General features: G+C 33.7%; 6 protein-coding genes and 1 long non-coding RNA gene across 8 annotated transcripts; 1 reads left to right on the forward strand and 6 right to left on the reverse strand.

The window, feature by feature from the left end:
- Positions 1–23,640: 23,640 nt before the first annotated feature.
- On the forward strand, positions 23,641–25,753 carry LOC108222904 (translocase of chloroplast 132, chloroplastic). The gene is made up of 2 exons (XM_017396876.1): positions 23,641–23,922; positions 23,984–25,753. The coding sequence occupies exons 1-2, from the start codon at positions 23,641–23,643 to the stop codon at positions 25,751–25,753; spliced, it is 2,052 nt and encodes a 683-aa protein (XP_017252365.1).
- LOC108211014 (pentatricopeptide repeat-containing protein At4g35130, chloroplastic) lies at positions 25,622–29,164 on the reverse strand. 2 transcript variants are annotated; one of them, XR_010287702.1, is made up of 2 exons: positions 26,561–29,164; positions 25,622–26,114 (listed from the first exon to the last, which is right to left on the reverse strand). XR_010287702.1 is itself a non-coding variant. In XM_017382509.2 (1 exon), exon 1 carries the CDS (start codon positions 29,020–29,022, stop codon positions 26,620–26,622), a length of 2,403 nt encoding a protein of 800 aa, XP_017237998.1. In that variant the 5' UTR covers positions 29,023–29,164; the 3' UTR covers positions 26,541–26,619. The 2 variants fall into 2 exon arrangements, 1 of the variants encoding a protein (XP_017237998.1); XM_017382509.2 differs by lacking the exon at positions 25,622–26,114 and having other exon boundaries at positions 26,541–29,164.
- A 6,223-nt stretch (positions 29,165–35,387) lies between these two features.
- Positions 35,388–44,390, reverse strand: LOC108205175 (serine/threonine-protein kinase STY46). Its single transcript, XM_017374996.2, has 16 exons — positions 43,914–44,390; positions 43,428–43,542; positions 42,731–42,801; positions 42,508–42,624; positions 42,360–42,414; positions 41,240–41,350; positions 41,094–41,144; positions 39,983–40,155; positions 39,760–39,867; positions 38,697–38,770; positions 38,370–38,545; positions 38,035–38,130; positions 37,597–37,677; positions 37,457–37,510; positions 37,144–37,278; positions 35,388–35,721 (listed from the first exon to the last, which is right to left on the reverse strand). Exons 1-16 carry the CDS (start codon positions 44,105–44,107, stop codon positions 35,650–35,652), a joined length of 1,683 nt encoding a protein of 560 aa, XP_017230485.1. The 5' UTR covers positions 44,108–44,390; the 3' UTR covers positions 35,388–35,649.
- Positions 44,391–56,537: 12,147 nt separating this feature from the next.
- LOC108215408 (acetylserotonin O-methyltransferase) lies at positions 56,538–57,951 on the reverse strand. The gene is made up of 2 exons (XM_017387912.2): positions 57,077–57,951; positions 56,538–56,981 (listed from the first exon to the last, which is right to left on the reverse strand). The coding sequence occupies exons 1-2, from the start codon at positions 57,842–57,844 to the stop codon at positions 56,679–56,681; spliced, it is 1,071 nt and encodes a 356-aa protein (XP_017243401.1). The 5' UTR covers positions 57,845–57,951; the 3' UTR covers positions 56,538–56,678.
- A 270-nt stretch (positions 57,952–58,221) lies between these two features.
- On the reverse strand, positions 58,222–59,951 carry LOC108204664 (acetylserotonin O-methyltransferase-like). Its single transcript, XM_017374218.2, has 2 exons — positions 59,134–59,951; positions 58,222–58,663 (listed from the first exon to the last, which is right to left on the reverse strand). Exons 1-2 carry the CDS (start codon positions 59,899–59,901, stop codon positions 58,361–58,363), a joined length of 1,071 nt encoding a protein of 356 aa, XP_017229707.1. The 5' UTR covers positions 59,902–59,951; the 3' UTR covers positions 58,222–58,360.
- A 1,344-nt stretch (positions 59,952–61,295) lies between these two features.
- Positions 61,296–65,576, reverse strand: LOC108204658 (rop guanine nucleotide exchange factor 1). Its single transcript, XM_017374205.2, has 5 exons — positions 65,173–65,576; positions 64,657–64,773; positions 64,043–64,572; positions 62,520–62,873; positions 61,296–62,108 (listed from the first exon to the last, which is right to left on the reverse strand). Exons 1-5 carry the CDS (start codon positions 65,456–65,458, stop codon positions 61,680–61,682), a joined length of 1,716 nt encoding a protein of 571 aa, XP_017229694.1. The 5' UTR covers positions 65,459–65,576; the 3' UTR covers positions 61,296–61,679.
- Positions 65,577–69,034: 3,458 nt separating this feature from the next.
- Positions 69,035–69,865, reverse strand: LOC135149308 (uncharacterized). The gene is made up of 2 exons (XR_010287709.1): positions 69,603–69,865; positions 69,035–69,499 (listed from the first exon to the last, which is right to left on the reverse strand). It is a non-coding gene; the product is annotated as an uncharacterized LOC135149308 (long non-coding RNA).
- Between the last annotated feature and the right edge of the window lie 2,224 nt (positions 69,866–72,089).

The raw sequence follows: 72,089 nt of genomic DNA on the forward strand, positions 1-72,089 counted from the left end.
GAGACATTCCAAAATAGAACCGTAAAGAAATGAGAGGGACCCAGAGACTAACCGTTGTTAAATTATCATCGTAAAAAGCTGATATTGTTCATTGTTGTAATTAGATCTCAGTATGTAGCATCCAGTATTATCATACGCTAACTCTATATCCCAGCTGTTGGAGCCAATGGCATCTCATGGATAAATTTCTTAGCCTTATCAAGATCTCCTTCACGACCCAGAAGATGAAGCATAGAACCATAGTGCTCTATCTGAGGATCGATCCCATACTCCTTTCATTAGGTGGACGTATTTCCATGATTCCATCCTCCTCATCCAAGCCAACAATACTAGAGGAAGATAGGACAGAAACAAAAGTGCTTGCATTGGGTTCAATATTATTTTCCTTCATCCTGCAGCACAGTTTAAGAGATTCTTTCCCAAACTCATGAATACCATGAGCCATAATTATTGTGTTCCATAATGTAGACATGGATTTGCTTGTATTAGAGGTTGCTGAATAATTTCAGGGCTTGTCTACTCTGCCCAGTTTGCACGTAGGCAGCAGCAATAATTGCGTTCCTCGAGATTATATTTCTTACATTCATTTGATCGAAAACTTGTTCGGCCAGTCTGAATTCCGGGCAACTTTCCATGCATGTCAATTAGAGTTTTCTCCGATACTAAATGAGGTAGAAACTCCTTCCTAATTGTGTTAAGACTGATGATGATAAACAGAAGCTGTCACACAAGCAAGTACTCAAGGCTGTCACAGAAGAATTCCCTACGCCAACTCAGCAGAGTTAGTTACTAACTAACTCTCCATTCCACTCCACAAGCATCAGCTATATAATAGAGATCTCTCCATTCTGTTCTTACTGTCTGTACAGATGCCTGATACTTATTTTTAATGTAAACCATAAAATCTGTAAAGACTTTGACAACTTCAGATTTAGATTGCATAAGAAAAGTCCAGGTCATTCTTGTGTAGTCATCAACAATAGTCAAGAAAAACTTGCATTGATTATATGTAAGATCTTTGTAAGGACCCCAAACATCCAAATGTAACATAGAAAATCTCTTTAGAGTTTTAATACAACTGTGAGGAAATGGCTGCTTAACTTGCTTAGCCTTTGGACAAATTTGACAAATATTGTCAAGATGACAAGGCTTATTAAATTGTTGCTTCAAGAACTGCATCCTTGCTATTGGAATGTGCCCCATCCTCAAATGCCAAAGTTTTATTTTATTTTGATCTTCTTCAATCATTGAAGCTGCTGCTGCCATGAATCTTTTGTCTTCATCTTCTGTGGCTAGATAGTATAGACCATTTCTCAAATTACCAAGAAGCTGTGGCTTCATTGATGCATTCTGAGGCTGAATAAAGCACTGATTGTCAGTAAATGTCACTGTGCTGCTCAAGTCTTGACACAGTTTAGGAATAGATATGAGATTAAACCTAAAATCAGGTACATATAGAACATCCTTAATAGTAATTGTATCATTGAGCTTAATATCCCCCATCTGTGATACAACAACTTTCTTACCATTAGGGATAGTAACTGATGTATCATGACCTTGAATAGAAGTGCAAGCATGAAATTGGGACAAATCAAAGCACATGTGGTCAGTAGCACCACTGTCAACAATCCATTGGGATTTTGTGGAGGAAATTAAACAGATTTTACCTGCCACATTAGCCATTCTTGTTCCTTGTTGTTCCTCTCCTTTGTCTTTGCCAAGCAGTTTGAGAAGTTGTGCATATTGTGCATCTGTGAAACCATCATTTCTGGTGTTAGAACCATTGGACACCTCTGAATAAGTATCATCATCATCTTCTGTTGAAACATTTGCTGCCAATTTCTTCTCCTTAAAATGAGGAGGATAGCCATGTATTTTATAACACCTCTGGATAGTGTGACCTGGAGTTTTGCAGTGGTCACAAAAGTAGTTGTTAAACTTGTTCTTGCCATCATTGTTTCCAAATCCTCTGGACTGAAAACTCTGTCTCTTATCAGGGAAAGGTCGTCTGTTAACTGCAAAAGCCATAGTGTCTTCTTGAGATTGAGAAACTGGTTGATATAACTTCTTGTGATTTTCTTCTTGGAGTAACAGTCGATATGCATGAGTAATTGTAGGAAGTGGATTCATAACAAGAATGTTTCCTCGAAGCACTTCATATCCAGTAGTCAATTTCATCAAGAAATCAACAAGACGACGATCTTCCTGTGATTTGATCAGCTTTTGTATGATAACACAACCATTACAGACACGACCAGTATCACCATTACACTCACAAATAGGATTTGGATCGATTGCATCCAATTGATCCCAAACCATCTTCAATTTTGTGAAGAAAGCAGAAATACTATCAGTTCCTTGCTTAAGATCTGCTAACTCTTGTCGCACAGAATACAACAACATTCCAGAAGATTGTCCATAACGTTCCTCCAAATTAAGCCAAACATCTCTTGCTGTCTTAAAGTACAGCACACTTCTAGCGATATTTTGATCAAGAACTCCCAACAACCAAGAAATCATCATGCTATTACATCTTTCCCAGGCCTTATAAACATCATCAGTCACAGCTGGTTTTGTAATAGTGCCATCAACAAAACCAGTTTTGTTCTTAGCTGACAGACTAATCAAGATAGAACGCTTCCAATCGCCATAACCAGTACCATCAAATTGTATCGAAACAAGTTTCATTCCCGGATTATCCGAAGGATGAATATAGTAAGGTGAAACAGGATTTTGAGAAACATCGGCGTAAGTTGTAGTCATTTCAAGAAACAAGCAAATCGAGAAATGTAAATCCAAGAAGATCGAGAAATGTGTTGTGAAATCGAATGAAACAGTTCGGATACAAATACGAAACAAAGCAGAATCAACGATTAACAAGATGAATTGAAATGCTCAACAAAGAAACTCGGAGATCGCAACAATATCTCAACACAAATTCAATGAAAACCAGTGAAATACCTCAAGAAAATGGAGTATTCAATGAAACAGGAAGCAGGATCAATTCGCACCGCTCTGATAATGCACCTGAGTTGTGTAAAGGAGTTTTACAGGAATTTTACAAGAATAAAGGAATTGAGCATCAAAAGAGTTGTTCTTACACACCTCAACAGAATGGGGTAGTGGAAAGAAAACATAGACATTTGCTGGAGGTATCCAGGGCACTGTTTTTCCAATCTAAAGTTCCAATTGATTTCTGGGGAGAATGTGTTCTATGTGCTACACATATAATCAACAGAATGCCATCTCAAATTTTGCAGAACATAAGTCCTTATGAAAAATTCTTTCAAGAAGCTCCAGATCTCAGTTACATGAAAACTTTTGGTTGCTTATGCTTTGTGGCAACAAATTCTTCTCACAGGAGCAAATTTGATTCAAGGGCAGAATCACATGTTTTTTGTTGGATATCCTGCAGGTGTGAAAGGTTACAAAGTGTTAAACATCAACACCATGCAGATTCAGGTAACAAGAAATGTTATATTCCATGAACAACATTTTCCCTTCCATTACAATGCTGTTAACAAGAATCCTCAACTTAAGTTTTTCTTGCCTACTGCTACTGAGCACACATATGTTGATTTTGACTTACTACCAGAGATTTTTGTTCCTCATGATTCTGAGAATTCACATAATAATTTTGCTACTGATAATTCTTCATCAAATAATCAGCATCATACTCATTCTGACAATGATACTGGTAGTACTAGTAGCAGTAACAGTGACATCAATGCAAGGAGAAGTACTAGACAAACAAGAAAACCTGCTTTCTTGAATGATTTTGTCTGCAATGCAAGTCTTGTTGACTTTGCAGAAAATGCACACTGGTGTAACATTATCTCTTCAAATCACATTCCTCTACACAGTGCATTCTTAGTTCATACTTCAGTTCTGGTAGAACCAAAGAATTATGCTGAGGCTTGTAAAGATGAAAGATGGATAGAAGCCATGACAAAGGAACTCAAAGCACTACAGGATAATAATACATGGGAGTTAGTTCCTTTGCCTGCTGGGAAGAAAGCTATAGGTTGCAGGTGGGTTTTTAAGATAAAACTCAGAGCAGATGGGAGTGTTGAAAGGTTCAAAGCACGCTTGGTTGCAAAAGGCTATAATCAAAAATGGGGAATTGATTATCAGGAAACTTTTTCTCCTGTTATAAAGATGACAACAGTCAGATGCTTACTTGCTTTAGCAGCACACAATCACTGGAAATTACATCAGCTGGACATTAATAATGCATTTTTACATGGTGATTTGTTTGAAGAGGTGTATATGCAAGCTCCAGAAGGTTTTTACAATCCTAATCATTGGGTTTGCAAGCTGATAAAATCCTTGTATGGACTCAAGCAGGCCTCAAGGCAATGGTTTGCCAAATTGCTAGGAGAATTGCAACTCAAAGGATTCATACAATCTAAAAATGATTATTCCTTGTTCATAAAAAGGGATGCTTTTCACACAACTATACTAGCAGTTTATGTTGATGATATAATCATCACTGGTGATAATCCAGAAGAAGTTCAAGAGCTCAAAGAGCATTTACATCAGAAATTCAGTATTAAAGACTTGGGGGAATTGAGTTTTTTCTTGGGAATAGAAATTGCATACTTAGAGAATGGGATCTCCATGTCTCAAGGAAAATTTACTAAGGAATTGTTGAAAGAGGCTAACATCTCTACTCCTAAACATACTGTCACACCTTTGCCAATTAACCTCAAACTCAAGGCAGATGAAGGAGAGCTTTACTCAGATCCTTCTCTTTACAGATGTTTAGTTGGTAAACTAAATTTCCTTACTCATACCAGACCTGATCTTTCATTCACAGTCCAGCATCTCAGTCAGTTTTTGCAGAATCCCAGGGTGCCTCATTTCCAAGCATTAATGCATACTCTGAATTATGTTGGTACTACAGCAGGTCAAGGGATTCTCCTTAAAGCAGATGATCAGCTCACACTTCAAGCATTTACTGATTCAGATTGGGGGGCATGTCCTGATACAAGAAGATCCATCTCAGGTTATGTCATGCTTCTAGGAAAATCTCCAGTAAGCTGGAAATCAAAGAAACAAGGGACTGTGTCAAAGAGCTCAGCAAAGGCAGAATATAGAGCCATGTCTAATGCTGCATCAGAAATCACTTGGTTAGTTAGATTGCTGGAAGAGCTTGGCTTATCAAAGTTGAAACCTGTGACCCTGTACTGTGATAATCAGAGCACCATCCACATTGCTAAAAACCCTGTCCAGCATGAACGGACAAAACACATAGAAATTGACATTCATTTCACAAGAGATAAGATCCTTGAAGGTTTAATTCAGCTAGCTTATATGCCAACTGAGTCTCAATTGGCAGATGTTTTTACCAAGATTCTTCCTTCACAGCATTTCTATGATTTGCTATGCAAACTAGGTATGATTGATCATCATTCTAGTTTGAGGGGGGATGTTAAGACTGATGATGATGATAAACAGAAGCTGTCACACAAGCAAGTACTCAAGGCTGTCACAGAAGAATTCCCTACGCCAACTCAGCAGAGTTAGTTACTAACTAACTCTCCATTCCACTCCACAAGCATCAGCTATATAATAGAGATCTCTCCATTCTGTTCTCTTCACTCTGTTCTGTTAAGTTTGTAGATACAGTATTGAGTCTAGTAATGGTGTAGTGTTACAGTATCTCATATACAGTACAGTAGTAATACACAGTATCATGTATACAGTATAGTAAGCATTCTGTTCTTCTTCTTCATGTTGTAAGATTGTGCTTGAGTTTTAATGGAGTTAAGCTGCATTTTCATGAATTGTAACAAATTGCAAAATCATTTATCTAAAATACTACTCCCTCTCCTGTTATTTACATTATTTTTCTAGAAATGCATTTTGAAATTCCTATAAATTATAATTTCAGAATATCTTTTAAATTTAAAAAATGTTATGAAACTATACTTCAGAAAAGTCTCAAAATATGTGCAAACAGTGAATATAAAAAAGTCGCTGGACCGAGAAAGTAATAAGTAAGGTTCAAATCTCGTAAATAATATATTGAAAATTATATATTATATATTATATAATTTATATATATTATTTAATTTTGAACAATATAAATAAATCATATTACATTTTAATTTAATTTAACTAAAAATTATAATGTATTATATATTAATATTAGATTTGTTAAAATTAATAATATTATTAAAAAACAAAAAACTGTCACTCCCTCTATCCCAAAATAAGCGTCGTTTTGACTTTTTTCGCGTATTTTAAGGTGCAAAAAAATCATACTTCTACATATTATTTTTCAAATTTTCTTTTTCTGAAAAAAAGTTTAGCATCTATATTTTTATTCAGAAAAAAAAAATTTGGAAAATAATGTATAGAAGTATGTTTTTCTTGCACTTTAAATTACGTGTAGAAAGTCAAAACAACAATTATTTTGAGACAGAGGAGTACTATTATAAAGAAAATAAATATTATAAATCAATCTATATACATTATAATTTGGACATGCTGGTATGACCACCAATCGTTTTAAATTGGTGCTGTTTTTAGCCCTACTAAAAAGGGTCAAGAGTTCAATTTGTACATGGTAACAATTCTTCTATTTACAGTTTTTGATTTGTAAGTGCTCGGGTGTTTGTCATGATTAATGAGACCGGTTAACGGAATCAGAATTTTAATCACAAAAGTGTTTGGATTAGTTATTGGTGTTAGGGAATGGGAACCTCATTTCTTTTAGGTGGTTAAATTACCATTCTCATTAAACCCCGTACCATACCCTCCATTTCCATTCCCAACCTTAATCCAAATATATATATATATATATATAGAGTCATACTCCAATAGAAACCTCCTTATTCTAGAAACTAAAAACCAAGCTGAAATATCACTAAATCCTAAAGCAAATACCACTAAATTTTTAAACAACCCCATCTCCACCACCATCTTCACCAACCCCACCTCCATCTTCACCAACCCCACCTCCACATCCGCCACTGCCACCACCTCCGTCGTCACCTCCTCCATAACCACCACCACCTCTATGCCGCCCACCCCCTCCATCTCCACCTCTACCTCCATTATTTCTCTAACAACACAATTTCCACTCCATCTTCACCAACCCCATCTTGGTCGCTGCTTCAACCTCCTTCAGCTCCGTTCATACTTCTTTCTCCACCTCGGCTCAACTTCAAAACGCGGCGGAGCCACCATTATTCCGGCAACGCTCCAACCCCCTACTTCAAGCCGCCCACACCTTCGCTACAATCATCCTTCCTCCATCTCCACCTTCACCTCCACCATCTCCACCACCGTCACCACCATTTGAATTGAAAACGTGAACAGATCTGGAGATTTGAGCAGTTTTTGGAACATATATGGAGATTCTGGACGGTTTCTGCAACTTTTCACTAATTCTTGCAACACAGATCACTAAATCCTAAAGAGAATATCACTAAATTGTATTGAGAATATCACTAACTTTTATTGGTTTCTAGTTTTTATTTTAAGAGTGGTTTCTATTTGATCATGAGCCTATATATATATATATATATATATATATAAGTCATTTGAATTTTTGGCACACATTTTTAAGTCTTTTGACAATATAGTTAAAATCATAATTTTTAAAATTTAATTTTTCTGAAGAAAAGTATATGATTAACATTATAATTCGGGAATTTTTTTTTAAAAAAATAACAATTTTAACTAAAAGTGATCAAAAAACTTAGAAGTGTCTGGCAAAAAATCAAGCGAGCTTATATTTCAAAACGGAGGGAGTATTATATTCGGCAATGTCTCATTGAAACCAGGTATATCCTCACCTCCACGGCTCCACTCTATTACTCCCTCTATTTCATAATACATGTCTAATTTTAAACAAATTATGCATATTAAAAAAACTAACTTTATAAAAAAAAATTCATTTATTATTATATTTACTGTATTGACCAAGTATAATGTGCTTTATATATAATTTGAAATATTGGTTAAAACTATATAGAATCTACCTGATACTTTTATAGAATCTTATGAAAAAATCCTTTATATATTTAGCAGGTACTCCATAGTATATGTTATAGACATGTGTAATATAAGTAGGATGCTATTTATAATTCGGGTTCACTTGAATTGGATAAACCTATGCCACATTAGTATTGCTAGAAAGATACTGTTCTTGTAATACTTTTTATGGTATTGGAAGTGAAAACCATGTAACGTTTCATTAATAATAAGTTCTGCATCTTGATGATCTGGATTTCATTTCACTTAACTTCTTCAAAGGTCTAATAGGTTTGTCAGTTGGTCATACCTCATGAACCAGCAGTCCTCAAGTTTAGGTTACCTTCAATAAAAACGCTATACCTGATATGCATATAAAAAATAAGAAAAGAGAAAGAAGTATACTAGTTTACGGAGTTTGCTGCAGTAGCTGCATATGCATGTCAGTGATGTTAGCTCTTCTATATTTTACAGGGAAGGCAACTTTAATTACAATTGGGGGGCTTGCGGCGGGTGCAGTTGTGGGGTCAGCTGTTGAGAACTGGTTACAGGTAGACATCGTCCCATTTCTCGGTGTACACTCCCCTGCTACGGTTGTGAGTGAAATTATTATTTTTTCTCAGTTTTTGGTTTCATTGTACTTGCTATAGAAAAAGGGCATTAAATCTTTCAGATGCTGGTCACTTGCTTCTGTGAGATGTGTAATTAAATGTATTTGTGCAAATAGATTGTTAGAACTTTACATCAGTTGAAATATATTGCTTTCAAATGCTAAAATTAAGAGTGATTGACACTTTGCACCCCTTATGTTTAGGCGCCTTTTCGATTTGGTCTCAAACAATTTTTTTTGGCACTGTGCACTCTAAAATTTGAAAAGCGCTTCGTTTTGCACACCTTTGACCCCTCTCCGTTTAATTGACTGTTAAAGTTAACCGAATGTGGGGCTTTCACTTTGCACCCCACAGTTTTAATTTTTTTTCATAAGTATTTACAGGGGTGCAAAGTGTCAATCACTCTAAAATTTATAAAAAATGATTATTATTTATTACAAACCGTGATGCATTGCATACTAAAGAAGCACAAATTATCAACGTAGATTGGTGATAAGGGATCCATATGAAGTTGATCTTCTGCTAATTGCATTCTTGCCAAGTCTCTTTGTTCTACATTTGTTTTCGGTTAAGCTGCAATGATTACGGCACATTGTGTGCAGTCTTTTAAATTAGCTAATTTTCCATGCACGGTAAGATTAAATACTGAAATATATGGTGTGCAAATTTTAATGCACCGATTCTTGTTCACAAGTGATCTTATGCTACTTGTTTTACTTAATTTCCTCGGTTGCTTCAGTTAAGTTATGGGATGTTGTATTCAATACTCAGAAACTAAATATTGCATATAAGGATATAAGTAATGAAGCAAATTTTATATTGGTTAAATACCCTTTTTCTGTTGTCACATAGGAGACACCACTAAGCATTCATTATTTTCAGTGCTTTAAAAGAAGAAGCGCCAACCCTTCAGACGATTTTCAGGAAGCATTGAAACAGGTACAACAGCTCTGCTAATGTGCATTTGATTTATATTTAAAACAATTTATATATAGGTTTTATCTTTATCTCATATTCTCTATTTATTCTACTTGGTGTAGGCAATGCAGGCAATAAAAAAGACGGAAACCAAACAAGGGACGGATTCTTCTTAAAGGCTGTAAAATGTTACTTAGAAATACCTGACTATTAGGATCTTTATACATGTTCAAGGCAGAAGTAAGAATTACCATAGCATTGTTCCTGAAACTAGAGTTTCATGCATTCTTAATTATGTACTGCTATGGTCTTAACATTAGATTGGCAGTCACCTCCGATGCTTGAAGTGCCAATGTGTTGACAATCAAACAATCTGCCTCTGGCAAGAATGTTTAGTAATACGGAGCTTAAATGTTTCTCTAAATGTCCTCTGCATTCGAATGAAATATCATATATGAAATGTTTTGTGATATGGAGCTTAAACGTTTCTGGATTGATCCACCGGCCTTCAAGCTGTCCCCTGTAAATAGTGGAAGAAAGTTGATTGTACGTTTAAGAAAAGTAGTGGTAGATAACAAAGTGTAAATACTCATAAAAAAAAAAATTAAAACTATGGGGTGCAAAGTGAAAATCTCACATCTGTTAACATTAACGGTCAATTAAACGGAGAGTGGTCAAATGGGTGCAAAGCAAAGCGCTTTTCAAACTTTAGGGTGCATACTGCCAAAAAAAATTGTTTGAGACCAAATCGAAAAAGCGCCTAAACATAAGGGGTGCAAAGTGTCAATCACTCTAAAATTAATGATTGTACAGTTTAGTTTTTTTTTTTTACACTACATGAATGGAACAACAAATCTTAGAACTAAAAGCCTAGTTCTGAACATGAAGGAGTGTTTAGTTCTGTGTTGAGAATGCTAGCTATATGCATTCAGATGTTTGGAGAAAAACCATCTTCTCACATGGGTGGTCTCCTTAACTGAAGGACTTTTTACATCGTGATTCCCTTTTCTGTAATGGCCAAGGTCCCATGACACTCAAAAGTAGCAATTTATCGAGGACTCAAAAACTCTACATAACCCTGCCTAAAACCATTTAATGCAGTTCATTTGTTTTCTTAGCATGTTCTTCTATTTTTTCTGTTCTTCAACCTTGAGTCTGAACCAGAAAATCTTTCCTTAGCATCTTTTTTGGATATGAGAAATACATCTTGAACAATATTGGGGAAGCTATCTGTAATAAATTTGGATTGAAACACTTCTCTGATTAGTTAAAAATTTAGTGGACATCTCTTGGCAATTATTTTGAATTGATTGTAGCACTGGAATATAATTGTACAGAATTAAGAACCAGATTGATGGAGGCTGGTATTGCCTATTATTGGCTTAGAGCCCTAGGTGGCATTTTTAAGTTCAATAACAGGAATGAGTTTCAAACATGTGGAGTTTTCAGTTCTTCCATCGTGAATCTCTCAGATTAAATTTTCCCAAACTGTCTCTTTATAATCTCTCTGTAACTTTAATATCAAATGGCTGCAAGCAAAAGTTAGGAGTGGATAACTTTGTGGTTGCTAAGCAAACTTTAAGAGTAGATTACCTTATGTTAGTGTTTGGTTTGAGAGAAAGAACTGAAATGACTAAAACTGAGCGTGGATAACCTCATGCTCAAACACGCATGAGAGTATGATAGAGTATGATAGGCGGTTGGGTTGGCTCGACTATACTATACCAATTTAATAAATATCAGATCCTAAATGCACGATCCACCTGCAACCATATGGATCGTATCCGTGTACTGGCGAACACAATAAATCAAGTTGATCATATAAACCTTCAATTAAAAGCATGGCATAATATATAAGAGACGTTTGGTTCATTTATATGAGAGTTTAGTTCATGGTTAATTTATGAGCTCGGTTAACTTGAATCAAGATCTCAAATTCATGTGTTGGTGTTTAGATTAACAATTTTGTGACATGAAATGAGAACTTTAATCCCACTTGGAGGGTAAATCATTCCTCACACACCCACTGGGATATTCGTTTTCATATCCCTTATTCTCATACCCCTCATAGTCATATGTTTCATTTCGATTCTCGATTCTCATTTTCACTTACGATCGAGACGCTGCAAGATTCGGTTCCATATCCCTTATTCTCATATGTTTTATTCTGATTCTCAATTCTCATTTCCACTTACGATCCAGACGCTCCAAGAGGTGTTTGGTACATAATTAATAAGCCCAGTTACACGGAATCGGAACATCAAATTCACGTGTTGGTGTTCGGATTAACAATTTTGTGACAAAGAATGAGAAGCTCAATTCCACTTGAAAGGCACTGACATATTTATTCTCATTTATCCCATATTCTTCATTCTCATTCTCACTCAGAATCCAAAACCCCCTGCATTTTGAATCTCTTTTCCGCTCCTGAAATGTACTGTAATCAACTCGTGTTGATTTTTAAAAAAATTAAAAGAGCATGAATCAAAGATTAGTGCACAATGGCATGAGAACCGGCACAAGCAAAAGTATATTTTACCGTACATGTTATTATCACGTCCGACATGATGAGCATGTCGATCCTCAAGCAATATGACATCACAAAGCTTCCATTTTCGACATATGAAATCATAAGAATTTTCTTTTTCAACCACCTGGCTGCTTTTATTTTTCCAACACATTGATTCTTTTTTCGTAGGAAACTACAACGTTTTATTTTATGATATTTAAAATTTCTTCCAGTGTCACTGCAAGCAACATCTTTGTCATGAGACAAGAGCATAATTGTATTCAGTAGTAAAAAGATCTAAGAATTCGTCGGCCTTGACTAGAGTCTAAGAGAACACGTCCCTCTCAACCGAAAATGCAGTCTGAATAAGATCCCTCATAAGATAGCATTTACCAGATATTTTACTAATCATGATGCAAAGCGGCAATTTTAGCTGCGTAGGTCAGAGACTTGCTTGCATAGACTCAGTAATATGAAGTGGAACGCAATATAATCTACATGATACTACGGGGCCGTTTGGCTAACCTTAAAAACTTCTTGCTTAAAATAAAAAAGTGGAGTAGAATTGAGAAGGAGAAGTAAAAATTTTAAGTTGTTAGGTGTTTGGCTACTTAAACTTATAAGTTTTTTTAGTGTTTACAGGCCCAGCTTCCCTTCTTGGCTTCTACTCAAAAGAAGCGCTTGCTTCTTAACCCCAAACAGCCCCTAAGTCTACATGCATAAACTAATCAACCAAATCAATTCTCATGTTTTTTTATCTTTGCCATAAGATGTGTGGTATTGTTTTAACAAAATACAGTACTCCTATCTTTTATGTTTACATATGTATTTATATAAACAATCAACAAATTTCTCCTTGCAGTCTAAACTTGCAAAGTTAGAGCTACTAGAAATATATACGGTATTGTGACAAAAGAAGAAGAAGAAATATATGCGGTACTATTATATTTTATTAATAACTATATTTTAAAATATTTTTGATATTATAAAATAATTTTAAGATAAAAAAATATTTTTCATGCCAAATTTATTACTATAGAACATAGCATGCATGCAGCTTAAATAAAATTGATGGATACTTTTCTATTGAATGAAAGTTTAATTTTAACTAACCCATCTTATTTCTCTTTTAATTACACAACTATTTCAATTCAAAATTTTATACTTTAAACTAATAATATTATCAAAAATAACTTTCTTATATTGATTATTTTTATCAACTAATATAATAAATATAAATTAATATTAAACTGTGACTTGAAAATATATGATTGAAATAATTATAAATAACACGACTTCTCCTGGGCTCCATGACAAGTATGTATATATACTTCATCATTGACTAATCACTCCATGATAATATAATTTATTTATTTTTCACATAATCATGGCACTTGTCTGATATAATTTATTAATTTGTTATTCATATATAATCATGACATGAGTTTAACAGTAAGCGCATAATTGAGTTTGACATGTATTTAGACGTCAGACATATATGATCATGACATGAGTTTTATGTAAATGTAGATTTGAGGTTGACATAGATTTAGACGCCAGACTTACGTAATATGTAATACGGTTATATAATACAATAACACTAATAGATATGATTACATGTAATACATATGGTTATATGAGAAAATCCATCACGTAATTGTGATGAGAATAACAACTATTTGACAATTTGAAACGCATAACTCCTCAACATTTTGAGTGTAAGTTTTCTAATGGTGATATCTTATTTTTAAAATATTATCTTCAAATTTTTTGAATATTTGAATATTATTTAATTTAAATATCATCTTAAATAAATAATAAATAATAACTTTCTTATATATGAATGTAAATAAAAGTTCAATATTAGAAAAAACAAAATTCTCTTATTCACAATCAGTTTTACGAAAATTCTTCATATAGTAAAATTGATTTATGTCAAATTAGCGAATTAACACATATTTCAAAACTCGTTAAATATAGTGTGTTCACGTAACTCCATTCTTTTTTTTTAATTTGGACTCTTTACTCAAATTTTAAAATAGTCATAATATATTAGTTAATTTAGAAAATGATTTATTTAATATGTTTATAAGTTTTATAGTAAATGAATACTGTATTTTCTAATATGAACTTATAAATTTTAATGTAGTAGTTTGGAAAATCTTGAATAAAATTTGACTTTTCTTAATTTCAATATATAGAAATATATATACAAAATACACCATATGTGAAATCTTATTGACATTTTGAACAAATTGTATTGAAAAGTAAAAAATATTTAAGATATTAGAATATAACTTTAATAAGAATTATAGTTGAGACGATATTATATTTTCACGGGTAGCAAAAAAATGTTATACTATTAAATTAAAAATTAAAATTTTGCATAAAATATTAAAATTGAAAATTTCTACTAACAAAATTGTACAAGGAATATACATAAATTTAAGACAAAATATCTATATAATATTTAACGGATGGAAAAAAGGGTTTAGCCCAAAAACGCATTTCCAGTTACAAGTTACAACAGGTGAACCCCTATATTTTGTTTTAAAAATTAATTAATTATGACCTATATATATCCCATCAACTTGAACACAAATCACACCAAACTCATTTAGTTAATACTCCGATATATTTGGTAAGAGATGTCTTCTCCAAAAGATGGTGACAACATGGGAAAGGTAGGAAAAGGAGCACCAGAGCCTCAGCAACCGAGAGCTGTCGGTCCATATCGTGGATTAGTCATTAGGAACGATGACTTTTCCATTGGATTAGGGTTGGACTTCACTGAACCCCTCAACCCCTGGTTTCTTCAAAAGATAGAACCAAAAACTCATCATCCTACCAATGCTTCTGAGCCTAGGGCACCCGTTTGTTCTGAGCCCGGCAAGGAAAACTCGCTCACCCCTAGCCCCGAAATGGCCACCAAGCCTCTTGCTTTTGCTCCTGCTGTTAATGGAGCCACGTGTCCAAATGGTGTTCCTAATGTGAAGGATTCTGCTGCTGCCGAGAATGGATCCGACATTGACCTGGATCTCAAACTCTAGATTTTGTTTTTGGTTATTTCCTTTTGGTTTCTGGCATAAATTCGTTTGTGCTCTGATTCATTAATAATGATGGAGTTGAAAGAGAATGTTTCCTTTATCTTCATAGTTTTTCCTGAATAAGGAGAAATCATATGATGATAAAATTTTCAATAAAGTAATATTTGTTTTTGAATAAAAAAATTGAATGTTTAATGAGTTTATGCACTTGATTTTACGCATAAGTAGGGTACAATATATTTCTCTGCAACTAAATATTTTTGTTTCTGCAAAAGTGTATATATATATATATTACTTAGTAAAATGAATTTCATAATATTGTTAAAATTCATAGATTCTTAGAAAAAGAGGAAGATATACGGTAATAAAATCCAAATTTTTTTACGGACTTTTTATAACATAAAAGTTTGCTCGTCAATTTTACCACAGAAAAGCATAAATTATCATATTATCCCGTCATTTCTTACGATAAAATCACTTTTCATTGTATATAATATTTTTACGTGTTAGCGGTTTGGCGCAAACAAATAAAATTTTCTCACGAAACGAACCTTCATAAATTAAATATTACATATTAGCTATCATAATTAATATATTTAGATAGATAATATATATATCTAAAAATGAAGAAAATGAAATAAGATATTTATATTTTCGTCATAATATATTCCTCGTATCTAAAAATTACTAATAAAGTATCATAAATTAGTCATCGTAAGTAGTATATTTAAATAGCTATATATATTTAAAATAGAAAAATAATAGAAAATAACATGTTTTATATTTCCTTGGTAATATATCCGTAAGAAATTTATTTAGATAGTCTTAAGTATTTAAAAATGACAAATAAACAAAAATAATATAGTTTACATTTCCGTCGAAAAGTAATTGTTGTATATTTCTTATATAAGTTTTTTAAAGAAACAAAAACGAAAAGTTAAAGGAGGAATTATATTATTTATAAAAATCATCCGTCCACAGTTAAAAAGACTATTTTTCTAGGAATTTCTTTCGCCTTTTTTCCGCCATGAAGAGGCTTAATTTGTCGTAAAACTAGATGGAGCCCACACATCAATTCATGACGAAATTTAAATAGGTGACAAAGATTTTAATTTTAGACCCTTTTAAGGCAAAAGTGCTTGCATTGGGTTCAATATTATATTCCTTCATCCTGCAGAACAGTTTAAGAGATTCTTTCCCAAATCCATGAATACCATAAGGCATAATTATTGTGTTCCATGAAATGATGTACATGATCCTCATCCTTATTGTTCTCGGTCAAGCCGCGTGAAAGGCCTATGATGTGTCCCACATTTTGCATATTGCATGTAAATAATCGAATTTGAGATAAAATTATTAGCCGAAATTCATTCTGTATAATGTAGCCATGGATTTGTTTTCCCTCTATCAATGAGGCCATATCATAGTAAGCAGGAAGGATATATGCTTGGGTTGATGCATCTGGTTTACAATGCTTGTGTATGAGGTTGCTGAATAATTTCAGGGCTTGTCTGCTCTGCCTAGTTTGCATGTAGGCAGCAATAATTGCATTCCACGAGATTATTTGGGTGAGCTTAAAATAAGTGATACTTGCTTAAAATAAATAAGTGGAGTAGAAGTTAGAAGCAATATAAGACGATTAAAGTGTTTGGGAAATAAGTAGAAGTACCGAAACAAAAGCTAGCATTCCTAATTTTTGTGTGGAATAAAAAATTGTATTTTGAATGAGTTTTTGCACATGATTCTACACAAGTAAGGTACAATATTGTCTCTACAATTAAATAATTTTTGTTTTGATAAAAGTATATATATTATAACTTAGTAAAATGAACTTCACAATAATGTAAAATCTATAAATTTATTACTATAGAACATAGCATGCATGCAGCTTATATAAAATTGGACATTTAATAATGGATACTTTTCTATTGAATGAAAGTTTAATTTTAACTAACCCATCATATTTCTCTTTTAATTACACAACTATTTCAATTCAAAATTTTATACTTTAAACTAATAATATTATCAAAAGTAACTTTCTTATATTGATTATTTTTATCAACTAATATAATAAATATAAATTAATATTAAAATGTGACTTGAAAATATATGATTGAAATAATTATAAATAACACGACTTCTCTTGGGCTCCCTGACCAGTATGTATATATATTTCATCATTGACTAATCACTTCATGATAATATAATTTATTTATTTTTCACATAATCATGGCACTTGTCTATATAATTTATTAATTTGTTATTCATATATAATCATGACATGAGTTTAACGTAAGTGCAGAATTGAGTTTGACATATATTTAGACGTCAGACATATATGATCATGACATGAGTTTTATGTAAATGTAGATTTGAGGTTGACATAGGTTTAGACGTCAGACGTAATATGTAATACGGTTATATACTACAATAACACTAATAGATATGATTACATGTAAGACGTACGTTATATGAGAAAATCCATCACTTAATTGTGATGAGAATAACAATTATTTGACAATTTGAAACGCATAACCCCTCAACATTTTGAGTGTAAGTTTTCTAATGGTGATATCTTATTTTTAAAATATTATCTTCAAATTTTTTGAATATTTGAATATTATTTATTTTAAATATCATCTTAAATAAATAATAAATAATAACTTTCGTATATATGAATGTAAATAAAAGTTCAATATTAGAAAAAACAAAGTTCTCTTATTCACAATCAGTTTTACGAAAATTCTTCATATAGTAAAATTGATTTATGTCAAATTAGCGAATTAACACATATTTCAAAACTCGTTAAATATAGTGTGTTCACGTAACTCCATTCTTTTTTTTAATTTGGACTCTTTACTCAAATTTTAAATTAGTCATAATATATTAGTTAATTTAGAAAATGATTTATTTTATATGTTTATAAGTTTTATAGTAAATGAATACTGTATTTTCTAATATGAACTTATAAATTTTAATGTAGCAGTTTGTAAAATCTTGAATAAAATTTGACTTCTCTTAATTTCAATATATAGAAATATATATACAAAATACACCATATGTGAAATCTTATTGACATTTTGAACAAGTTGTATTGAAAAGTAAAAAATATTTAAGATATTAGAATATAACTTTAATAAGAATTATAGTTGAGACAATATTATATTTTCACGGGTAGCAAAAAAATGTTATACTTGTTAAATTAAAAATTTGCATAAAATATTAAAATTGAAAATTTCTACTAACAAAATTGTACAAGGAATATACATAAATTTAAGACAAAATATCTATATAATATTTAACGGATGGAAAAAAGGGTTTAGCCCAAAAACGCATTTCCAGTTACAAGTTACAACAGGTGAACCCCTATATTTTGTTTTAAAAATTAATTAATTATGACCATATATATCCCATCAACTTGAACACAAATCACACCAAACTCATTTAGTTAATACTCCGATATATTTGGCAAGAGATGTCTTCTCCAAAAGATGGTGACAACATGGGAAAGGTAGGAAAAGGAGCACCAGAGCCTCAGCAACCGAGAGCTGTCGGTCCATATCGTGGATTAGTCATTAGGAACGATGACTTTTCCATTGGATTAGGGTTGGACTTCACTGAACCCCTTAACCCCTGGTTTCTTCGATCGAAAGATAGAACCAAAAACTCATCATCCTACCAATGCTTCTGAGCCTAGGGCACCCGTTTGTTCTGAGCCCGGCAAGGAAAACTCGCTCACCCCTAGCCCCGAAATGGCCACCAAGCCTCTTGCTTTTGCTCCTGCTGTTAATGGAGCCACTTGTCCAAATGGTGTTCCTAATGTGAAAGATGCTGCTGCTGCCGAGAATGGATCCGACATTGACCTGGATCTCAAACTCTAGATTTTGTTTTTGGTTATTTCCTTTTGGTTTCTGGCATAAATTCGTTTGTGCTCTGATTCATTAATAATGATGGAGTTGAAAGAGAATGTTTCCTTTATCTTCATAGTTTTTCCTGAATAAGGAGAAATCATATGATGATAAAATTTTCAATAAAGTAATATTTGTTTTTGAATAAAAAAATTGAATGTTTAATGAGTTTATGCACTTGATTTTACGCATAAGTAGGGTTCAATATATTTCTCTGCAACTAAATATTTTTGTTTCTGCAAAAGTATATATCTATATTATACTATAATAAGTCAACATAATAAGTCAACATGGGTATAATTTGTAATCCAAAGTTTTAGTTATATTTTTTGGTTTGGTACTCTGTTATTACAAGTCTACAAATCTAGAGTCTTTCCTTTTGGTACTACAAGTCTACAAATCTAAAGTCTATTAGTATTATATTGTTAAACAGTTTCAAATCCTAAAAACACTTATAACAATCCATTATCATATAATGTTTCATTAAAAAAATTATAATGATGTTATAAATAAAATTATAAATATACAATTTTGAATATCTTCTTTTAACAAGAACCTTCATATAACACTTTTTAACTTTAACATGTTTTATCTCAATATAAACACGAACCATTATATAACCATTTCCAACTCTAATCTTAAAAGTTATTGTTGTCAAAAAACCAAAATTACAAAATTATGTTGAAATTCGACTAATTTACTAAATCTTTCAAAGGTATTACATGATGGCTATGTTCGGAAAAGATTTAAATTTTCTGATTTTTTTATTTTTAAATCTACGTAACTAAATTCGGATTAAATGTACTAAAATCCTGTGTGTGTATTAGGGTTTGTCCATTTTCAAGTAATCGGGTGAAAATATAGTCAGTTGAATAATATAATTTAATTAAAATTCATTCCGTTAATAATAAATACTAATAAAATGATGTTAAAATTTAAATTATAAATAATAAATTATGAATTATATACCTGCCCGTGCTTCGCACGGGTTAAAGGCTAGTATATATTACTTAGTAAAATGAATTTCATAATATTGTTAAAATTCATAGATTCTTAGAAAAAGAGGAAGATATACGGTAATAAAATCCAAGTTTTTTTACGGACTTTTTATAACATAAAAGTTTGCTCGTCAATTTTACCACAGAAAAGCATAAATTATCATATTTTCCCGTCATTTCTTACGATAAAATCACTTTTCATTGTATATAATATTTTAAGTGTTAGCGGTTTGGCGCAAACAAATAAAATTTTCTCACGAAACGAACCTTCATAAATTAAATATTACATATTAGCTATCATAATTAATATATTTAGATAGATAATATATATATCTAAAAATGAAGAAAATGAAATAAGATATTTATATTTTCGTCATAATATATTCCTCGTATCTAAAACTTACTAATAAAGTATCATAAATTAGTCATCGTAAGTAGTATATTTAAATAGCTATATATATTTAAAATAGAAAAATAATAGAAAATAACATGTTTTATATTTCCTTGGTAATATATCCGTAAGAAATTTATTTAGATAGTCTTAAGTATTTAAAAATGACAAATAAACAAAAATAATATAGTTTACATTTCCGTCGAAAAGTAATTGTTGTAAATTTCTTATATAAGTTTTTTAAAGAAACAAAAACGAAAAGTTAAAGGAGGAATTATATTATTTATAAAAATCATCCGTCCACAATTAAAAAGACTATTTTTCTAGGAATTTCTTTGGCCTTTTTTCCGCCATGAAGAGGCTTAATTTGTCGTAAAACTAGATGGAGCCCACACATCAATTCATGACGAAATTTAAATAGGTGACAAAGATTTTAATTTTAGACCCTTTTAAGACAAAAGTGCTTGCATTGGGTTCAATATTATTTTCCTTCATCCTGCAGAACAGTTTAAGAGATTCTTTCCCAAATCCATGAATACCATAAGCCATAATTATTGTGTTCCATGAAATGACATCCTTTTTGTACATGATCCTCATCTTTATTGTTCTCCGTCAAGCTGCGTGAAAGGCCTCTGATGTGTCCCACATTTTGCATATTAATTACATGTAAATAATCGAATTTGAGATAAAATTATTAGCCGAAATTCATTCTGTATAATGTAGCCATGGATTTATTTTCCCTCTGTCAATGAGGCCATATCATAGTAGGCAGGAAGGATATATGCTTGGGTTGATGCATCTGGTTTACAATGCTTGTGTATGAGGTTGCTGAATAATTTCAGGGCTTGTCTACTCTGCCCAGTTTGCATGTAGGCAGCAATAATTGCATTCCACGAGATTATTTGGTGAGCTTAAAATAAATGCTACTTGCTTAAAATAAATAAGTGGAGTAAAAGTTAGAAGCAATATATATAAGACTTATAATTAAGTGATTAAAGTGTTTGGAAAATAAGTAGGAGTACTCAAACAAAAGCTAGCATTCCCTTCTTGGTACGAATATGTGCTTTTAGCTTATAATCCAGAAGCTGGACTTATAAGTCCTTACCAAACACCCACTATATTTCTCACATTCATTTGATCAAAATAAATGGTCGAAAATGACCGCTTTTGTTGTAGTTTAAACTTGTTCGGCCAGTTTGAGTTCATGCAACTTTCCATACTTGTGAATTAGAGTTTTCTCCAATAATAAATGAGGTAGAAACTCCTTCCTAATGGCAAAATCATTACCTAAAATACTAATCTCATAGAGAATAAATATTAAATATTATATATGTATATATTATTCAATTCTGAAAAATGAACTAAAATAAAATATATCTATTTAATTGAACTAAAAATCATAATTTATTATTAATATTATTTTTATAAAGATTAGTTAATATTATTAAAAATAAAGAACTGTCCTACTGAATTTTAAATTAATATAATAAGAAAAATAAATATTATAAATCAATTTATATACATAATAATTTGGGCATGTTAGTTTGGCCATCAATCGTTTTAAATCGTTGATGTTTTTATTTTTTATTAAAAAAGGTCCAAAGTTCTATTTGTACATGGTAATAATTCTTTTATTTACAGTTTTTGAAGGGTCAAGACTTCGTATATATGTTAACAATTATTCCATTTACGGTTTTTAATTTGTAAGAGCATCTCCAACTATTGAAAACCATTAGCTAAAAAGTGAGTTGACATACTAAAAATAAAAAAATTTAGCCAACAGCTCGAAAAACTCAACTCCAACCATACTCCGCTGTTGTTTATAATTTTAGTCAACCTCCTATCGATGGCTAAATTTGTCGAAGACTTCGTATATATGTTAACAATTATTCCATTTACGGTTTTTAATTTGTAAGAGCATCTCCAACTATTGAAAACCATTAGCTAAAAAGTGAGTTGACATACTAAAAATAAAAAAATTTAGCCAACAGCTCGAAAAACTCAACTCCAACCATACTCTGCTGTTGTTTATAATTTTAGTCAACCTCCTATCGATGGCTAAATTTGTCGAACCTCTACAGGTCTGTAAAAAATCTGTAAGAAAATTGCACATCATTTATTACCATATAGAACTAATATATTCTATATTAACAATCTAAAATATTAATAACATACTATTTTTAAATTATAACCAACCAATATAGTCAATGCCGTTGAAGCAAAATGTCTTACCGTTCCCATTTAGTCAACTATTATAATCAAGATGCTCTAAGTGCTTACTTATATATATTCGGCGATTTCTCATTGTACATTCAGTAAATAAAGGCCTTCTTGGTTTTTCTCTCTGCATCGAATCCAGGTAACTCCTCACCTCCACTTTATTTAACTTATGTTTTATGCCATGCTCGTTGAACTTACCAGCAGTAAGATTAATACTAAGATTTTACCGTATATATGTATAGCTCTTTTTTAGCTAGAATTTGGAAGTAGTGGGGGCAAAAATAGGAGAGAAGAAAAAGTAAAATATAGCATAGAGGAAATGGAAAGGTAGATGGGCAAAAGATATGCTAAAGAAAAAGAGGCGAGGCAAAAAATCAACTAGAACTGTCCTAAGGAATTGAACTTGCATCTACAATGAGAACTCACAACACCCTAACCATGGGGGCAACTAAAACATTTGATTAATTTGATACTCCCTCCGTTTCAAATTAGATGTCCACTTTAAAAAAAAAACACAGTTTACGAAAAGTGGTTGTTCACAAATTTATTGCATTAAATGATCAAAATATGTGGAATGGGATTGATCTAGGAAATATAAATAAGAGATATGTGGAGTAGAATTGACTTTGGAAATATGATTTTGCATTGAAAGTTGAAGTGGACAAATAATTTGAAACAATTTTTTTTTTTGAAAGTGGACATGTAAATTGAAACAGAGGGAGTAGTAGAAATATGGATTTACTTTGAAAATCAGTGGGGGCAAGTACCCCCACTGCCACCACCCTGAATACGTCCTGCCTTCGACCTTAATCTTTTTTTGTATTTGATTTTTGTGATCAAACCAAAAATAAATTAAACACAAAAACTCTCGTATGTCCATGTCTAAAACTAATCTATTAGAGAGAATATTATCAGTTTTGTTAATTATTTTTAAAAATTTGATAAGCTATTTCAAAATAGTGACCACATTCGAAACCAAGAGATTTACTGCATGGGGTTTAATTATCTTGATTATGCTTTGTAGGGTTTGAAGTTTAGTTGGTAAAATCGTGATGGATAATGCCAAGGAGAATGTTGGAAGGGATGAGACAATCGACAAGCTCAAGAAGATTCGTGTCAAATCACTACGACTTGCCCAGAGACTTGGACAGACTGCAAGTCACCCTGCTATGGCTCAGATTTTATACAGATTAGGCTTAACAGAGCAGCTGCGAGGGGGTCATGTTGATGCATTTAACTTTAATCATGCTTGGGCAATGGCAGAGCAGTTAGAGTTGGCAGGCAAAGAGCCCCTTGATTTTTCTTGCACTATTATGGTCCTCGGAAAATCCGGGGTGGGTAAAAGCGCAACCATCAACTCAAGATCAAGTGATGTCTAGTACTGATGCCTTTCAGTTGGAAACAAACCAGGTTAAGGATGTTGTGGGTACTGTGAATGGAATTAAGGTCCGTCTCATCGATACACCTGGGCTTTTGCCTTTATGGTCGGATCAACAGCGTAACAGAAAAATGCTCCACTCGGTTAAAAGATTCATTGAAAGATCTTCGCCAGATGTTGTTCTCTATTTTGATAGGTTGAATTATCATGACAGGAATTCTGATGACGAGTTGCTACTACAGACGATCACTAATGCTTTTGGTCCGTCGATTTGGGTGAATACCATTGTGGTTTTCACACATGCTGCCTCTGCTACTCCAGAAGGTCCAGATGGCGTGGCGACAGATTATAATAGGTATGTCACTGAGCGTTCTCTGGCAGTTCAACGAGCCATTCGTCGCGTTTCTGAAATGATGTTGATGAATCCTGTCGCTTTAGTAGAGAATCACTTGGCGTGCAGAACAGACAGAGCTGGCCGCAGAGTGCTGCCTAATGGTCTGGTGTGGAAGCCTCATTTGCTAATGCTCTGTTTTGCATCAAAGATTTTGGGCGAGGCGAATGAGCTTTTGAAATCGCAGAATGTTGTCCTTGAACGGCCTTATCGTGGTGGACCTGAACTACTACCTGTAACACATGTGTTAACATCTCTTCTCCAGCCAAAAGCAAAGTTGAAGCTACCACTTGAGGAGTACGACATTGATGATAACACCCTTGATGATAATCTTGATGAGGTGTTAGAGTCTGACGACGATTTAAATTATGATGAATTGCCGCCTTTTAAACCTTTGACTAGGTCCCAGGTAGCTAAACTTTCCAAGTCTCAGCAGGAGGCGTACTACGATGAACTAGATTACAGGGAAAAGTTATACGTGAAGAAACAATTACAAGACCTCAAACAGTGGCGAATGATGAAGAAAATGGAAGCTGAGGCCAAGGAATTCACCAGTGACCAGAGTACTGGAGGTGAAGCACATGAACCCCTGCCTGTCATCGATTGTCCTGTACCCGATTCCTTTGATTCTGATGATCCAGTTCACCGGTATCGTTTTTCTACAAACCAGGTGAATGTAGGGCCTGTAAAATCTAGTGATACTTGGGATCATGTTGATGGTTATGAAGGCGTGTATATGAACAAGTTGATTGAGGTTATGAACAAGGTCCCTATCTCTTTTACTGGAAGAATTAAAAAAAACAAAAAGGAAGCTCTTTTCGCAATGGAAGTGACAGGGTTTGTTAAGCATGGCAAAAAGAAAGAAACTACTATAAGTTTTGATCTGCAGCAGATAGACAGCGACATTGCTTATACTATACGCAGTGATACAACCTTCAGCAATTTTAGGCGCAATAAGGCCACTGCTGGTCTGTCAGTAACTCGTGTGGGCGATGCTCTAAGTGCTGGGGTGAGAGTTGAGGACAAGATTATGGTCAGTAGGCGATCCCAAGTTGTCATGATGGGTGCTGCAACTACTCGTGGTAGTAATGTTGCCTATGCCGGTGGTTTGGAGGCCACTCTAAGAGATAAGCAATTTCCACTAGGTCGTGCTCTGACAACTATGAGTTTCGATATGATGGCATGTTATGGGGGTTTTCTCAGGAGTTGGAATGCTAAGAGCCAGATCCCCATTGGACGTTTCACAGATTTTATTGGAGGTTTGAAGCTTAATAACAGTGGGGAAGGACAAGTGAGTATCGGCTTAAAAAGCACTGAATACTCCCAACTAGCGTTGCTTGCACTTGTTCCTCTTCTCAGTACAATACTTACAAGGCTTTTTGCGCGTTTTGAGTGATGAGAAGTACTCAGCCCTGCAGCCATGAGTGATAAAAACAGTAGATTCAACCATAATAGTAACAATAGCAGAACTCTCAGATTGTTTCCTCTGAGTGACAAGTATTTTGGCCTATAATATATATGTTTAATTAAAGTTATTATTTATCATTAGTTTATCAATTTAGAGCATGAATGATGAGATTAAGTGATTGTGTGCATCTTACTTAGTACCACTAATATTTTGTCCTGTACATTGAGCATCTTCTCTTTTATTGTATACATCCCTGTGAAATTGCTACACATACCTTACTGCAAGTGTGATGGATCTATATGATTCCTGTCTTCATAATAGTGTTATGTAACAAGTTCCTGTATCTAAGCTGGGAAAAAGGAGCAAAGCTTAGCAAAATTATATAAGCAACTACCTAGGGTAATATAATTATGCAACATTTTTATTAGTGAGCAGAATAGATGACTGTAATATTTACTATTGAAATAATATGAAATCTTTTATATGGCATACATATATTTACAGCTGAAACTGTTTTATTTTTATTTAGGAGACACATTCTATATTAATAATCAAATCAAAACATAGTGTCGTGTAACAACTCTTGTGTGCATTCTTTCAAATATGGGTTTTCTTAGTGTGTGCTCATGGGCACACAATAACAACTACATTTTCATGAGGTGGCGGAGATTTTCGTGCATACAGGGGCATCATTATTAATGAGTCTAGAGCCGATAAAAATCCGCCACCTAATTAAAAAGTTGTTATTGTGTTCCACGGGGGAACACTAGAAAAGTCGTTTAAATATATACTTACATTGTCACCAGCTGTCACTAAATACTCTTCCTCAGTTGCATATCACATAAACACAAAAATCACCAGTAATCTTTACACGAGCAGTGGCCATCTTTGATGTGGTGATATATCTTTGAATCTCCCACTACTATCTCCCTATTCGTGATATCCGATATCTTCTTTGCTGCATCATGGCAATCCCTACAAATCCTAATGTTTTTCTTAATGACTATAGGTTTCCCAATTGATATAGATATCAATCCATAGGATATTGCTAATCTCACACTGTGACATTTTGGGGAATTTAATCTTGTTCTAATTAAATCAACTGGCCTAAACTTTTGAAGACTGACAAACAATTCTTCCCCTATCTGCCTTAAAAGGATAGATAGGACATCATATATTCTGTCAGTCTCAAGGTGGAATCTATCATGATTTACAAACCTGATAGTCTTATAGTTGACCTCTATATCACTAAATCCAATTGTTTTCGCCATTCCTTGCTCACTCATAAGATCTTTGATCCGCTCTACATCTTCCCATCTCCCAACTTCTGCATACATATTAGACAGCACAATGTAGCATCCTGTATTATCATGCGCTAAACTTAGGATATGGTTAGCTGCAACTTCAGCTAACTCTATGTTTCTATGGTGTCTGCTTGCAGCCAACAGAGATCCCCATATCCTAGCTGTTGGAGCCAATGGCATCTCATGGATAAATTCCTTAGCCTTATCAAGATCTCCTTTACGACCTAGAAGATCAAGCATAGAACCATAGTGCTCGATTTGAGGATCGATCCCATACTCCCTTTTCATTAGGTGGAAGTGCTTCCATCCTTCTTCATCCAAGCCAGCAATACTACAGGAAGATAGGACAGAAACAAAAGTGCTTGCATTGGGTTCAATATTATTTTCCCTCATCCTGCAGAACAGTTCAAGAGATTCTTTCCCAAATCCATGAATACCATAAGCCATAATTATTGTGTTCCATGAAATGACATCCTTATTGTACATCCTATCAAAAATCTGTTGAGCGCTCAGGAGATCCCCACATCTTGCATACATGTAAATAATTGAATTTGAGATATAATTATTAGCCGAAAATTCATTTTGTATAATGTAGCCATGGATTTGTTTTCCCTCTGTCAATGAGGCTATATCCGAGTAGGCAGGAAGGATGCTTGAAATTGTCGATGCATCTGGTTTACAATGCTTGTATACGAGATTGCTGAATAATTTCAGGGCTTGTCTACTCTGCCCATTTTGCACGTAGGCAGCAATAATTGCATTCCATGAGATCATATTTTTCACATTCATTTGATCAAAAACTTGTTCGGCCAGTCTGAGCTCCTGCAACTTTCCATACATGTCAATTAGAGTTGTCTCCAATACTAAATGAGGTAGAAACTCCTTCCTAATGGCAAAACCATGTATAGATTTTCCTGGCAGCAGGGCACCAACTTGTGCACATGATGGAAGCAAATTTATTAATGTTATTTTATCCGGATGCACCACGCCACTTTTTTGCATATTTCTGAAGCAGCTAAAGGACTCAAGTGGGCGCAAATTTAGTGCATAACATCCAATCATAGCATTCCAAGTTATAATACCCCTCTCTGGAATCCGGTTAAACAGATTATATGCATACTGCACGTGACAACATTTTCCATACATGTCAATAAGCGATGTTTGAACTACAACATCCAATCTGAATGTACTCTTGATAACCTGGCCGTGAATTTCCTTCCCAATTAACAATGAACACAGAAGTGAACAAGCTTTAAGACTGCTGATTAGTGTAAACTTGTCATGTTCTATTCCAACTGATTGCATTTTCTTGATACACAAAAGCGAGCTCCATCCATCACCAACTATTGCATAAGCACTAATCATAGAATTCCACGAAACCAAGTCTCTACTTTCCATTCCCAAAAACACCCTTTCAGCACAATCAATATAACCAAGCTTTGCATACATACAAATAAGAGCATTACAAACATAAAGATCAAAATTCAACCCAGCTTTATACACCTTAGCATGTACCTTTTCCCCTTCCCTTAAATCACACAATTCACCACACGCCTTTATAACAAACGGAAATGTAAAGTTATCAGCTCGAACCCCACTAAAACACATACGATAGTACAAATCAACCGCTTCTCGAAAAAATCCATTATCAGTTAACCCCCTAATCAAAACATTCCAAACAAAAGTGTCTGATTTAGGCATTCTCTCAAACAGATAGAGTGCACTCTCTATATCCCCAGAATTAACATGAGAAACAAGATTTCTTGTCAGCAACTGATTCTTTCGGGCATTGGAGACATCTACGTCTATCGATTGGGGGGTATATTTGTCAGTAAGAGATGATTTGGGCAGTGTTTTTGGTTGATGGTTCTTGGTAGATTTTGTTTTGAACATTGATGTGTTTACTTGAAAGGTGTAGCTAGAAAAGAATGTAAGAGCTGATAACATTGCCATTTTTAAAGCGGAAAGTATTTATGTAGATAAATTGGGGAGATTTAGCCGTTTGATTTCATGGGCTTAGCGGGAAGTATAAAAAACAGTTGATACAGTTAGAAGGATTCTAAGTTAAGTATTCCCTCCTCTCATTTTAGTTGTCTCTTTAGTTTTGGGCGGGTCAATTTGATTGAGATTTATTAATATTTTATCAATTGAAAAAATAAAAAATATATATCACCGAAAATAATTTTTAATCTATTTTAAGCTGTAATTTTTAATTTTTTAAAATAACGAAAGAATGATTTATAATCTCTAATCAATTTGACAAAAAAAAATAGAAATGTGACAATTAAAAATGGGAGTGAGGGAGTATTATAATGAAGTGTTTTTTCCTTTCTACTGCAGTACATTTCTGGGGAAAGCTTTTGGTTTGTTTATTTTGTCAGCTTGTTTGTTGGTTTTTTTTTTCTTTTTTTTTTTTGTAAGGAGCTTGTTTGTTGGTTTGATAATTCGAAAAAAAGTAAATCTAAAGCACCTCATTCCGAGATATTGACTTCTTTTTTTTTTTTTTTTGAATTAGATATTGACTTCTCTTCGATTCTGTAGAATTCTTGGTAATAGTTCAAATTAAAATTATAAAAAAAATATTTTAAAAAAATTGAATTTCAGTAAAAAGGAATTTAGTAAAATCGATTTGAGATATTTCAAATTTATTGATCAACTTTCCGGTCAAAATTCAAACTTAAAAGTTTTCACTTGATTGAATTTGAGTTCAAGCTATTTAATCAGAACTCAATTCTTACGGTATTTAACTGGTCTCATTTATCAGTAAATGACTCCATTTTATTATCAATATATATTAAAGTTCAAATTTACCATAAGCTATCCTAACAGACAAATTTACCACAATTTATAACATTTAGAATATTATTTACTGATTTCTTTTCAAAAGTTCTAAAAGGCGAAATTTATAAAAACTCCATGCTCATGTCATGTGTGTCATTTTGGTTGAATTTGTGCAAGCTCTTACACCATTAACAGATGAAACTTTTATTCGGTTAAGAAAAAATGAAATTATATCTCTACAAAGAAAACACATAAATAATGATTAAGCTACTCTGCATTCTGGAATGCTATCAAGTGCAGGTCTCCATGAAGAATCATTGCGGCAGCTCAGCTTCACTTGGTTGGCTCTCAAAGCACGCCTTCTCTTCATGGCATTTATGCATTCTTCCAGGTACAACGACGAAGATGCAGCTTCAATAGTTGATGATTTCCCTGTATTTGCTCTAATGGCTTGCAAAACTTTCTCCAAATTTTCTTTCTTAACTAAAATCTTCACTCTTGTCACCTGGCCTTGGCCATTCTGCTGGCAAGAAACAACGCCTTCTTCGGCATCCTGCAATGCTCCTGCTGTCTTTCTTCTCGAAACCTTTGCACTTTTTCGATCTCTCCACAGTCTAAAGCCTGACTTTTCTTTCAATGACTCCATCTTCAGTTGCAGAACTTATTTGTAACTTGTTGATCTTTGTGTAACTGTATACAAAATTTTATGTGCCTTGAGTTAGCTTTTATAGTATTATGAGGAAGGACGCGCAGGTACCTAATTTATTATGTTAACATACTATACAACACATACATGGAAGTCTGGTTAATTAATTAATGTAAATAGTTCCTGCAAAAATAATTCAGTTCTGAATGCTGTCAAATTATTGCTATCAACAACATATGAATTATTTGTGAGATAAAGCTTGACATACATAACAATCCAGATCAGTTTCGACGAGGGCTAGCCAGAGCCAGCATTTGACTTTGTCAATTAATAAAGACCTTAGCTTGGCTGTTTTAGATTTTACAAATACAAATGTCAATGGTAATCATAAGCAGCTGGGGGCTTCACAGCCTGTTTCATTTTTCCAATGTTCTGTGCTACGGTATTTAGCTTATACATTAGTAGTTTTTTTCTCTACTTCTCCATAAATTAAGGATTAATCAGATGTTTGTAATTGTTATATTAGTTACCTGATTTGCAATTACACAAATTTGCTTCATAGCATGCGATGACTTTGGACTGATCATTTGCATTTGTTTCCAAATTATTTGATTGCACTTGCTCTAACTGTAGTCTATAGCTATCATGTTTTTCTTGTTCTATTTCTTTTTTCTTATAATTTTCTTCATTTAGGTTTTAAATATAAAGATTCAGCAGATTTCCCATGTTTGGGTTACTAACTCCTGTATTTGTATTTAATAAATCAAGATATTTGATTGGAATAAGGAAAAACATAGATTTCTTATCATGATTCAGGGAATTCTGTACATAGACCTATCATAATATTGGAGATTTTTTATTTTACAGTTGTGCTCCTTATTTTTGAATTAAGAGACGGAATTGGAACTAAAGATGCCACTGCTTTGTGAAAACATTCTGAAGAAACAAGTTTATATCTGTACTCTGAATTCACGGCCTTTACATGGCATGTTGTTACCATTATAGCATGCAATGTTTTGGGGTGCAAGGTTCTGGTATCGTATCACCCAAGAAAAAGAAACAGTGGATTATATTTTTGATTATGATCTGCAGAACTGTTTCCACCAACTATGTTGCTGAACATCATGTGGCAGTCTGGGTCTGGCCCTCTAAAATCCATTTGACAAAACTAGGAACTAGGAATGGTATTCCCTCAGCACGAAAATGTGGTCCATCTTAATTCTTAACTAAAACCTGCTGACTCGTCTAATGTTTTTAAATGAAATCACAATCTTCTTCTACTAACATTTTGTTTTGTCATCTTTGCAATTTCTTCCGTGGCTGATCAAGAGTGGTGGAACAATCTCACCTGGAGCATGTAAACTTTCACAAGGCAATGCAGGCAAGTCAGTATTTGGCAATACCAGAAGGAATTCGACCACTGGCTACATATTACAAAGTTGAGCAGACGAGCAGTTATATGTTGGTTAACATAGATCCTGAACTGCTTATCTGTGATGTGAGGCCAAATTCAATTTATTTATATATTACCTCGTATTATGTCTTGTTTATTCTATTCTCAGTGATAAAAAAATTATGATCTTAATTCAGTGGCTGTTGATGGCTGCTGCCCCATTCAGTAAGCCAGGCCCTAGCAGTTTAGTTGAGTGTTCAAGTTTTAGATTTTCTAACTCAATTTAGCATGTATTTATTTCTCCAGGTTTCTTTGTTGGAGCGCCCTATTTTCATAAGAATTGCCTTAAAAAGTTACTACAATTTGTGGCCATTTCAAACATCATTAATTGATAAATTATATTTGATTAAATAAGAAAAAATTGAAATCAAAGGCAGAAAAAACATCTAAACCAGATTAAGCTACTCTGGAATGCTATGAAGTGCGGGTCTCCAAGCCGAATTAGCGTGCCAGCTCGACTTCACTAGGTTGGCTCTCCAAATACGCCTCCTCCGCATGACATGTATGCATTCTTCCAAGGACAACGACGACGATATGGCTGAAATGTCACCAGAATTTTTTGTATTTCCTCTCATAAATTTCAGAATTTTCTCAAGATTTTCATTCTTAACTACTATCTTCGTCCTAACCATCTCACCTATATTTTTTTGACGAGAAACAACTTCACCTCGTCCTATTAGCACTGAAGTTACATCATCACCCACCCTTGAATCTGTGTCTGCTATCTTTTCCCTGGAAATTTTTTGATCTTTGCGACTTCTCCAAAATTTGAGCTCAGAGTTTTCCTTCAGTGCCTCCATCTTCATTTTCAGAATCCTTTGTAATTTACTGGTTTGTGTTATGAAAACTCATGTGCCTTCAATCAGCTTTTATAGTATTACGAGGAAAACTTATGTACCTACTCTATTATTTCGAGTAGTATACAACACATACATGCAAGTCGGTTCACCTGTTTAATGTAAAGAGTTCCTCTAGAATTATTAGTTCTGAATTCTGTCAAATAATTGTTCCAGCAATACTATACGACAGAATCAGTATCGCAATTCACAAGCAAGAGAAGTTTCAATGACACAGGGATGCTAGCTATTGACTTTCACAATAGATTGAGTTTGACAAATACAATTGGCAATGGTATCAATCATAAGCAGCTCCACAGCCTTTCATTCTGTTAAAACTTTGTTTATTCAGAGCATTACATTTGAACAGATTGGATGATTAATCACCAGTTATTTGTTGTGAAATAGTAATAAATTTTAATATGTTTCTTTAACTGCGAATAATCATTATAAAACTTTGATTTGTTTGGTTACATTTAACTTTATTGAATTACTGGTTTGTAGGAGGGAAAAGCACAGAACCAGTAGCCAACAACTAAGCAACAGGGATGGAGGGAAATTAGAGGGTAAGAAAGTCATGGATGCAGGCCGATTCAGCTTGGACAGTAAACCACCATAATCACCCTAGAGGTCTGAAATGCTCTTCAACATAACTAAACAGATAAACTGTTGACTTAACTTCCGCCATATAATTGGTTAAATTGAACGCTTAAGAGATGTAGAGCCATAGCTGCAAAACAAGCCCGACTTCAACCTCAACGCATAGCTTCTGCTTACAATTCCATCAAAAGATTAAATGAAGAGAATCTAATGATGATCTTATCAGTGGTCCAGTGGACATGTAGTACCTTCACTTAAACATTTCTGATAAAGTCATTAATAAATGATCTCCTCTGCTAATATTATAACTTTATAATTAGGTTATACTCAAATAACTTGTAAAGAGCATCAGCAATCCACTATCACTTCCTATTGGGGAAAAACATTACTGTTAATCAATGAACCTAAAATATGAACATGTTGCCTATCATGGTCACAGGATAATTTACTTTCAAATTGCAAAGCCATTGTGGTAATTAATAAATGAAACTTGAAAGCGATTTTCCTCAATAAAGTTTATTTTGCAAATGCATCAAGTGTCATGTTTGATAATTTGTGGGTATTCTTAGCATCATCAATACATAATTAAACTTTTTCATAAGAACAAATCAAATTAATCATTTACAGAAGAAAAAACAAAAAGACGTCCGAATCAGGACTAAGCTACTCTGGAATGCTTGAAAGTGCAGGTCTCCAAGAAGAACAATAGTGGAAGCTCAACTTCACTGGGGTGCCTCTTAAAATACGCCTTCTCTTCATTGCATTTATGCATTCTTCCGAGGACAACGATGAGGGTAGAATAGATGCATTCACAGAAGACTGGCCTAAATTTGCTCTCATTGCTTGCAGAACTTTCTCTAATTTGTCTCTCTTAACAAATACCTTCATTCTTACCACCTCACCTTCACCATTTTTTTGATAGGAAACAACTTCTCTTCCATCTAGTAGCACCGAAAATACATGATCATCCACCTTTGTATGAGTGTCTACGAGCATTTCTCTCATAAAATCTCGACTTTTTTGTCTTCTCCAGAATCTAAAACCTGACTTGTCCAATAGTGCTTCCATTTTCGTTTGCAGAACTTCTTTAGAACTTCTTAAGCTTTTATAGTTTAAACGAGGACGCGCATGTGCCTACTTTATTATTTTTTACCTACTATACAACACATACATGGAAGTTGGGTTAACCAACTAATATAAAGGGTGCTCCTATTGAATTTCAGTTCTGTTAAATAATTGTTCTTAACAACAAGAGATGCTTGCATGGATTAACCTGAGCTACCATTTGACTTTCAAAAGGCTTGGTCCAAATGTCAATATAAAATGAAAATCATAAGGGTAGAGGTCAGTGACCGTCACAGCCTGTTCCATTGCTTTTTTTTTTTTTTTAACAAAACATATTACTTTTTATTATAAAAATTACCACAAATCAATATATATTATTTTATTTGTTTTGATCACATATTCAAATTTCATTTGTTTTGTTTATCAAACCATAGTGGATACAAAGCTGTTGATATTTTGGCAGGTAACATAAAACACATAAATCACTACATTATCTAACACTTGTGCAACGTGGAAAACACAATATTAAACCTACCCCATTGGTAATTTGGTATTGCTATTGCAGTAACATTACCTTTTTACTGTTTCATAAATTTGAAAACTACTTTAAACAGTAGGTTAAAAAATTATTTCTAGATATATCAAGTACCCGTGTTTTTGTAAGGAAAAAAAATTGAAAAAAATTGCTTGACAACTCACCAGATATCTGTTACAAATTCCAAACATTAAGAATCACCAATAACATTTACCTTTTTTCATTATTTACCTTAAAACATTAAAATATCAAAAATATGATCAAATGATTATCTCATTTCTGCAATACTTTCTTTATCAATATTTATCGACATAACACAACAATTTTAAGCAGCACTCACAAATAGACTCTTTATAGTATCAAAGTGGTACTGATCCCTCAATATGCATTTTGCCAATGAACTACAAAATCAAACCACTAGCAAACCATTTTTATTTGGCTTCAGGTAAGGAATGACTTGAGAAAGTCGCCAATAGCGCGGCAACTGAAACATTTACTGGTAAAATTAGGAGAAAGATGCCCTAACAAAATGGGGGAAGGAAATTAGGAGAAATTTTGTTATAAAAAACAGATTAAACAATCTACCCGAAAAGCTGATTATGATCAATTAATACTGTACATTACAAGAGCATTCTGGAAAACTAAACACTCAATCCAGAGCCATTCAGTAATGTCCACGCCTGAGAACTGAAAGAAATCCACCACTTTTGCGGCGATCTTCTCCGTCATCACCAACCTGTACCAAATACTTCAGGCGTCATTTAAATCACAGGAACAATATACGCCATTAGAAATCTTTATGCATGGTATTAGATCATGTACATCCACAAGCAAAAAGGTTAGCATCCATGGAAAGAAGAGGCAGAAATTAAGACCAGTCATTAACACTTCTATTTTGTACTTCTAGTTATGCAACCCAACTTTCTACAATTAAAGAACTGTCGATTTTTTGGCCATAAAAGTTGCTCAAAAAGCACAGTAAAATTCGAGAGTAAAAAACATCCAGTTAAGGGAAAAAATGTATGGATTTTGTGAAGTTCAACCCTACTCTCCTTCATATCAGGTGGAAAATAGGCCAGATATTTGGTCAGATACTTCTCTTCAATTTCTTTTGCCATCTCTCATTCCTAAAGTGATATATCTATCGATGTATACATCTAATTTCATATATGTATGTAGTCCGTGACCTATGTGCCTATCGTTACAATTTAATCCTATAGCCACTGTACATGTTATAAGTAATATTAGTTTTTAAATCAAACTAAACTCAAAAGCTAACAAACATAACTTTTGTCTGATAAAAAATTTAAAATTATTAAAAATTTATGTACAACTAAAGATAAATAAAAATAATCCTGTGCATTGCACAGGTCTAAAACTAGTTCGATTTAGGGGATTCAACAGTTATAATGCACTTTACTACAAACCAACGACCAAACTTTTGAATGTTTACCTTCACTCATGTTCAAGAGAGAACCATTAGAGAGAGAACCCATATAACCCTCACCTTATTTCTAGTATTAGTTAGGGTTCTGCAGCAGAACTTCACATGCAAAAAATGTCAATATCTATGTATCATGTTTTAAAATTATTTTTTGAACACACACAACGATGAAAAAACATGAAAAAAACATGTATTTAGATTTAGATCCTAAAAATCTATTTAAAATTTAGGGTTCTGCAGCGGAACCTCAGTGGTTCTCTGGTTCTATTTTAAGGACTGTTTCTCTCTTGAGCGCGACCCTATGTATGTATGTATGTATATATGTACGTGTGTATATATGTATCTATGTATGTAAGTATGTATGGATCGGAATTAAGTTTTTGTTCAAGTTCAATATCTAATGTTCAAAACATTCATAACAATGAATCATATATGTTGGACCGTTGCAGTATCACAGGGTTGCCCCCTGCCACATATTGCCATTACAGCACACATTGTCAATTAAAAAATTCAAGCATTAATGGCTAAACACAGACATCATTTAAATGTCAGGGTTACTACGTATTCCTGGGAAATCTTTTATGGCCAAAACAATAATAACTTTCAAAAAGTATGGAACTAGTAAAAGTATAAATATAAATTTTAAACATGTCCTTTTTTCCTTTTCTTTTCTCTGTCCTGGTGTGTGCTGTGTAAAGGAAAACGAGAAGCTACCTCCTTGGCTATCTGCTGTAAGACTGCTATTATTTCAGTAAAATCGGGTCTTAATGTCGGGTCTTGCTGCCAGCATCTTTCAAGCAGTTCAGCAAGTTTTGGAAGAGTGTTTTTGGGAATGGTTGGCCGTAATCCCTGAAAAGTATGAGCCGGACAAATGTGTTATATTTTCGAAACAACGCAGCCACTAGAATCCAAATGCTGGGTAAATCATTTATTATTCACAATTCCGTAAAAAATGTGAACTTAGCCATATCCTAATGCTAACTCAAAAATTTTAACAATAGAAATGACATAAACTATGCAAATTTACCTTTTGGACAACTCCAACTGCTGCTTGTAGCGGCGTTAAGTACTCATATGGAATCTGGAAAACATGCAAACAAGGGAAAACTTTTAAGAACCGAACACATTGTGTTACATAGTAATAGCAGTGGTGTGTCTAAACTGTACCTTTCCCGTTAACAATTCCCATAGTACAATAGCAAAACTGAAAATATCAGCCTTGTGATCATAGGGCTTGTGTTCAATTACCTACAACAAAAATGAAATTAAAGAACAAATGATAGATAATTAGCATCATAAAGGTGCATAAAACTATTGTGACTCATATAATCTAAGCTCTGGAAAGGAAACTTGGGGTGGTAAAGCAATTAAAAAACTGACAATTTTAATTAATACAAAACTATAGCAGTACCAAAGAATCCAAGAGTTTACCACTCAGATAACTTTAATATAAGTGATTGCTCTATTTAATATATAAGCGTGTGTGTGTGTGTTTTTTATACTGAAAGTTGGCCACTGAAATACTTTACTTATTTGAAACTGAAACAGAAAGATTAATAAAGAGAAAAATTACTCAAAAATCAATAATTCAATTTAGATGTGCACCTCTGGGGCCATCCATCTGTAAGTCCCAGTCTCTGCAGTCATTACTCCAGACTGTGCTTTCACTCTGGCGACACCAAAATCAGCTACTTTAACAACCTGGAGTATAAAAAATAAAATTAGACCTAAAACATGCTAGATGCTCTCCGAATATTGAAAGACAATGAAGTATATGACACTGATAAGAAGCGCCTATAATTGTACCGCCTTGACAAATTTGAAAACATTAATGATAGAAATATAATAACAACATTTACAAGTGGATGGGGGCAAATACAAATTTACTCATACAGTAAAAAATCATGAAAACAAGGAAGAATAAGTGAAATTCATCTCACTTCATTTTCATCCATCAAAAGATTTGCAGCCTTCAAGTCCCTGTGAATTATATTATTCTGGTGCAAGTAGTTCATTCCCTTTGATATATCAATGGCTACTTTGAGTAAAGATGGAAGCTTAAAAGTTCCTCTTTGTTTGTGCAGATAGTCATACACACTTCCACCACACATGTATTCTGAGAGTAAATCAAACATAATTACACTTGTAATGAGGTTAAGAGCAACAATAGGAGAAACAAAAGGAGAAGCACTCAACATCTCTAATAATCATCTATAGTCTATACAATCAGCAGATAGGGAAGGATCAAACTGAAATAGACAAATTACCTGTCACAATGCACAAGCTTGGAGGTTTGGTACAAGCACCTATGAACTGCACAACATTCTTGTGCCGAACTTTCCTGCAGGTATTGACAAACAGTCAATTAGAGCAACTATAAAATAACATGTTTATTCCAAATTTACATTATGAGTAGCATCACTCCCTCGTCTGATTGCAATTTTGTCTATAAGTTCTTGTCTCTTTTGTTTTATGCACCAGATTTTGCTCATACAGCATATAGTACATTTTGTGCTTAAAAAATATTCCAAAAAATAAATTAATCAATTAGGGCATACAATGCACTAATGAATTTTGGTCACACTCTGCTCTGTGGCCAACATAGTAAAGGTAAAGCGTTGGGAAACATAATGTCCACCTAAGAAAACAAAAAATTATGGCATAAACGTTACTCTTATAGGGGTCTTGGTTTAATTTTAGGGCAAAATCATAACCATAACCATAAACATTTGCTTTGTAAAATTGAAAACCTTGACAGCAACTAAACTAATTGTCTGGTTTGAAAATTTTCAATTCGGCTAATATCGGTTCAGTTGCACAGATTAAAACAGGAATGAGAAATAACAAGAACACAACTAGAATCAACAACATTTACATGTTAAGAAAGTTTTTCTTAGGAATTACGGACTTGTGGCTCAGTTAAGCAAAAGCCACGAGACCGTTTTGCATATAGCCAAACAAATGGTTCAATTTTTCGATTTTATGTTGTCCGGATTCCATTGATGGTTTCGATTGAGTTTCATTTGAGTATCAGCCTTAATAAAGTGTGGGCAAAAATTTCTAATTTTAACTATTGCAACTTACAAGACATCATGTCCTAACAAACATATCTACCCCAACGATGGATCAAGACTTAATTATTCACATTTCAGGTCTCCCGAGACTCAAATAATTGACTGTGTTTACATACATTCCAACCAAGAGGAGAAACAAATAGAGATCATATAATATGAAAAACAGCAATAAATTTTAGCTATATTTACTTCTTGACCCCTTTCATCTTTGACATATATATGCAAATCAAATTTGCAGAGAAATGTTTTGACAGACCTCATTATATATACTTCTTGGGCGAATTCCCGCTGCATCTCAGCATTCACACGCTCAGCCTTGAGGACTTTAATAGCAACTTCCTGACTACAGTATGTACCTTTGTATCTGAATGATCATAAACTCTTGTTACCAGAAAGTCATACCGGAAGTAAGAGATGAGCAATGATTACTTCAAAAAAAAAAACAGAGAGAGAGAGAGAGCAATGAATATGATACTTACAGATCACCGTATGACCCAGAAGCAACTTTACACTCAAATTTTAGTTGCTTAGGATCAATTTCCCAGACATCAGTTCCATCATTGGGTATTGTCAAGTGATCAGTTTCACACTTGATTGGAGTTTGCTCATTGACATCAATAGACAATGGAATTTGATTTGGCCATGATTGATTCTGCAGAACAACTAAAACACCTTGATAAACTAGAAATTAATACTCGACAACAGTTACATATAGAAAAAACTGCATCTTACACATAAAGGCTTACAACCTAATCTTTATAAAATTATCATCAGATCAATTTGCTTTGAAACTTATTACATCTGGTTTCTGCGTTCCAGCATGAAACCACATCTTGAATATGTTTTGGTAAATCAGCCAGCCAAATACAAGAAAGACTATATCTATCAATATATACTTGTGTAGTAGGGTATGTAGGATTAAGGGATTGACTCACTAAGACAACGGCTACTACGAGTATGTCTATTCTGTTATAACTCAAATTTAGCAATCCCTCGTGTTATCATATTAGTTTGATATGTCACGGAAATGACAAACTGAACAGATTCTGCTGCAAAGAAGTAGACATGCTATTGCTATACAAAATTTTACATATCGGTCAATGCACAAATCTCCAGACAATCACATTGAAGAGGACTGAGAGAACATTAAGGATCCACACCGTAAAGCAGACACGAATAGATTATTATGATTAAAGTATTATATCCATGTTGAAGTAATATTGACTAGGGACTAATTGTGTAGTTTACATGAATCAAAGTATGAGGAGTTTTCGATATAAACAAATAACAATTATATAAATAGGCACGAGATATAGAACGTCCTGATACATTAACACTTCTTTCTAAATCAATTCTTAGTCCCGTACTAGGAACACGTGTGCGCCTACACCTTAAAAGACTAAGCACTTATAACTTCAATGCTACATAAACCATTAAAGGTCAAAAAGATGAATAACACCTATTATACATTGTATACATTTATAAATATACGAGTAGAAATAGTTACAAAAAGATTACTGTCTTAATATATTTGATTCTAAGAGCAAAATTACATGCATTAAAGTTGATTGAGAGAAGGCAACAAAATACCTCGATCTTTAAGACTTCTTTTGCAACGGCAGTTCGGAGTTGCTCAGTTTCCTATTAGAAGAGAATACAGTCAAATAGGGGAAGAAAAGGTAATTTAATTGCCACAATAAGTAAGAGCTACATGATTAAAACTAGATTAGTTGTACCTCAAACGGCCACCCATCAACAACAAAAACATCTAAAGAGTAACCATCAGCTGTTGAAAAAGCATGTGCCTCTTGGATGTTTAACCCAATCTCAGCCAGTAAAGAAGTTAACTGCAAGTGTGAATTGAAAAAAGCTGTCAAGTTTATGAACTTACAATTCAGTAAATATATTGACAGACAAATGCAAGCCTTCTCACGAGGCCCATGAAAGTGTAGTGATTCTTTATTTCAGAGATTAGGTTGAGGAGCAATTTTTTGCTTTCAAAATTAAGTCTCACGTTGCCTTTTCACTGGTATTAACTATAGTGTGAGAACCAAATACAAGTGTGCACTTACAGATGTTGACTATGCTGGAAGAATTAGATACAAATGGGCACTAAAAGAAGTATCAGAAAATATGCAGAATTTACTAGGAAGACAAGAAAACTAATTAAAGAAAGTAGTTACGGGAAGTCATCTAATGTCCTAGGTTCACGTAAGAAAGTTAAATGTCTCAAAATTGCTACCCTTTTGTAAGCATAATGATGGCCGTCATAATATATGACTGGCTTACATTATTGTTATGACACCAGAGCCTCCTATAGAGATAGGATATGACCCTGTATATAGAATATGACCATGTATATATATATACAGATACATGTTCATGGCAGATATATTATGGATCTTAATTATTAAATTTTTACTCTTCCGCATTTTTTCCTAAATACTATTCCGCATATATGTACAATGTTATAAAAATCCTAGTATCTTCAACATTATACATACAATTTAATGGTCAGATTATGTAGGTATAATTGTTTCATTAATGTATTAGAATATTTAAAAAACAAAAAGCATCATTACTCTTTGCACGACCATATACTTGCAAAACTGAGTCAAAAGACAAACAAGTACATGAAGGTAGCAGTGCACATATTCTCAAAATTTCAGTTTATTTTTGTTAACATGCATCCGGAAGGTGTCCACAAGTTCATTTAATTCCATTAAGCCAATGCTGAAAACAATAATGATCACACATAAACTGCATCTTTTCATAGCTGAGGCAAGTGGAAGAGGACGACACTTGATGATTATTTAAGGATATTACTTTGTGCTGAAAAAGGATCACTTGAACTACCTGACTTAGAAGTTTTGGCTTGTCAACTGTTGAGAAGGTGACTTCATGCATGGGCCTACACAATTAGCACCACAAAAGAGAAAAGCTTAATTGCAAAGCTGTGAGACACTTAGTCAGCAAGATTGGAAGTAAAGATGACAATATATACCGTGAAAACTTTGCACAAGCATTTGTCGCACTATCACCATCTTGCACATCTTTGTTAGCTTCGATTGCAAGGGCTTCGAGATTAGGAGAAGACCCAAAAGCAGGAGGTGGGTGGATGCTGCATGGTAAAATGGGGTAATTAAGCAGACTAAACAATCACCAATTAAGTCAGGTTGAAAGGAAGCAGAACTGAAAAATCACACTGGGTCACCAAAAAATCAGACCTTTGGACAACCTCCTTTTTGGGAGAGCCTGAATGAATAGAATCATCAGTGTGTCCATTTGATGGAGAGACCTGCAGAAGCAACATTGTTCATGTTATATACAGACAAACTCCGTGAAAATCAGTCTGCAACATTAATCAAAATTGATCATGACACTGCTCCTTCTATAGGTAAAACAAACCAATTTATATGTAAAATCCGTGCAGTGTGGAAACATGTTACAATATGGAACACACCCCATTAATGTTCTAATACTTGTTTCTTTGACTAAGGTTGTTTGCCTGACACATTATAATTCCTACTAAATGATTTCTTATCCAACAGTATATCTCAACTGATCCAATGAACAAAAAGCAATAACACATTAAACTGCACGCTTTGACTAAAATATATGTGACGTCATTGGCACTTTGAGTTGCTACGACTTGATGTTAACTTTCAGGGATGTGCAAACTGTTATATCATCATGGGAATGCCATAGAAGCAATTACGCATAATGGCAAAAAAATAATATTCATAGGCCCGCATTAATTCACAAAATTATGAACAGAAACATTCTTCACTCCTTTGCACAATTCCTTTAAAAATACATAATTTTCCAATCAGCGACGAATCATGGATAAGTGCCAAGAGAAATGCATTAGCAATGGTCATTGAATCAAATGAGATTTCAGAAGTCGTATTAAAACTAACTCACCTGCACTAGACGAACATCAAATACGGGTCTATTAGCAGGGTCATGGGCTTCTAAAAGTAACCTTTTATGCGTGAGAACATCTTCTGCCCTTTCTACATTCACATCCAATGCATACCTTCACACCCAAACATCATATCCTTAACAGTCACAATTTCAATACATTAACAATTACAATTACGCTTGAAATCGAAGTTTAGAAAATTATAGCCATTCATGTCTAGTGCCAAGTACCAACAACTGAAATATATCACACAACACATTTCACACAGCCGATCACCATAATTAAACCAAGAACTTTCTAACAATGCCCTCAAATCACACAAATTTCCGATCTTTCGATAAAATCCAAATCAATTATACAACAAACCCACCAAGATCCTTCAACAAAAAAACAAACCAAACACAAATTCAACACAAACCCATCAACAAAAAACACCCACCCACTCCATTTTACACACAAAAAAGACTCTAGACAAAAAGGGTTACCTAGTAGGCAGTCTATTAAAATGAGCCCAAAGTTCATCATCAAAATCAGCTTCTTTAGCCTCTTTATTGTCTGAATCTTTGAGTCTCCAGAGCACCTCATTGTACACCTCCAGTTTCATCCTCTGTTGTCGACTATTCACAGCCGTTGATTCCACCACTCTACTACTACAACTTTCATTATCTTCCATCACCATCTTCTCGATTCGATCTCAACTTTCTCAATTTTATTATCTATACGTTTATAAAAGCCAAAAGGGTCGCTGATTCACCGAAAATAATAGCTAAAGATTACAGAAATCAACCAAACACGATTCATATATTTATATGCATCACACACATGATGTATGTATAGTGTGTATATACACAACTCAACTTCATCCGTTTCCCTAGGTAAAAGATTTCTTTTTAAATTGTTTTTAATTATTTTATTAAAGATTATTTTCTTAACCACTGATCTTATCTTAATAAAATAATATTGGGATTTATTATACAATGCGATTAAATCTTTGAAGTAGTCTTGAGGCGGTTCACAAGAATGTTGCTTTTAGCGGCGGAGTCATGTTGACGTGGATTCTTATTGTGGTTACTCACTTTTTATTAACTTGTTCTTATCTTCTCTTTCTTGCTTTTTACGATTTTTAAGGCCAAATATTTGCACGCGATAAAACATTCAAACACACATCAAGTAGTTTGCGACATTTTTATACTCTATTTTACCTAAAGTTAATACTCCCTCCGTTCCTAAATAATAGTCGCTTTGACTTTTTGCACGTATTTTGAGGTGCAATAAAAACATATTTCTACACGTTATTTTTTAAATTTTCTTTTTTTGAATAAAAATATAAATGTCAAACTTTTATTCAGAAAAAGAAAATTTGAAAAATAATACGTAGAAGTATATTTTTTGGACACCTCAAATTACGTGCACAAAGTCAAAGCGACTATTATTTAGGAACGGAGGGAGTAGTTTATTTGTTTTAGATACCATGAATTCATATTTAAAAGTCAGATATCTCATATACGCTATATTTTAGAATGAAATTATTTAGAATATCTTTTATTTATGTTTATAAAATTAGATTTAAGTTAATTTATATGGATGGCTTACTCTATTTTACATATTCATTACAACGATTTTTTACATGTAATCAGGTCGGATATTATATATATTAAATCTATTTGATGGAGATTCGTAAATATAAAATAAAATAAGAATTTACTCTAACGTGCATTATACTAGTTTATAAATGAAAACGTACATTATACTAGTACTAGTTCAAAAATCAAAACGCATGAAAATTTGATTGTCGGGATTGGATTTTCATATAAAATTATATAACATAACATGAATAAAGGTAAATAATTGAATACATAATACGAAAAATCCGGTATATAAAAAGTTTCCGACTACAATTCTCCAACTAATTGATATAGTAATTGATTACGGGAAAAGAATCATTTAGAATATGCTAGATTTAACAGAACCCTCTGTGTCACATACGAACTATGCATGAATCGCATGTAACGGTTGGGAAATTTGACTTTGGCAAGCAGTTTTATAATTTAGCGGGAGATAAGAAGTTCCAGGTAGTCTAACAAAGAGCAAGCAAACCACATGAATGCCTAGGGGTGAGCAAAACCGGATATCCGGTCCGGTTATGAATTATAAACCGGATATCCGGTTTTTCGGATCACTAAATTTGTATTTCGGTTCCGGTTCCGGTTTAACCGGATATCCGAATATTCGGATATCCTTTTAAATCGGATCGGAAAACGGATTATCCGGATTCCGTTTCTTAGAAGTATGTATTGTTTTCTAATTCCAAAATTTGTAAGATCTAATATTATTTTAACATATATTTTAAGTTTTCTAAGATGAGAAGTACTATTATTTTGCAGAGTATATGGACATCTATATAAATAAACAAAGGTTCTACATAACTTGGACATACATCTAACCTAAGACTTTCGTTTCATCAGTATCACTGTATAAGCATCATAAGCCAAGGGCATGAGCAAAACAATCCGTAAATTGCAGATTGCTATATGGTCAGCGACTCAGTGATCGTGATTAATTGAAAGTGAAACATTAAAAGTTAAATAGACCTAAACTAACACTGCAAATCAGTAGAAGATTAATAGTAACAGACTTTTAATATTTTATTTAAAAAATCTAAAATATATTATATATTATCAATAAAAATATTTTTTAACCAAAATTAATAAAACCGGATCGGATCCGAATATCCGCTTTCTTATATATATATGATCCGGATCCGAATCCGAATTTATGAAAAAAAACCGGATCGGATATCCGGTCCGATTTATTCGGATCGGGTATCCATATTTCCGGATATTTTAAATTGAATACCGGACCGGAAAATCGGATAATCCGGATTTCGGATTTTTATGCTCACCCCTATGAATGCCAGTATGGCAACTATGTGTGGCACAATAAATGGCCTTTGGATGCCATGTAGAGTCATTCGTCGCAGCCTATGTATTTTCCGTTTCTTCATACATATGTATACTTTGTCTCTATCCTAAAACATGTAACAAAAATTAAATAAAACCAACCGATCTAGTCAATAGTATCAGCATTCAGCTGCCACTACTCACTAGATGTACCCCAAGTTGTTTATTAATATTACTAGCCTTAAACCCGTGCAAAGCACGGGCGACTATATAATTTTGAATTTATTATATATAATTTAAATTGAAATGTCATTTTATTAGTGTTTTAATATTGATGAATTGAAGTTTTATTCAATTATATTCACTCTTATAAATTTAGCTTTAACAATATTTTTTTGTATTGTAAATTATTAGTATAAATAATAAAATCTTTTTTATTTTTTAACTAAATATAAATTATATTTGAAAAAATAATGATGGAGTGTTTATCTTGTAGTACATCACATGTGTTTGTAATTTAAACTTTATAAAACTGTTTAATGATGTAAGACAAGAGAACTCTACATGTTGGACTCTAGAGACTTCTAGTTATAACGGACATGACCATACCAAAATTTTGTACGACAAAGCACGGGCGGGTATATAATTCGTAATTTATTAATTATAATTTAAATTTTAACACTATTTTATTAGTATTTTAGTATTAATGAATTGAATTTTAGTTAAATTATATTAACCAACTGATTATATCTTCTAACGGAAATTTAGCTTTCACAATTTATATTATTCAATTAATTTTAAATCAAATTTTTCATATTTCATATATCTTCATATGTTACGTGATGGTTCGTGTTTGTAATGAAATAGAACACGTTAGAGTTAAATTTCGAGTAAAATACGTTATAATTAAAAAGTAGCGTCTCTAATTATTTATATGTATTTTTGACAAAAGATATTAAAAATTGTATATTTATAATTACTTATACATTTGTCTATAAGTATTTTTTAATATTAATATATGTTATTAACAGTAGTTTCACCTTTTTCAACTAATTATAAATTATATTTAATAAGATATTAATATTATTTATATGTATTTTAGACAAAAGATATTAAAAATTGTATATTTATAATTACTTATACATTTGTCTATAAGTATTTTTTTAATATTAATATATGTTATTAACAGTAGTTTCACCTTTTTCAACTAATTATAAATTATATTTAATAAGATATTAATATACATAAGGAGTGTTTTTAGTATATAAAACTGTTTAATAGATATCTGCATGTTGTAGAATTTTAGTTTTATAGGAGAGTACCAAACCAAAATTTTGTACGACTACAAATTATACCCATGTTGGCTTTTTATAGTATAGTATAGATATATTTAAATTTTTATATATGTCAAAGTCAATATAGGTTTAACTTAATTTGCATGTTTTTGTCGACGGATAATTTATAATAATAATTTATAATATTCAAGAGGGAAGGAACTTTTGGCAACAAAAAAAAAAAAAAAAAAGAGGGAAGGAACCAAGGGGGAATGAGGCAAGACATACCTTCTCGAAAAATAGGAATACTTAGGTGGTGTTTGGCCACCCCTTTTAAGCCGACTTCTGGGATTATAAAGTTAGAAGCACTTATTTCGTACTGTTTGTGTAATAAGTCAAGAAGCACTTATAAAAAGCTGAGAATGCTAGCTTTTGTTTCATGACTTCTGCTTATTTCCCAAACACTTTAATCACTTATAAGTCTCAACTTGCTTCTAACTTCTATTTCACTTATTTACTTTAAGCAAAAAGCACTTATTTTAAGCTCAGCCAAACGGCCCCATAGTTTCGGTCTTACTCTAACATGAACTTTTATGAAATATAACACACATGATTTACAAATTATAGTTTATTAGATATAAATATAATAATTAATATATCATAAGTAATATATTGTAAATAATTAATTTATATTATTTCATCGACAAGTGTAATATTTTTAATTAATAACATATAGTAATGAATCACATGCATGGTTTACATATTTATTTCATGTATATCATAAAAAGAGGCCAGGTCATCATAGGCATATATTATGATTGTGGGTGCATATACTAATAATCTTGTACGCATTATATCAGTTTTGACTAAATTCGATGAAATTAAATATAAATATAAATATTAAAGAAGTCACGAAAAGATGAGGGATAACATCATTTACATTTAAGAAGAAATTAACGTATACTGATAAGTAGAACTTGTTTGCATGCGATTTTTGTTGTTGCGAAAATCAGTTCAGCCCGTAAATGTAAGCTACCAATGGTTGAACAAGTTAACTTGTTAACTCTCTCCTATAGAGATGACACGAATACGTGTACAAATAGGTTTTGTGCATGAAGTTCCCCAAGATAAGCCTAGAAAAGATACCCTAAAACCTTAATGAACCGTAAGAAAAAGAAGACGTTTAATTACGATTATATTGGGAATTTAAACATAGTATGTGAAATATATCTGCACCAATAAGCACGTCTTATCCGTGAAATGGATAGCATAGGATGACAGATATCAAGTTTCACGAGGCCAAGCAATTTAGACGAGTACAGACCTCTGTTCTGGGCCAAAAAATACAAACAGCAAAATTTTATACATATACTGATATTGATATACACATGCATGATGAAGACAGGATCGAATGGTCATCGTCAGTTTTCACTTTCTATGTAATGTCATCCAAAGTGGATCAAATAAAGCTCGTTCCGATCCATTTAAATTCACGACTTAAATCATATATTTGTTCGGTGTTCCAGCATGTAGGGATCCAATGGTCTTTTTGTTCGTATATACCTAGCCTTTCGTTTGTAATTTGAATACTCTCATATTTTCTGTGTATAGGACTCAGATATTTAAAGAATATATATAGACTAGTCATCAAATACAAAACAATCTCTAAATAAAAGTTAAAAATTATACAAGTTAGTGATATTCTCAATTAGTGCTATTCTAATCTAACTACCCATCACCTCAACCACCTGTCGACCACCATCGCGGCGGCCCCTCTGTATATGATAATAAAAAATTTTAATAAAAATGTAAAATGCCATTTTATATTTAATATTTGATCGATAATATTGTTATGCAATTGCAAATTTAATATTTTGGATAGAGTTTGCAGCATATTCGACAACGTGCTAAACCCATGGAAGTACTAGTATATTAACCATGTATAGTGAAGTATATTATATAATTTCGATCAGATATAATATCACGTGTGTTTCTAATTCAATGATATCTCCTACTAATTAAACATATCCTCAAAGTCTCAACCATACAACGAACGTGAACTCGTCTGACTCTCGGCTCTGATAGATGATCGTTTTTCTAAGTATTTTGAGAGTCTGAAGTTATAATCATTTCAGCCATCATCTCTCCAATTTTCAGCTCTTCGTCCTGTCACTTATTTAAGTGTCATTTTTTAACGAGTGAATGAAAGGATAGGTACTAGACCAATTCTTTTGAATGTTTATACGGTTTGTTTTATATTTTAAAAGTGTGGACGAACGGAAAAAAAATTCTCAAAGGCCTGCTTGTTTCGTTTCGTATACTTTCGTTTCATCTAATTGTCTTGGTTTAAATCCCGAGTTTTAAGTCAATCTCCAATTTTAAGCTGAAAAATGTTTGTTTGTGTAATAAGTCAGAATTCGGCTTAAAGTCAGAAATATGCTAGAAAGGCGGAAACTGATTTAAAGCCAAAAGTTAGTTTATGTTACTTTTTAAGTGACTAAATTTTTTTGACTTTTTTTTTTGATAAAAATTACTTCTAAGTCAAAATTTACTCATAAATCAATTTTATTTTTATTATTATATACTCCCTCCGTCTCAATATATAAGTCTCTTTTGACTTTTGACTAGTCAAATTGACTATACTTTGACTGAAATTTATATATATTATATAATTGAAAAAAAATTAAAAAAAATATCATAATAAGGTAAGTCGAGTCTATTTTAATACGTAAAGTTTTATTTTGTAAAACAACAAATAAATATTTATTAATAGTTGGTCAAATATTAGTCAATTTGACTCTTGGAAAAGCAAAAGGGGCCTATAAATTGAGACAGAGGGAGTAATTAATAACTCATAAGTCAGTAATAAGTCAAAATTACCCAAACTGACATTAATTCAAACTCTCAGCTTATCAGATAAGTCACGTTCACAAGAAAATTCATTATTAATGACATAGATTTTGTTGACATGATAGGCATTTTCATTGGTATATCACCTTGCCAACAGAATGACAATGGAAACAATTGGTTGGCATATAACCCGTCGGGAAGTTCATGATAACGGAACGTATTCGTTGCAAAATTTATCTAATGGAATACTAACACACTAATAACAACAAATTTATGATTTTTTACCACGAGCATGCTAACGAAATATTTGGTTGGTATTGTTATCGACATTTTCCCGACGAAATTCTGTTGGTATATTTAATAACAGAAATTCTGTTGATGCATTTGGTAACAAAAATACTAACGAAATTCTATTGATATATTTAGTAAAAGAAATGTTAACCGACATGTTAGTAACACTTTGCTAACCATAATCTCATTCAAATAGATTAAGTTATAAGTCATAAGCTCAGCCGAACGGACTCATGATCTGATCACGATGGTTCACAGATCCTCAGCTGCATGTCATATTTTGTCGATAATGAACATCTGTTTTTAGATTTTAAATTAATGTTAAATAACATATTCTAGTTAAATTCATGATTTATTAATAATTATTTAATAATATAATATAAATATAAATTATTAAACCCATATAAATATTTGAAAGTATTATTTATATTAGTTTGTGTTATAAATTTGTCTTTTATTAACCTGATGAGTTATCAATTAGAAATTCTTATCATTAAAATTTTCAATATTTATGAAATTATCTTCATTCAGAATAATTAGTTATTCAGTAGTTTTAAATTTAATTAATGAACACGTGTTCAATCATTCAAAATATTATTTATCCCAAACTCTCGTTTACTCAGAAACTACGGTTCAAATGTAATGGACCTGTTTGTTTTTAAGAAACAGTTTAAGAAGTTGGAATGCTAACTTCTCTGTCATAACTTCTACTTTTTTCTAAACATTTTATTAACTTATTTACTTCTCACTTATAATCCACTTCTTTACTTTTTCCTTCCTTTTTTTTTTATGAAAAGCTAGAATCCTTCTTTTTTACGATCCACTTCTTTACTTTAAGGAACAAATCTTTTTTTTTAAACTTGTCTAAACGGCTCAACAAATGACCCCTTAATCTATTTCATTCTTCCATCAATAAACTTAAATTTGATATATTTTGATTGAGATCTTATTGGGCATTTTATTATCAAGATTCAAATATTAGACTTTTAATTTTTACCGGCATTTGATTTGCAAGTGTTAAAAAATTTCTAAGCCATATATTTTTTTTTTAGTTTAACGATAAGTTCACATAAAGATCGGCTGATATTTACTTAAATATTTTTCTGTTAAATTCCATTATACGTTGCTCTGGTCCCTCGACCTGATGATAATTTCTTTTGATATTTTCTCAAACTTAAAAATCAATATAATTTATGGAAACAATTCTATCCTATAAATTATGAAAATATTATCTGAAAAATGTAATAAAATCAAAAATCTGGGGCTCATTTGTTTGCATCTTATTAATGTTTAATGGACAATATGATGACCGCATCTGACATTCAGCTCATTTGTCATTCGGTTTTTCTAGTGTGTCCCCATGAGCACATGCTAAACGCGGAATTTTACAAGTTTGAAAGATTTTGATTGACTCTCATATTTTAATAATGATGGACCTCTTACAAATATAACAACCACACTAATTAAAATCTTCCAACATATCAAATTTAGCGCTTAGCATGTGCTAATGGACACATGCTAAACAAATTTGTCACATCGATGAGATACTAGTGAATGGTTCGGTTGTGAATTTGAAACTCAACGAGCAATGATTGTTTGCATATAACCTGACGTGTATAAATAATGAGTCTTATTTTTTAACCTAATAAGGCTATAACCAATTATTTTTGAATATTCATAGTAATATTTTATATTAAACAAATTTATTTGTTTAATAAAATTATTGTAAATTGATTTCATTCAAATATATCAAAAATTATTTGTCCAATGATATTATTCATCTTGAAATCAGACAACTTACGAGCTCAGATCATTCAGATATAATATTGAAGCCGTTTGGGTGAGTTTAAAATAAGTGTTTCTTGCTTAAATAAATAAGTGGAGTAGAAGTTAGAAGTAATATAAGACTTATAAGTGATTAAAGTGTTTGACAAATAAGTAGAAGTCCTGAAACAAAAGCGAGCATTCCTAGCTTTTTATAAGTGCTTCTTGACTTATTACACAAACGGTATGACCCAGAAGCGAACTTATAAGTGTTAAACAAACACCTACATTAAATCAAATATTTTTAATTCAGATTTGTCAAATGAGCTCTTAGATATACATATACAGGCGCATATTAATGTAAATTTTGTAAGTTGAATTTCTGTATTTGTAAGCTGAGTTTTCCAAACTGAATTACAACTGTCGCATTTTTTACATAATCTAAAGCAAACAAAATATTTACACTAATTTATTCATTTATTACAGAATACTCCCTCCGTCCCAATGAATTGTATACAGTTTCCTTTTTGGGACGTCCCATCAATTGTATACATTCCAAAAATAGCAAACTTTTATAATATAAAACATCATTACACCAACTACTTTCTTCCACTATCTCCATTCTATAATAATACAAACACTATTACACCCACTAGTCCACTACTTTCCTCCACTATCTCAAATTTATTTCCTCCACTATCTCAAATTTATTATTAAATATAAATGGGTCCCACCACTACACCACTTTTCATCCAACTTTACTCATTTCTTACCCAATTTCTTGGTCTCCGTGTCCCAGCCATTTGTATACAAATGACTGGGACGGAGGGAGTAACGTTCATTTCGCAAAAGAAGCGGGATTTCCTATCAACTGTTCCCAAATTTGAATTGGATCATCCACGTGAACCGCTGCGAAGTTGAATAGTGAACAGTTAAAAGTAATTCCAATTGAACAAAAGTGTAAATCAAATCATGTCAGACAATAGGTATGAGTGGGGATAAACTGAAATACGCAGGGTTGTAAACGGAAATAGGGATAATATATTCATACGTCCTTAAACTAATCCACTTTTATTCGATAGGTCCCTAAACAAAAGATTCCTCAAACCGGGTCATTAAACTTTTCCAAACGCTGGAATCTAGTCCTTCCGTTAAGTAGATACTAACAGAGTTAGAATCTTGCTGATGTGGTGACACATCACCCGCTGAATCATGCTGACATGGTGACACATCATCAGCTGATTTGTACCTACATTAAAAAAAGAAAAATGAAATTAAAATGAAACTAAATTTAAAAGGATGATATAAAAAAACTCCTTCCTCCATCTCTCCTCTCTCCCTCATCTCCCTCACTAGCCACTGCCACCGCCTGGCCGGAGAAATTTCCGGCGACCTCCCTCGTTGCTCTCTCTCCTGTACACACACCTCACCTCCTCAATCTCCTCCCCGCACCAAGCTCACCACCGCCGCCTACCTCTCTCCCCTTCTGCCGCCGTGAGTCTCCGTCGCCGACGCGAGACTCCGGCATCCTCCCCACATTTTCATGCCCTTCTCCTTTCACACACAGCCAATCAACCACAATTAATTTACAAATTAAAAACCCCAATTTCTACTTATAAACCCTAACCCCGTTTTTGTTTTACTGATTATGGGGAAACAAGTTTTTATATACATAAGAAAGGTGTGTGTATTGATAACCAAAACTTCAGTTCAGTAGAAGGGGGAAAAAGCTATCTCTCTCTGTTTTAATGTCTGTAAGAATCAGGTGAATTTCGCCATGTCAGCATGATTCAGCGGGTGATGTGTCACCACATCAGCAAGATTCTAATTCTGTTAGTATCTACTTAACGGAAGGACTAGATTCCAGCGTTTAGAAAAGTTTAATGACCCAGTTTGAGGAATCTTTTGTTTAGGGACCTATCGAATAAAAGTGAATTAGTTTAAGGACGTATGAATATATTATCCCACGGAAATATGTAGGGCATGTTTCAATTTTTGTTGGTGTGATATAGGAGTATAACAAGAGAGAGAAATGAACAACGGCTGTGTTTCGAGGCTTCTGAAATTATCAACCACCCAAGAATTGATATTGGTGGAGATAATCTTAAAATTCTACACATTTGTCATTCTCGGGGAAGAGAGGGATAGCAAAGGAGGATAACAAATGTGTAGAAGTTTCTGAGATCATCTCCGTGCACAACTTCATATCTTTTGCTTACACCTCAAACATGCTAAGTTGTTTGATTCAATCTCACTGTAGATTATGGTGATTCAAGTTTGAGAGAAAACTTACACTGGTAAGTAGTACCAAGTACAGTTAATGCTTTACCATTTTCACAAAGTATTTCTGTTCCCTCTGTCTCAGCAGGTTTTTTACGTTATTTCTTATCATGAAGGGAATAATATTTCACAAAATTTTTTTGTTCTGTTTTAAAGAAAGAAAGTAATAGCAGGATGTGCCGATGTGCTACTAGCATTTGCTTTCTGGTGCCACAAGTTGTGATGGTGGATTTTCTTTTTTCTTTTATTTGTTATGGTAAAATTAGGCGACAGGCCCATACAAGAGCTGGTATAAAGCAAGCTGAAGGTGAGACAAGGTAAGATTAATCTAATAGCACTAGCCAGGTTCATCTCATATGTAGAAATGAAAGGGGTAATAAAGAGTGAAGCAAAAAATAGAAATGACGAAACAGACCAAGACAAGTTGATATATGGCTATTTGTGTTTGGTTTTACTGAAATAGCTGTACTCAAGTGCACTGTTGAGCTTGATATATGATCAACCACTTGTAAAATATCTTATGACAAAAAAAAAAAAAAAAAAAAAACCACTTGTAAAATATCCTTCATGATAATTTGAAGGAAAGTTCTACGATCGTTAAGTGTTAAGAAACTTTATACTACAAGTATAATATTTAGATTAAGACGACATCAGAAGTTATTTAAGCTGTGTCAAAAAGTCTATAAGATAGAAAATAACAAATGTATCAGATCACAATGAAAATGAAGGCCTAAAAGTTTACACAAAGCTAAAGATTCTGTTGGTTATACATTATCATTAACCATTCATTTGTTTTAAATCGTGTCTGGGTGTTGAGAGTAGGGCTTATCAGGATCATATTCGGATCATATTGTATACTAACAGAGAGTTCCAATGTTTTGTTGTTGAGCTGTCGGTAAAAAAGCATTAAACTTCAAATTGTTGCCTAATACCCATAATAATACTTTTTTCTGAACTGCATAAATGATGTGTTTAATGACATATTCTATGACAAAATGATCATAGTTTACATAGAGTAGAGGATGAAATGCAACTGAAGTGTAAGGCTCAGTAAATAGGCACTGAGAAGACATGGCTATTCTGAAATCAGTGCAGGGATGGGGAAATTCTGAGGGTATACAATATGAGAAGTAATGGTTCACCATTGCTCCTTAAACCCTGGATTTAACACCACAAACCTTCACTCAGTCACTCAGACCAAATTTTACTCATTTTCTTCTTCCAAGACAACTCTCAACAGATCGCCTACCAAAACCCACAAGTCAAAACACAACAACGCTAAAGAAAATATGGTGATGCTACCTTATTCCACATATAAAAACATAAAAATCATAGACCAAAATCCTAAAGCAGTCTACCTAGCTTCTCTACAGGAAGAGTCTAAAGAGGATTCCACATATTTATGTGGAGTTCTAAATCTTTAAACATGGCAATCAACCAGTCACCCAAATTAAACCATGTCATTTCGCTAACCTGGTAGCCTCCCCAGCAAAATGACTACTACTCATTTTAAAATCATGAAAGCATACAACTATAGAAGAAATCAAAATTAACATCCAGATCACAAACGAGACCAAAACAGAAGCCTACTGTATAATATACTAAAGCTACCATTAAATTGGGCAAGTTAACACATTATAAATTTCCTTCGTAAGTTATGTTCTGTTGATAATTCCTTATATAACCAAAGCTAGTACAAAATTTTCATCAGAAGATACTCTTAGTTTTTAGTCAGTTTTTGGTCCACTGATTTCATTCTAGTTAAAACTTTTATTATTTGATTAACAATTGGTTGCATTATTCCAAACTAGTAGCGCGCAGCACCAATAAAACGCTACATTATTCCAAACAAAAAGCAGCACATTCATCGTACAGTGTGATCTCCATCCAACTAAGGAAAAGCCTCAATAACAGATAACACAGACTGAATGTTCTTGATTGTGTGCCTTGTGAATCCGGCCTCACGCAGAACATATGTCCATTCCTCTGCAGTCCTTTCCTTGCCCTTGTCAGTTTGTGCCAACATCACCATATCTAGCACCAGCCCCCCATCCTTGAGCTCGTCTCCTCCTTTTTCTTCAATCACAGCCTCCACAATAATCACTTTCCCAGCACTGCCATATTCAGATATAGCTTCTCTGCAGTTCTTCAGGATTTGAATGCACTCATCATCGTTCCAGTCGTGCAAGATCCACTACATACATTTTATTTATGCACAATTAGTATGTCCTGTTTGCTTAAAAGACATTTGAAATTAATTGCTGACTAATGTTACTCAAGTGTAGTGACCTTGAGGAAAGCAGCATTGGCTTTAGGGACACTGGTAAACATGTCTCCTCCAACATGTTCCATGCCTTCACATTCTGGTGCAGCAGCCACCACACGAGGAAGATCAAAGTTGATTCCACGAATCCATGGACAAGCTTTGATGAGGATGCGAAGTGCTGTCCCATCGCCACCTCCAACATTTACCACGGAACTCAAGCCATCAAATATCTCAGGACATCCTTCAAGTACTGCAGGAATTGTTCTCCTAGTATCACTAGCCATTGCTTCATCAAGTAGCTTGGCATCGTCAGGATTTTCAGCTCCATGCTGCCATATGTCCATGCCATGAGCACGAACAAATGCTGACGTTTTGTCATCCAGCACGCGGGAACTAAGGTAATGCCATGGAGCAATAATAGCAGAGCTGCTCTGAAACAATAACATGCTAGCCAAGCTCTCATTTCCATCTTTAGTCAGTAGGCGAGACAACGCAGTTTGAGCGTACCCCATGGACCCTTGCTTTGTGATCTTCTCCTGAAATATGCCTCGGTTCATCAAAAACCTCATGATCCGGAAAAGGGCTGTTGATGAGCAATTCAGAGCTGAAGATAGCTGGGAAAGTGTCATCGGATCCCCATGATTTTCGAGAATATCAGGTATTCCAAGCTCAACTGCACACTTGGCTGCAGCCATTTCGGTAAAACCAAAAAGAATTCTCCATATCTTGACTTGTGCTTGGGCTATTTCATCATCTACATATGCTGCCTCACTTTTTTCTACTCCTTCCATTCTTTTTCACTAGTGAATGAGGCCAGTGACAATTAACTTTGTTTTTGTATTTCTTCAGCTTCACCTCAGCTTCATTTATATACTAGTAGAAACACATAATGAATTGCATGATTAGCCATTTAGCTGCTGCTGTTAATGTTTTCAACATATTACCATAGCCCAATTATGTGGAATCATCGGATTTATTTATTTATAAATAACAAAAGTATTAGATGTCTGCTAATTATTTTATAATTAAACCTTGTAGAAATGTTTTTTTTATTTCTAAAGCATTTACATTTGAGTGTCTCACTTTTCTCCTAAATACCACTCCCAATTTATCTGTCTTTGATTTTTTACGATCAAATTTACCAAACTTTGACTTTTCATAGTCAAATAAAAGTAAATAATTTCTTTATAAAAATTAGATAACCCAAACGGGTTTATGCTACCCAAGAAAAGACAAAAGTAGAACCAGACCACGACATCCATTCCAAACAGAATAAAAGCAAAAAGCATCTACCGTTAAGATATGTTTTAAGGAAAAGCCACGATAACAGATGATACAGCCTCAATATTCTTGATTGTGTGGCTGCTGAAGCCGGCCTCGCTCAGAACATAACCCCATTCCTCTGCAGTCCTTTCTTTGCCCATGTTAGTATGTGTCAACATCACCATGTCTAGCATCAGCCCCACATCCTTAAGCTTGTCTCCACCTCTCACATCAATTACAGCATCTACAATTATCACTTTTCCAGCTTCCCCGTATTCTGAGATAGCTTGTTTACAGTTTTTCAGAATTTGGATGCACTTCTCATCGTCCCAGTCGTGCAATACCCACTACATTTAACAAGAATAAGCCTGTGTTGTTAGCTTTCGCAGAATCTAAGATTTAACGTTGAACTTTCCGCATTGATACATTAATTTCGATTTATGTGATATTGAATTGAGTGTAAGCAGGGTCGACCCTTAGTTAAGGTTAACATGGCAAACGTCTAATGCACCATTATCTCATCCTACCATCCTACTTATATATTTACATGCATTTGAATTGATTGTTTTGTTAATTTTAAAGAAATATTTTTGATTATGTCATTATTTATTAACCAGAATTTATGTAAAAAAAATTCTTTACCATTTTGTCAATTAGAGATTTCCAAAATTCGCCTAAGGTGTAAGTAACTTTTCTTATGATTTATAAGTCAATGCTATCTCGCATAAGAACTCGATTTAGCTGCTATTGGGTCTAGTATGATGGTCCGCTTAAACCGTCCAAAAAAAAGAGCAGAAGAAGAAGAAAGTGTAGTAACCTTGAGGAAAGCAACATTGGCTTTAGGGACGCTGATAAACATGTCTCCACCAACATGCTCAACACCTTCGCATTCTGGCACGAGCGACAGCACATGAGGAAGATCAAAGTTGATCCCATGGATCCACGGACAAGTTTTGATGAGTATCCGGAGTGCTGTTCCATCACCACCTCCAACATCCACCACGGAGCTCAGACCCGTAAACACCTCAGGACAGCCTCTGAGTACAGCAGGAACCGTTCGCCTAGTATCACAAGCCATTGCCTCATCAAAGAACTTGTTATGGTCTTGATTATCCGCGCAATACTTCCATGTGTCCTTGCCATGAGCATATGCAAATGCTGATTTATTGTTATCAAGCACACACGCACTTAAGAAATGCCATGGAGTTATGATAACAGGGCTGTTTTGAAACAGCAACAGAGGAGCCAGGCTATCGTTTCCATCTTTCGTCAGTAAGCAAGAAAGCGGAGATTGCACGTACCCCGTAGACCCTTCCTTTGTGACCGTCTCCTTGAATATACCTCGGTTTATCAGGAACCTCATAACACGGAAAAGAGCTGTAGATGAACAAGACAGACGTGTAGAGAGCTGGGAAAGTGTCATGGGATCTCCTTGATTTTCGAGGATATCGGGGATTCCAAGCTCAACAGCACACTTGGCTACAGCCATTTCAGCAAAACCAAACACAAATCTCCATATATCGACTTGTGCTTGGGCTATTTCGTCACATTCATTTGGTACTTCACCGTTTGTTATTTCTGCCATTTTCCTGTATTAAGTGAAGCAGCCTAGTGAAAATGAATTATGTCTTAAAAATTAAAATACTTCAGTTTTAGCTCACTTATATAGCATATTAAAAAGCATAAGGTTAGAGGTGACTTGGTCAATCTGATTGTCATAAGGCATCACATCATAAATATAATTAAATGAAGGAAGGTTTATAATAATTTGATATTTGATAACATAAAAAGGACATCACATCAATTTCAACATCTCATGATATATATAAATCAGAACGTATATTAATATATTTAATCAACAAGGATCATACAATATTTTGATCCAAGCCAACAATTTGGTTTCTTGTATCTGGAATCTCTCAGCTGTGGGTGCTACTAGTACTATGAATGATTCGTTACAAAATGAATGTCCAGACAAAACATATCAGATGAAAAATTCAATGTCCTGGCAAAATATATATCAGATAAAAAAAAATATATGTTAAGAATCAACAACAAGAACAGAATATCATCTTACTCACAATCTCACATGCCGATTATAATGGTTCTCATAATGCATATATTGTGCAAGCACAAAATTCTTTTACTCCCAGTTTTCTGGATTGACATTTAATTGCAGAAAATATTGCAGGAATGAAGCAAAGACTATATCGACTCTACTCAAGAACAATGTCCATCCTCAGAGGCATTTCCCAGCAAGTCAAACATTTTGTCAAATTTCTACATCTGGGGTACTTTAAATTCTTTCCTGTGTTGCTGGCAATATGATAGTTGTTGTGTCGTATAAGATCCATCATCATTCTGAACTGGACGCAAATATTGAAATTGGCTTTATCAAACAGTTGGATTTTCGTTACTGTATTATCTGCTCTATAATTCATGATCCAATTTTTTAGAAGTGCTACACAATCCAACATAATGTAGTAAAAAGTATAACTGAGCTTCCGCGCTTCCTAAACAGGCATAGGATAATACTAAAAGCGTTAATGTCTATAGTGGAGTACATCCAACAGAAGTTGTTAGTGTACTAGCTCAAAAAAGATGAAGGCCAAGTTAAAGGGAAAGAGTTTTGTACCTGATGCATCATTACCAAAGTGTAACCATGCAAGAGAGAATTAACTAGTCTGTTACTCTGTCACCAGGAATGCTGCTTCACCGGGTGCTGCAGAAGTGATGTAAATGCAACTGAGCCGCGACTAACTGATCTATCAAGAGCAACAGTTGTTCATGAGTTCATTTCAGATAAGCATCTGGAATCTTCTCATTATCCTGCATAATTAAATAACACAGCTCTGTTTTTTGTGCCGAGTGCCCGAGACCATCAAAGCTTCAACATACAACCTGGATCGAAGCTAGGTTTTCCAATTGTCATTATGTATGGCAGATCAGTGATGACATGTAATTAATGCATTTATGACATACAAAGTGGAAATTTTTATATCTGGATGCCGCAGTAATGTGGTGATTTGTTCACTCTGAACTTGAGCCGTCAGCATTCCCTTAATCATAATAATCTCCCAAAAGAGGGTACAACATATAAAGTTAGCAATACATGCACATTTCTATTAAACTGAACAAATTAGATAAATGATGACTTAACAATATACTCGTAAACGTTATCCTATTCCTTAATTAGACTGACAAGAAAATACTATTAGAACGAGCTAAATATGATACACCCCATATCCCTAATTTGTCAAAGACATGTACAAGATCCGAGGTACCATTCAATTCTCCATGCACCACTTCCACAAGTCAGTTTAGCTTGTCCCTGCAAGCTCGATTCCGCAGTATTGATGACTATTAATCACGTTCAGGGGCATCCCCAGAGATTCTTCTGGCACTTAAATTTCCAGCATACGACCATAGCTTCTCCAAGTCCGGCAATGGTATCTCTGCCTTACGGTTTGGCATACCTTTGATACCATTATTTTGTATCGGCGCATGTACTCTACTGGGGCTACTAGTGATAGGAGGGGATGAACAGAACGTTGGAGTTGCAAAAGGAGAAGTGTAAGGCGTGTGCCGAATTGAAAATGGACTAGGTAACATCCGCTTTTGAATGGGTTTACTACCCAAACTCCCCTGATTGAAAAAGGACATTAATTCTGCAGTGGAACATCGCTTGGCAGCGTCATCAACGTAAAGGACATCATCAATTCTTGCCATTATGTTAAAAGCCAAGCTCTCCATTACCCTTGAGTAGCTTTCAAGGATTGACTGCCCTACGTCCTGCAAATAGGTAAAGAAAGGGTATATTTAACAGGCAAGGCAATTAATGTTAATTTTTCTACAAGTAACACTTAAAAGTTTCTCCAACTGAGGGCTACCCCGAGTAGGGTATACAGTGTACTGATGCAAATAAGTAAATCCTCTGTAAAAGAGTCGCAGTTAATCATGAGTACCTAGACAATACTCACACGGACACTAACATTTCATTCTGAACACTTTATTAAAAAATTGCCTAAGCCGACATCTGGACATGTGTGCTCATGTCGGACACTTTTAGGCAACTCAAGAATCAGATATGGTGCTAATTAGAGTAGGACTTAGTTTCAAAAAGTAACAGAATTCTACAGATATCTGACATCTACATGAGTCATTCCTGTTTGTTGATCATCAATAAGGGTCTTTGAACTTCACCTTGTTGTACTGAATTTTGTTCATGTCCAAAGCAGTTTGTGGAAGACCAGGATAGCGCATTTTCAGGATGTGCAACAAGCTCTCTGCCCGTTGAGCTAAGACGTGATTCTTTCCAGCATCATTAACAAGGCCCTTTACCTTGCCACTCCATGATGAATGCTTAGATTTTATATAATTAGAGTGTTTTCTCTGATATTTTAACTTCCATACATGCACAGCGGCCTCTATTCTGTTTGCTACTTCCAGAGCTTGGTGCTCTGACGACAGATCTAAGCAATCAAGAAGACATTCTGGAGACAACTGGTCAGCAGTTATGTAGCGATAGACTGTATCACCTAAACATGCTTTTCCATTCTGTAATTGCATGCACATGGACTTGTCAGTTATATAATAACAGATATAATGCTGCACATGAGACTTGGTGTTTTCCGGTTATACTACACCCGATTTAGCAAAAAACTGACACTCAAATGAGGTAGCAATGAGTAGTAATAACTACTTATATATTATATTCACAGATACACTAACTCAGATTGTTCTTAAGAATCTCAACATTAGGCCCTCTCGTAAACAAGCTTCGTAGGCCTAATTTCTAATAAGCGCCAAGGAAATTTTAATTTGATAGACCAAACAATTAGTTTCATGTTCAGTGGACACTGTTCTATTTGTTGGTCGCTTATTCCAGATTTTCCAGGCAGCTATTACCACATTTACTAGCACTAGTTCGACACTACATGATGATGGTGATGATCATGATGGATGGGGGGAAGATGAAGACCATACTCCTAATGATGATGAGGATGTGAAGATGACTATGGTGTACCTCCCGATCCATCCTCGAAGAATACTCAAGAGGGAGATGAAGATTTACATGACTTCATGGTTAATTGGTCTATTTCGCTCATCTATTATGTTTTTATTTGCTTAGGGATGCTTGACTTTTGGTATTTGAACTTATTGTCTCTTTCTTTTTATTTGAAATATGAAATGATGTATTTTTATCTATATTATATAATCTTTATAGAATAATATATATTTATTTATTTATGTATATCACGACTTGTCAACTTACTTCGACTAGTCGGGTGACTTGTCAACTAGTCGATTCCAAGGCATCTGGGCGCCGAGGCTCGACTTTGGCGACTTAATAAGCATGATTTACATGACATTATTTTCTTAATACTAGCTACATAAATGGACATGTCTATCTACAGCATTTTGTTTTTTATACAGATTGTGTTGAATGGAATGTGAATAAAAGCATCCTAGTATCGTTTTATGTAATTTTTAAGCTCAAAATTAGGTTATATAAATTACACGTGTATTCCATGAGAAGTGATGCTGTGAACTTCAGTTAATTAAGGCTACCATATTCGATACTTAGAGAGTTGGAATTCCTTCGCTCAACTATTTTTATGATGGCCTACTCAAAAAAATTGATGCATAATACCCGAAAACTTAGAGTTGGACTATACTTCTGCATTAAAATGCATATATAATATACCAAAAGTTCTTAGCCACACCTTGGGTAACGTGTCCAGATAAGCGCTGGGGATATCCATTTCAGCAAGCACATTACTGTTAATTGCTAGTGCTGCCTTCAGTATCTGGTTGGTGCAGTCCCTGCACTGCTGCAGCTTCTTCCTAGCATCCTCCGTCAACCCATTTGGTGGAACCTTAGGACAAGGTAGCCACCACTTCTCTTCCTGCCTAACTGACGGCCTCCCACTTGAAAAAGCAGATGGATAGGTATCACAATCATCTCCAGCCACACCACGTTCAACATACCAAAATTCCAAATCGTGAAAGCCATCAAGAACGGTGATTAACATAGCATCAAGCTTCTTTAGGGCAGGAAGATTAACATACAAATCTGACCGCGGCTGTGTTGCCATCACTTCGTAAGTTCCTCCTCCAGGGAACTGTTGAATAGATGGAACCAGCTCGACAATTGAATCACTGACACATAGTAAACATTCCATTTCCCTGCACCACATCGCCTTCTTTTGTGCAGCCAAAGGCTCCAATCTCCACAATTCTCCGAATACAGTAGCTAAATGATCAAAATCCAAAGATAAAATTCCATTACTACATCACAAACCAAAAAAAGAGACAAAACAGGTAAATGTGCACAAACCAGAGAGATTCGTAATGGCATTTGAAATCGCAAGTGCCGTACTGACACCTTTACCCCCTCCAGACATATCTTCTCCAAGAAGAAGTTTGGCGAATCTTTCCTTCATCATCTCAACTTCTACAAGTTCCAAATAGATTAATACATCAAACTACCGCGACGTAGACACACATTTTACATTTAGGTACTTCAAAATTACTACTATATACCCTTCTCAGAAACATACTACTTAATAAACACATAGAAAGCTACCTACTAAATTAAGAGTAGGGTTATTTATGACAACAAGATTGCTAATTAAATGACTAGATCTTCTTGCTCAATCTCCACTACTAACTAACTAACTATATCTCGTACAAACAGTTACAAATATATATACATTACACTAAATGAGTGATCTTTAGCATTTATACAGAAGAAAACAAACAAAATTAACAGTCTATTTTCATTTTTCACATATGATTGATTAAATTAATTATACCAATATTTATTCTAATAATTTAATTTATTTTTCGTTACCTGACAAATTAGCTTCTGGCTTCTCCGTTTTGTCCTCCCAAACCACCACATCTTGACCTCCGACGACCGGAAACATCACCGGCGCCGGAAAACCAGCATTTCCGGTGAAAGCACGGCGAGCGAGCGGCGACGAAGCCATGGAGCTGGAAGCGGCTTCCGCATTGAAGCGACAGCCAGAGAAGCTACTAGAACTCTCCGACTCGCTGACGTCAGCGCTCAAGCTGTAACTCCCGCCACGATCGTCACTCTGTTGGTCGGAACATTCTTCCGACGAAATAGTCGGCATTGATAATAGAGTAATAAGCTGAGAGTAGATAGTAAATGTTATATGCACATTGTGATTGAAAGCAGTCTACTGTATGTATTCTTAGTTTTAGGAAAGGCCGAAAGGGCATCAGTATAATTTTTCACTTACTCTTTTCGTCTAAAAACGGGTGGGTTAATTAGATACTCCTACATTATATTCTTAATATTTTTTCTGTTTCAAAATAAATGTTCAATTTAAAAAAAAAATCAAAATATTCGTTGTGCACTTCAATTTTCAATCTAAATTTATATTTCAAAATCGACTTTACCTCACATATTATTTTTTTATATCTTCAAAACCAACATTATGTTCTATTAATAGCGAGAGTATTTCGTTGTTTGTATTTTTTTGTTTACGACAAATGAAAAAAAGTGAAGGAAAGATAGACGGCGTTAAGAGGATGGTTAGACTTTCGTTTAACGACAAATTATGTCGCCACGTGACACGACATGGTATTTTTTTGGTTGCTTGTTCCAAATTCTATGTGGTCCCTGCTTTTGCAGACGTGGACAAAACTATGATGATGATGATTTGGATGTCATCTTAACACTAGTAAGAGTCTTTGAGTGGAGTGTATGTGTGCTGATCGGAAGATGATGAATCACACGTGTGTAGTGTGGGACCGTTTGAGTTAACTTAAAAAAAGTGACTTTTTACTTAAGCTAAAGAAATGAAGTAGAAGTGAGAAGTAAATAAGTTAATAAAGTGTTTGGAAAAGAAGTAGAAGCTGTGAGAGAGAAGATAGCATTCGCAGCTTCTTAAAAATGCTTCTGCTTATTTACACAAATGGGTCAGAAGTAGAAGCCAGAAGCAGCTTCTGCTTCTATGACACAAACAGGCCCATAATTTCTATTAATTTCTATATTTATAAATAATTTCTATTTACAAATATAAATTATTTGTAAATGGATTTTAATAATTTATATTTACTTCAAAAAATATAATTAATAATTTATATTATGATACTCCATCGGTCCAATTTTAGTTGTCATTTTGACTTATTGCACGTAGTTTAAGGTGATTAAAAAATATATTTCCATTTATTATTTTTAAAATTTTCTATTTCTGAATTAAAGTCTATAGTTTATATTTTCATTCACAAAAAAATTGAAAATAATGAACGGAAGTATGTTTTTTAATCATTTTAAACTACGTGCAAAAAGTCAAAACAACATCTTAGAAGGGACAGAGAGAGTGTTCACATGCCTCACATTAAACCAAAATTATGCTGCGTGACAGAATAAAACTAAAATTATCCTACTGTCTCCAAAAAACTAAAAGTATCCTAAGGTCTCCAAAACTTAAAAAGGTACTGTACTCAAAATATACAATTGTAAAAATATGTGTGTGTATATTATATGTATTACGAATTTGAATATAATTATATGCAAACATAAATATTTCATTTACATTAAGTAAAATATAATTATATCCATCAAAATATAAATTTTATTCTAATATTATAAATTGTTTTTTGATGTTAAATTTATATATAGTACTCCCTCCGTCTCAATTTATAGGTCCATTTTGGAATAAACACGCATATTAAGAAAAAAATTGGTTAGATAGAATCCTATCTCATGTATCATTAATTATTGCATTGATAAGTGAGAATATAGTTGAGTTTCAAAAAAATCACAATAAATATAAGGATTTAGTGCATTGAGAAATGAGAATAATGTTGAGTTTCAACAAAGTCACAATTAATATGTAGATAAATTTGTATCGAAAAAAAAGAGGGACAAGTATTTTGGGACAATTTTTTTTTTCCAAAATGGACCTATAAATACGGAGGGAGTAACAGCTAAACCTATTTTATTTCGGGGGATGCATCTTGGCTTGTCTTTTGATGCTTTGAGAATGTGCAGGACGTGAAGATTTCTTTGTAAACTGTGATTCTAGTGGTGAGGAAAATTGAAGATGCATCCTTCCCCATGTTTGGAAGTGAGGGCATTCCACATTTCCACGTTCCATGGGATCAAGATTCAAGAGAACGAGTAGTACATTTTCAATTTTTCTGAAAATTGAAAATGTACTGCTCAATCAGTCAGTCTATTTTTCTGAAAATTTCCTTAAAAGCAAAACTTTGTTTACATAATTAAAATTTAATATTTAATAACTTTTTAGTTGATAAAAGTTTGTACGATGATTTTTTTTAAAAAAACTTATTAAATTTAGTTTTTACTGTACTATATTCAAAATTTAGTTTGTACCATAAAACAAGGAGACTCTGCCTGTTCATGACTGTTGGATAATTGAATGGCTAATCAAACTTGACAAAATGATGGAGTTGTAACTTGTAATAATTGGGCAAGGTGTAATTTACGGAGTAGTCCTACTTAGCAGTATTGCGTGTGACAGTGAACAACTAGGCAGGGTGTAGCTTAAGAAGATGGCGATGAAAATGAGGCGACCAGAAGATTTAAGGACAAGCACGGGAGATTTTGTGTTGGACTCCAATTGGTGAAAGCAAAGAATCCACACGGCTTTACCATCCCAGTTTTGTGTCAAGTCTAGCGCTGTATCTATATTCGCAATATTCGACGTAACATCAATATTGAAGATACATGTGACTTGAGTCATTGCAATGTACAGACTCATCAACTGCAAAATTCGCCCTCAAATCGTCCTCCTGCTCGCTTAAAGCGGGAATGACAGGGAATGACAGGGAATGATAGCTTACTCATATCTCATATCGAACATCCTTAAACAACAAAATCTTTTTTTTTCCCATTTATCCTGAAAGTCAATTATATTATTGTTGCTGCATCCAAGTCACTACCATCTTTTCACTATGGTTTTTCTGTCAAATTTCTTTCGCAACCAGAGCAATGGTTAAAGATGCAGAAAAGAAAGACGAGCTTCTTGATGGAATTAGTTTCAGTCAGTGGCGGATCCAGAATTTTACCAAAGGGGGGCTTCACTAATATTTAAAAAAAAAATTAAAAAAATTTAAATATCTCAAATACATAATATTCCCTAATTATTTTTATACAATATCACGAGAAGGTAATTCTTGATCTCTGTTGACATTATAAATATGCATGTCTAATTGATTGCGAATCATGAGAAGCTCCTTCACATTTTTAAGCAAGTGCAAAGCTTGAATCCCCCTGGTCAAGAGCAACAGACTAGCGCAGTAGCCAGTAGTGAAGTCCGAAGAGGTACAGAGCGGGCACAATCTGTTTAAATTCACAAGCAGCAGCAAGGGGAAGTGTATTACGCTAGGTTTTTTGTTTGAAGAGTGGGTTGGACTAATCATATAAAGGAATGGGCTGAAATTTGTTGGGTGGGCTGACTTGTAAAACCTAAAAATTTTCAACTAATATATGAATTTACTATGGGCTCAGGGGTGGGCTTAAGCCAGCCCCCTTTTGTATCCGCCTCTGGTTTCAGTTATGAGATGCAGTCATCTAATATTTACAACCCGTGTTCTACATTCATCACTGATCAGGCGAAAAACAGAATTGTGAGTTTTAAATGTTCAAGTAATATAATAATTCTTCATGGCTTGCCAGAAGTTCTAAATAGCATCTCCTTACAGAAAAAACCAAATTTAAGGTTCAATACTTGTCCTTCTGAAATTGTATAATGCAGAAATTTATTGTTCTTGCATGATAAATTGGAATACACTATTTGTAAGACCACAAAATGCATACTGCGATGCAATTGGGTAACATAAAAAATAAGTACGAACATACAGGCTTAATAAAGGGTCACATGCAATTTTACTATATGTGGTTCATTATTAGACTACACTTGAGTCCTCTTAATAAAGTAATCAAGGCTTGTTTTGTAGAACCAGTTGAAGTTAACACTCAGCCAACTCAGAGAAATTGATCGGGGATACAAATTTCTTTTCTCCGATATATAAGGTCTGAGCTGCCAGCAGAGAAGCAGCTTGTGTTGGGTGGTACAAATCCCAGAATAAGTACTCGTCGCGATTTGAGCAAAAACTTGCTTCTGGAGTACAAGTTTGTGTGCCTGATCCGCAGCACGCAGTTTCAACATCTTTTAAACCTGAAATATAATGACATTGCCATATTACAGTATTGGATCTTTTCGATTGTATGCAATGCTGGTGAAATTATTTAAACCGACTTCTGATATATTATTTACTTACCGAACAGAGGAGCATTCTCTATAACATTCATGGTCATTTCATACGTGTTCCCGATTGAATATTTTATTGCAGGAATCTCTGAGCTGATTCTTGACATGAGGGTTGAAAGTTGAGAATGGAAAGATCTTGCAAAATCATTTTGAATCTCTAAACAACCACCAGTAGAATTAAAGATTCTTTGTGATGGACAGCAGCCGACTGGTGGCACACTTATAATGCCAAACTTTCTAGCTCCAAGGTTGTACAGAGATGATGTGACTCAATTTAAACCCTTTTTCTGCCGATAATAATATAGAATAAGTAAGGGTATCGTTCAACGCCAGGAATCAAGGGCTCACTTAACTTATATTTTGCAAAGAAATAACGATTGGATTTTGTTTTATCTATTAATTAAACTAATTATTAAACTAAAGCAAATGTGTTTTTAACAATTAAAGAAGCATGTTGGAAAGCATATTAATCCACCACTAAACCCATGACATACTCTGAAACCCTTATGATATGTACTGAAAGACACTTATAGAGAACTTGTCATGGCCCACATAGAAACAAGCTCTGCTATCCGCATAACCCCATGGACCACATAGAAAGGCTAAACAGATTACACACTGATACAATTAATCCCATGGACCACATAGAAAGATTAATTGACTTTACAGATATATCAATCACATAACTGAATTGGATGTCCACATACCACAGTTAATTCAAGAATATCTATAAGCATTGACGTATATATAAGTGCAATCAAGAACATATCTCGGAAAATCAAAATATCATTGTCATAAAGTTTAGGGCTTCAAAACAGCCCTCCAACAATCGAGGTTTAGCCAATCATAATCATAGTAAAACACATAAGAATCATAAAAAGAATAGAAATCGATACAGAATACCGATCCTTTCTCTTCTTCTCCGTGGCTCTCCTCAGTAGCACGTATGTAATTCTCTATCTAATAAAACCTAATACAAAAGTATTTTTATTCTAATAGGAATATACAAGGCAATTCCGAAACTGAATGGGTTTCCAAAAGGTCAAAATTCGCAGTTGACTTTCTCCCCTGTTCCTGGGCTGTTTCAGCGGGCTTTTGATATCTGGACCCATCTAGAATGATAGAAAATTATATTATCTTCGCGTGAGCTGTTGAATCGCCCAAATCCGACTTCTAAAACTCAAGATATGGCCCAAACAATATTCCGAATGCGGGTAGCCCAATAGTTGCGAATTTTCTTCTAATTTGCTCCAAATCCTCTCCAATTTAGAATTCCTTGCTCCCTACAATAAGATATTAAAATATAATTAATATATGTCCAATTGAATGCAAAATATAACTAATATGAGAACAATTATCATCTAAAATATATATAAATATATACTTTATCAAATATCCCCACACTTAGCATATTGCACGTCCTCGGGCAAACAAAGAATAAAAATATTACTAACTACTAACATCACTTTCGTAGATGACACGATTGCATTGAGCGTATGCAACAAGCCGTTAAACCCCTAGGCAGCCCTAGTAGGACGAGTGTTGTCTCGTGAGGGTTTATAGAAGATATACCCACAAAATCAAATATTTTTAATCACCAAGTCTTAAGCAAAGAAATCATCATAGTACTCCACATATGCAAACCTCACTTACATAACAATCTGAACATGTGTGGAAGTACAAGTACTATCACTTATGCACCATTTATACACAACAATCCAAGTATGCACACAGTGTCTATATAGACAAAAATATCATGAAATAGACATCAAAGTCGCATCCAATAAGTAAGCATGCTATGGGTAGAAAATCTCACATTACTCTCAATTCACACAAGTGTTTGGGTGTAAATGTTTCACTCAAATTCAATCAATATGGACATGCACTGTCATAAACTTGATTGTCTACCAAATCTCCACTACTCTGTATATATGCACGCACAAATCAAAAGGACTTTGTTAAGGGTTGTAACGAGGCTTAGGTAGGGGGTAGGATATCAAAGAAATAAGCTAACAAGTGGCTAACTCGATAACTAATAGAGCAAAATGTTCACTTTTGATTAAGCACTCAACATGAGAATTGAATCATGTAAAAGGTGATCAAGCTTTCACAAGCATTAAAGCCCAAGTACATATTCCGTACTTCCCCTCTTTCACATTGTAACACCAATGAACACATTCTCCACTTGCTATTTTTTTTTCTTTTTCTTTTTTTTCTTTTTTTTTTTCAAAGTCAAGTTTTTCTCCAGTAACCAAGGGCAGTGAAAAGTCACCAAGAAAAATAAGAGGAATTAATTTGATCCCCTTAATTTCTAGTACAATTGTGCTTAATACCAGCACGTGCACATGGATCGTCCTTTTCATATGACATTGCAATTGCCACTCATTGATCTCAAAGGAGTACTTGATACTTTGTTTTTTTTTTCCATGTCTCTTTTTTTTTTTTCTTGATTCCCATCAAACTTTCACCCTTTGACAAAGAAATCCCCACACTTGAA

Source organism: Daucus carota, chromosome 1, assembly GCF_001625215.2.
Source record: "Daucus carota subsp. sativus chromosome 1, DH1 v3.0, whole genome shotgun sequence".
NCBI classification, from domain to species: domain Eukaryota; kingdom Viridiplantae; phylum Streptophyta; class Magnoliopsida; order Apiales; family Apiaceae; genus Daucus; species Daucus carota.

Coding starts and splice junctions, on each gene's coding strand:
- LOC108222904 (XM_017396876.1), top strand. CDS start 23,641: ATGGATAATGCCAAGGAGAATGTTGGAAGGGATGAGACAATCGACAAG. Junction 23,923..23,983: donor TGGTCCTCGGAAAATCCGGG/GTGGGTAAAAGC, acceptor GATGCCTTTCAG/TTGGAAACAAACCAGGTTAA.
- LOC108211014 (XM_017382509.2), bottom strand. CDS start 29,022: ATGGCAATGTTATCAGCTCTTACATTCTTTTCTAGCTACACCTTTCAA.
- LOC108205175 (XM_017374996.2), bottom strand. CDS start 44,107: ATGGTGATGGAAGATAATGAAAGTTGTAGTAGTAGAGTGGTGGAATCA. Junction 40,156..41,093: donor AAGAAGTCTTAAAGATCGAG/GTATTTTGTTGC, acceptor GTTGTTCTGCAG/AATCAATCATGGCCAAATCA. Junction 37,678..38,034: donor ACAGATGGATGGCCCCAGAG/GTGCACATCTAA, acceptor TTTTTGTTGTAG/GTAATTGAACACAAGCCCTA.
- LOC108215408 (XM_017387912.2), bottom strand. CDS start 57,844: ATGGAAGGAGTAGAAAAAAGTGAGGCAGCATATGTAGATGATGAAATA. Junction 56,982..57,076: donor CCAATGCTGCTTTCCTCAAG/GTCACTACACTT, acceptor AAATGTATGTAG/TGGATCTTGCACGACTGGAA.
- LOC108204664 (XM_017374218.2), bottom strand. CDS start 59,901: ATGGCAGAAATAACAAACGGTGAAGTACCAAATGAATGTGACGAAATA. Junction 58,664..59,133: donor CCAATGTTGCTTTCCTCAAG/GTTACTACACTT, acceptor TGTTAAATGTAG/TGGGTATTGCACGACTGGGA.
- LOC108204658 (XM_017374205.2), bottom strand. CDS start 65,458: ATGCCGACTATTTCGTCGGAAGAATGTTCCGACCAACAGAGTGACGAT. Junction 64,573..64,656: donor TGCCATTACGAATCTCTCTG/GTTTGTGCACAT, acceptor TTGATCATTTAG/CTACTGTATTCGGAGAATTG. Junction 62,109..62,519: donor ACAAAATTCAGTACAACAAG/GTGAAGTTCAAA, acceptor ACCTATTTGCAG/GACGTAGGGCAGTCAATCCT.